Source organism: Neoarius graeffei, chromosome 23 (genome assembly GCF_027579695.1).
Source record: "Neoarius graeffei isolate fNeoGra1 chromosome 23, fNeoGra1.pri, whole genome shotgun sequence".
NCBI classification, from domain to species: domain Eukaryota; kingdom Metazoa; phylum Chordata; class Actinopteri; order Siluriformes; family Ariidae; genus Neoarius; species Neoarius graeffei.
Genome location: NC_083591.1, coordinates 9,138,022 through 9,210,110, shown reverse-complemented (window position 1 = coordinate 9,210,110; position 72,089 = coordinate 9,138,022). Strand labels below are relative to the sequence as shown.

Here is a 72,089-nt window from a genome sequence, read left to right as displayed (position 1 = left end):
CCTAGATGCCTGTGTTCACCAAATGCGCTTGAGCGCTACAAGCGCCTATTCAATTCAAATCCTATGGGCTTCATTTATTAGACGCTGACAGAGCCCGACTCAGCACTCAAGCCGTTGCGAGTTGATCCAAGAGCAGAGAATTGACCCTTCCGGGAGCTCCGCTCCCCATAGCAACTGTTGCTATGTCAGTCAAGCCAGCCGTCTGTAGACCCCTTCGCAGTAAACGTCATTAATAAGTAAGAGTAAATTGCGCGCGCAACCTCAGCGACGGTAGAGACGAGAAGAAAGATTTGGAAGAAATGTCTAGTTGTTGTGTTGTCGGGTGTCAGAATCGTAGCAGTGATGGGGTTAAAATGTACAGAATTCCAGCAGGATCTCACCCATTCCAAAAAAATCGCCGACGTCTATGGCTACAAGCCATCAAACGTGTAGACTGGGATGAAAGCACTATCAAAAATGCGCGGGTTTGCAGCGCCCACTTCATCACAGGTAAGATCAGGCTATTTATTAAATCTTTCTTTTTTATTCTTTCTAGTCTTCGTTTATTGATGTAGCAAAATACTTTGGTAACGTTTGTCTGATTAGCTGGGTCATAGTTACACAATGTAATGAATATTGTTAGCATGTTAACTTAGCTTTGCATGCAGTTTTGTTTGTAGGAGAGGTCTCGCTTGACTCAAGCAGTCCAGATTTTGTGCCATCGTTATTTGTGCATGCCGAAAATCACAATTTTAAAGCAAGGATGGAAAGGTAAAATTGTGTGCCCTCACTCTAAATGCCAACTTACGTTGACTGCTCTAACCTAGCTCCCGCCCCGTTCAGTTTCATTTCTGCTCTCTGCCTCTCGCTTTTTACGCAGCTCTGATTTCTCTTAGCTGCACTCTTTACACTATCATTGTGGATATGTTGGATGATGTAGGCACGAAGTTTTTCGTGGGTGTACACTGAAGTCTTGTCAATAAGGTACGAGTATATATCTGGCCATTGTATACCAGGGAACTTACTAACATCGTCCATCCACTCTTTAATTAAATACGGATCCGGTAGCGATGTCCACTTGTTAGAGTTAACTTATTTATGTAGCATTCTCGATCTTGTAACGACAATTGTTTTGCATAATCTGACAGCTCATAATGCCGGTCTATGGGCAGCGCCATTGTTTGAGTCCAGGCTGCGCGCGCATCCTAGCAACGGTCGGTTTGTTTACAAACATGCGAAGGGGTCTAGTTGCTAAGCAACAGTGCTTATTCAGTCATGACAGACCACGCGGCATTATCTAGCATTCAGTCAAGCTTGCGAAATCATGAAACGAAAACAAACGACACTATTTCAGTGTTTTCAGAAGTGTCCTCAGCAATCACTCTGTAACACAACCAAGGAGGCAATGCAGACCTCAAATGCCAGAATATAAAAACACCTGGAAAGTCCTGTAGACCTTTTTTGCAGGGCTTGTGGACTAACACACTGAAGGGCATTGCATATTTGTTAATTAAATTAAATTTTTCTTCTTTGAAGCAAACATTTGTTTTAGCACATCTAGGATGTTTTCTTGTTCATTTAAGCTGATGTGCTGAATAGATAAGAAATAAGAAATGCATTTAATATGTTAAAATATATTATTGTGTGATGTGTGTTTAATTTACATGTCAATATGTCAAATTTTCTTGATACATGAAAAATAAAAAAAACAATGATGGAAAAGCCCACTTATCTCAAGTTGAACGGTGAATCAAAATTTTATAAATTTTGTACATTTAAACCACATTTGTTTTGCATACAGTAGATCTGTACACAAAACCAGTTTCAAGATGCATATTACTATGCATTAGGCAGTGATGGTGCTCATGAGGTGTTGCTTTCAGGTTATCGGACAGTTACAAGATGGATGAGTACAAGTATAACAGTATAGCCACAACACACGTGTGTGTGTGTGTGTCTGTGTGTATATATATATATATATATATATATATATATATATATATATATATATATATATATATATATATAAAATGTGTGTGTGAATATTATTTTTTTTCCCGGGGGGGTTGCATGGCAAGCACTGAGTATACCCACTGCAAAAAAGTAGACTACACCACTGTGAACAACTGCATGAAACAGTCTGCAAGGAGGTCTCTTGCTCGAACAGCTGGAAAAGGTCTCGCTAGACGTGACGTCAATCGAATGTTCGTGCATAACAACCGTTTCCATGTCCATGACCAGGCCAAACAATGAATGATCATGAATGCAGCAGAGAGACATCGCAGGCTACTGTTCGCTGAATACGATGACTTGTAAAGTTGTTTATTCTCTGAAATGAGTGTTGCTGTTAAATAAGCAATTTTTTTTTTGCTTAATGGGTTTGAGAGAACAACTGCATAGCCGGCAGACCATGGCTCTACTAAAATAAATATAATAAATATAAAAACAGCTTTATTCTCATCTACATTTAATTAACTTTCAGAACTTTGTTTATGTAGTCTTTTTCAGATAATGCTAGGATAATGTTTTTCTTCCATCTTTTTCTCAAGCACATTGTAATGTATGAAAATCTATTGTGGACGGCACCTCTGCCGCCTCTCGTTCACTCAAGATGAACTAAACTTCGGACGACAGCCATTGTTGTGCCGCTTTGGTGTGACGTCATCAAAATGAACGAGTGAACGAACTGAACGACATGAACGAACTGGCGGAAATGAATCGCCATGTCCCACCAATACTGTCTGTTGAAGAGCGCGCATGCGCTGTTGAAATTGCTGGTGTCTTGAAACCAGTGTTGCCAATTCCTCAGTAAGGAAAGTCGCTAAATGACGTCATTGCCTAATTTGCATAATGGACAATTTGAAAGTAATTGTAATGGACGCTGTAGGAGAGAGGAATAGGGGAGGAGTGGAATGGTGGAGAGAGAAGCAGGAGCGCGGCAACGATAACAAACGCGGAAAGTAAACTACTGTACAGTGAATGTAAAGTGGACAATGGCAGAGGAATCAGATGGCAGTAATCATGGGCGTCGCCACCATTGAATGTGAAGGGGGCGTGTTCCCCTCACATTTCATAATTCTTCGTTTGGACCCCCCCTAGTCCGGGAGCCATGGGGTCGGACCCGGAATTTTTGGTTAAAGTTTTTTTTTTTGCTTTATCTTATAGATTTGAGGTAGCTCTTCAAGATTTAAGAGGGTGCCCGGTGATATCCCTTGGGCAATTTAATATATTAACCCTTTAATGCCCTATATGCCCAAATAATGGAAGAAAATACAAAAAAAATAATATCAGTGTAAATACTGATATTAAATGCACCAAGTTGGCTGTATCTGATAGGTATTCACATTTTTCTCTATATTTGTCATTCAAATACATCAAATGTGGATTAATTAACCCTTTCATAACTTTTCCAAATTAGCGATTTTTATACAAGTATGACATAAACTCTACAGCTAATACAAAATAATGATCAATATCTATGTAAGAACTATACAGCATGCACACACACACACACACACACACACACACACACACACACACACACACACTAATGACCAATAACTATGTAAAAGAACTATATACAGCATGCATACACTCACACAAATGATCCACTATGTAAACGAACTATATACAGCATGTATACACTCACACCAGTGATCCACTATGTAAAAGAACTACAGCATGCAATAGAACTATATACAGCATGCATACACTCACACCAGTGATCCACTATGTAAAAGAACTACTGTATATACAGCATGAAATAGAAATATATACAGCATGCATATACATTCACACCAGTGATCCACTATGTAAAAGAACTATATACAGCATGCATATACACTCACCAGTGATCCACTATGTAAAACTACAGTATGCGATATATCAAGCATGCAAAATGGCATATACAGCATGCGCACACACACACACACAAGAATAGCAAAAGATACTGATTTTCAATTAACCAAATTGGCTGTACAGTATTCACGCTTTACTGTCATTCAAATTAGTCAAACGTGTAATTGACCCTTTCATAAATTTGCAAAATTAACAATTTTGATACAAGAACTACAGTACATAAAGCATGTACGTGCATGCATGCATGCACACGCACACACATACACATGCACACACACTAATGAGCAATAATTATGTAAAATAATTACATACAGTATGCAAACACACACACAAAACACAAAAACTATTTAAGGAAAGAACTAAGAGTTCAGATGAAAAAAAAAACCCTCTAAACCCTTTGCCATTGCTTAGTGTCTGTAAAAATATGCTTATGTACTGGATGCCAGCTAGTACAGAGGAGAATGTTAAGTAAACCTTACTCCCCAACGTTTTAAAAGTCGTGCTAGTCAGTGGAAGAGCAGTGTGGTTTGGAGTGGGGATGAATCGGGGACAATGCCCTGAATTTTACTAGGGAACCAGGGACATTACTATTTCAACAGTCAATATCGTTAAAATAAGCAATCTATTAGCTTAATGTATTAGCTTAAAAAAATCAGTGACTAGCATTTACTAGGTGAGATTTGGGTGTGCTAGCCAGTGTTGTGAAACTATGGGTCTAGTTCACTGGTGAGCAGTGAGTACATGTCACTGCTCTTTCATGATTACAGTCAAATAGTTTCTCTGCTTAGCTTATGCGTGCTGTGATCTTTTGGGGGCAGTGTGATTGACAGAGTTAGCAAGATAGCTACACAAGTTGGTTTGAATTAGCTAATTGTGTCCCTCATATGCCCCTGCAGAAGTAAACACAAGGATGACAATGGAGTGTATGCCTAATAATTTAAGGCTCGCATTAACAACCAAAGTAATAGAGTAATAAAGGGCTTTTTGGTATAAGCCCCGCCCCCAATTGCATGGCAACACCCCCAACCATGGCTGGAACCCCACCCCCAGGCCTTAAACTCATCCTATTATGTTAACAAACACAAAAATAAGTATGATATATAGACTTTGGTGAACATAAAGTGAAGAATGTCAAAATGTCAGAATTTAGGCTATGACTGCAGCACATCCAACAATAAAGGGTCAATATCCGGAATTGCCCAAGGGATATCACCGGGCACCCTCTCTTATCTTAATGAGTAGACCTTGGACAACAACAAACAGCAAAAAAAAAAAACTTTAACCGACGAAGCCAGGTTCAGCCAAATTTGGGCCTTTGGCTCCCGGACTACCCCCCCCCCCCCCCCCACACACACACACACACACATTTAACATAAAATATGAGTTCACCCAGCGCCGTTTCTATTGCTTCGTGAAAGAATCCATTCCACTTGATCGATAAGAGAATACACAGACCACTGAAAATCCACTCCGGGTTTTCCGGGCGTTCCCGACAACAGCTCACCGCGCGCGAGTGAAGTGAATCTCAGCGCGAGCACAGAAATGTTGGTGCAGCTGCTGGAAAGTGGAGGAGGTGACGTCAGCCACATTGCAACCTCACAATCTCATCTCATTATCTCTAGCCGCTTTATCCTTCTACAGGGTCGCAGGCAAGCTGGAGCCCATCCCAGCTGACTACGGGCGAAAGGCGGGGTACACCCTGGACAAGTCGCCAGGTCATCACAGGGCTGACACATAGACACAGACAACCATTCACACTCACATTCACACCTACGGTCAATTTAGAGTCACCAGTTAACCTAACCTGCATGTCTTTGGACTGTGGGGGAAACCGGAGCACCCGGAGGAAACCCACGCGGACACGGGGAGAACATGCAAACTCCGCACAGAAAGGCCCTCGCCGGCCCCGGGGCTCGAACCCAGGACCTTCTTGCTGTGAGGCGACAGCGCTAACCACTACACCACCGTGCCGCCCCCAACCTCACAATGTCTAGCTTTTGCTAAAACCTTATTCTTTTGTTATGTGCCCTCAAAATTAACCCTAGGACACGTTAAATTAATATTCAACTAAACAATGAAATGGGGTATTCTTGGTTGATGATGAATTGTTTGCAGTATTTGCTCCCCCCCAGACACAATGGACATAAGGAAATTCTTTACAAAGAAGCGGAAAGTCAGTCAAAATTTCCCCACAGGACAGGTTTTTTTTTGTCCCAATGGAAATGTCTAGTCAATGTTAGGAGATGTATCAGCTAGCTTAACCTTAGCTATCATTTAATTCAAACCCAGTAGGCCTGCCTTACTGTAATGCCAAGAATGAGGTCAAGTCTGCTCTGATGATATTTATTGATTCCCTGTTTGGTTTGAAGAACTTGTTTTGTCTGGTCTTTGGCAGTTTTCTGGAAAGTAAGATGGGAAATCAGTGTATGGGGAAGGAATAGTAGAAAGGAAAGTAATGGAGAGAGATGGATGTTATTCCAGGTGGATTGTGAAGGAAAGGGGGATAAAAGTTATGAAGTGGTAGAAATTGTGGTGGCACCAATATAAGAAGGAGTTATATCTATAAATCTATTTGTTATACTAATCTGTAAATGCTACTGTAGTACCACCATTGCATGTAGGTTGACAAAACTGCACTTGTTCATTGTGTGAAGTTATCTTTTATGTGTCATTGCTTGACCCAGTGTAATTTTGTGTTATGAAGACTGCATGATGCCATGCCATTTTTGTTATGAGTATCACTAAATCGGAAAAAAGTAAAATGCACTCACTAAAGTCACTGTTGGTGGTGAACAAAATTGCACCTGTTCATTGTGTGAAGTTATTTTTTATGCGTCACCGTTGCTTGACACAGTGTGATTTTGTGTTATGAAGTTTGCATGATGCCATGTCATGCCTGGTCATTGTGTGAAATTATGAATATTCTTATTTTTAAACATACAGTTGAGTGTCACTATTGCTTGGCCCAGTGACGTGTTGTGTTACATCTAAAACTAAATAGAAAACACAAAATAAAAAGTAAAATGCACCCATAAAGTCATTGTTGGTGATAAATTGTGTCACATTCATCTCATTATCTTAGGCGTAGCGGTGGGTTTAAAAACAGGCTGATGAATATATGGACTAGTTGAATGAGGACTTATTGTTGAGTCTCTAAAATAGTCATTGAATTAAGTGACTTTTGTAGGTAAAATTAGGTGTTTAACAACCTGTTAAAAATACACCAGAATGCAAGAAATGGCATCTAATTAATTAAAAATTTTCTGGGGGAGGACCCACCCCGCCAATGTGTCCCCCCACATTAAAAATGCTTCTGACGCCCCTGGCAGTAATATAAGAGATCATTATGGTTTGGATAATGATGAAATGTTTTGGGAGGAAATGAGGAAAAAACAAGCGAGACCAAGATTAGATTCTAACAGCAGCAATGAATCCGTAGACACTGTTAAAAGGAGCAAACCTGAATTAAGAACTAGAACCAAGGAGCCAGACAAAGAGGTTTGGAAAGTAATCATAGTGTTTGATCAACAAGGAGGGCCAGATCTACACCCCATTCATGTTACCAAAGCAATAGAAAAAGAAATAGGTAAAATTAATCATGCTCGATTTATGGGAAATGGTAGACTACTGATTTTTGCAGCGTCTGAAGCTCAGCGAGATAAGATCTTAAAGAAGACTACATTAAATCGTTCTAAAATAACATCACGCATCCCAGGAATAGCGGCAAAGAAAAGAGGAGTTATAACTGGGATTCCAGTTTCAGTGTCCATTGATGAGGTCAAGAACAAACTGAAAGGGGCAGAAATAGTCGATGCAAAACGCTTGACTAAAGGCAAAGAAAAAACAGAGTTTGTCAGTTTTACTCTTTTTTTTAAGAATGAAATGCCTGCTAAAGTCCAAATGGGTTTTAAGAGCTACCCAGTGCGAGAATTCATTCCCCCTCCGATACGATGTTTTAAATGTCAACGTTTTGGCCATGTAGCAGCACAATGTAGAGGTAAACTTAGATGTACAAAATGTGGAGGTGAACATCTCATCTCATTATCTCTAGCCGCTTTATCCTGTTCTACAGGGTCGCAGGCAAGCTGGAGCCTATCCCAGCTGACTACGGGTGAAAGGCGGGGTACACCCTGGACAAGTCACCAGGTCATCACAGGGCTGACACATAGACACAGACAACCATTCCCACTCACATTCCCACCTACGGTCAATTTAGAGTCACCAGTTAACCTAACCTGCATGTCTTTGGACTGTGGGGGAAACCGGAGCACCTGGAGGAAACCCACACGGACATGGGGAGAACATGCAAACTCCACACAGAAAGGCCCTCGCCGGCCACGGGGCTCGAACCCAGACCTTCTTGCTGTGAGGCGACAGCGCTAACCACTACACCACCATGCCGCCCGGAGGTGAACATGAGTCTGGGAAATGTGGGGAGAATGTTCAGTTAAAATGTTGTAACTGTCGAGGTCAGCATAGTGCTGCCTATGGAGGGTGTGAGAGACAGAAGGAGGCAAAGGAAGTTCAGAAATACAAACTAACTCATCAGGTGTCATATGCTAATGCACTAAAGGAGATAAATAAAAATAAGAAAGACGTGAATGTTAACAGATTTCTATCTCCAACAGAGCAAAATTCTTGGACTCCAAGACAGAATGGTGGGAACCATACAGTATATATCAACAGACAAAGGTAGGCCTGCCAAGGTCTAACCCAGTGATAGAATGTTGTGAATGCAAAACAAGAACTTCAAAAGAGACTCTACTGATCAAGAAAAATGAATTTATAGCATGTATCTGTTGTTTAGTTAATGTCACAATACAGCACTCTAGGAAGAGTGACAGAATTAGATCAGTTGTGGAAACCGCAAATGAATTTTTGGGCACCACAACCAATGCTGATGAAATTCATGAAATGTTAAATAATAAATATGGAGAATCTCAAGTTGGTTAAATGTCTAATGGTGTTAATCATTCTTCAGCGGAATGCAAGAAGTCTGATTGCAAATGGACAAGAGTTTAAAAGGTATGTGCATGAATTAAATAGTAAACCAGATGTTATCTGTATACAGGAAACATGGTTAAAACCACATTTGGATTTTGTCTTAAAAGGTTATAACAACATTAGATATGACAGGGGGAAAGATAGAGGAGGAGGGTGTATGACCTTTGTCAGAGGAGGAGTGTCATACAGACATTTGAGTACAGCTGAGGAACATGAATGTGTGACTGAAATTTTTAATGGAGATAATGGTAAATACATAATTATTAATTACTATAACCCATGTAAAGCTTTAACAAATGAACTGTTGAGAAACATTATCAAAAGATCTCATAGAGAGATATGGTGTGGGGATTTTAATGCCCATAATAGCTTATGGGGAAGTAAACACACAGATCTAAATGGGGAGACTGTTGAAGAAATGATCAATGAAAGAATGCTAGTATGTCTAAATAATGGCAGTGGTACACGGATGAATATATATAAGAATGAAACCTCATGTATTGACCTGACTTTAGTTGATAGGAAATTAGCCAGTAAATGTGAATGGGAGGTAGACCAGAAAAAAAAGCATTGGTAGTGATCATTTTCCTATCTTTTGTAAAATTGAAGTTGAAATGAAGACTGAAGAAAGTTACATTCATCATAAATGGCATTTTATGAAAGCAGACTGGGAGAAATTTTTAAAAAGTTGCAATGAAGAAATGAAAAATATTCCAAAAATTGATCAAACTATAGAGCAGATGAATAATAACCTAAGCATCCTCATTCTTACTGCAGCTAGTCAGAGCATTCCTATTAGTAAGAGTCAGAAGAAGAGAGTGAATGTTCCATGGTGGAATGATAAATGTAAATAAGTCATTAAAGACTGAAATAAAGCTTTTAAAAAACTGCGTAAAACATTAACTACAGATAACCTTGTGGAATATCAAAGGAAAAAGGCTCTAGCGAGGAAAGTAAAGAGGTAAAAAGGGAATCTTGGAGACAGTTTTGCTCTACAATTGGAAGGGAAACAACCTTAGATAAGATGTGGATGATGGTCAAAAAGATGTCAGGTAGATATAAGCCTGCAAGTATTCCTGTACTAATTGATGACAAGAATTTCAAAGCTGTATCAGATAAGGAAAAGGCTAATATGTTGGGTAAAATATTTGCAGATATTCATAAAGGTGATCATTTAGACGATTGTTTTAAAAAAAATGAAAGAGGATATATTAAAGGCGAATGAAGGTATCCTAAATGTTAAACCTGAAACAGGGTCTATACTTGATAATGAATTTAATATGTCAAAATTGAATATAGCAGTAGCTAATACAGCATACTCCTCACCAGGAAGTGATAATTTGTGTTATGCTATGTTTAGAAAACTACCTGTGGAAGTACTGGAAAAGATACTTGAGTTATTTAATCAAATTTGGAAAGAAGGAAAATTACCTACAACATGGAAAAAGGCAACAATTCTTCCATTTCCTAAGCTAGGGAAAGATCCTAGTAACCCAGGTAATTACAGGCCCATAGCTTTAACTTCCCACCTAGGAACGCTCATGGAAAAATTGGTAGTGAGTCGTCTGAATTATTTATTAGAAAAGAAATGCTTGCTTAAAAGCTATCAAGCAGCATTCTGACATACGAGTCTTTTGTCTCCAGGTGGGTGAGGGCTGGGTGGAGATGGCGCCATCGGTCGAACAATTGGACTGATATGCAAACTGATATGCAAACTGGAAAGGGTCTGAGCATTCTGACATACGAGTCTTTTGTCTCCAGGTGGGTGGGGGCTGAGTGGAGGGCAGTGAAGATGGCGTCATTGGTTGAACGGCTGGACTGACATGCAAACTGTTTGCAAACTAGTTCAGTGGGTTTTCTTTATTTTCATTAATGAAAAAGACATCTTAAAGTAGTGATGGACTGTTCTTTCAGGAACAATGACACTGTTTCTGGATTTATATTTGAACCCAAAAGTTCATCAGTAGAAATGGGAATCAGTTCTTTCAGAAGAATTAGGAATGATCACACTGAAATCTCAAATGGGAGCAATTAGATTTTTATTAGAAACTAATTAAAAAAGACAAAACAATTAAATTTTAATGAACATTGATTAAAAACAACCAAGTCAAATAAAAATTTGAATGTACAACAAAAGCTAAAAAAGTCAAAAGTTTATTTAAAAAGTTACATGTCTAATAAAACCTTAAGTCTAAAGCTGAAAGTCTAATAAATTGATAAATGCCTAATAAAAAGTTAAAAAGTCCAAGACAATGTGAAACCTGTAAGAAGTTAACAGCATCATAAGTTAAACTAAACTTAATAAATTTGTAATATATTAAATCTGTACATGAGTCACGGATGAACTAAAAGTGATGTCAACTCTTACTGGTATGGCAGTAGTTGAGGTCGTCCACAGGTCAGAGAGCACAAACAGGTCGTGTTTTTCAAAGTCCAGCGATGTCGTGTACAGCTGCTCATGAAGAGAAGAAACACAAGACAGGTTACAAATCAGCACAGAATAAAAGACTGAAATAAGGATTTAAATTTAAAGTGCATTTAAAATGTTGAAAGTAAGACCAGGACATTTATTCATGGATTAAAATTTGGTTAGTTGCTTCATGTTATGAATCAGTGAAGATAAATTTATCATGAAATAAAAAGGAAGGCAAAAAGTAGTTCTACAGAACCAATGGGAAAAAGTACAGAGTTTAGGGATTGAATAGGAAACAGCAGATTTCCTAAAAATGTCCTGATCATGCTTTAATGTCTTAAAGATTGGGAGAGAGGTGCGTGTGTGTGTGTAAAACGGCATTTAGACTCCCTCCATGGCCATCAGTCTCTCCTGTATGTGTTCCATCATGAGGTGCAACACTAATGGCTAAAGCTGCTGGGTCACTGGAGAGCTCCAGAGGCTGCAAGAACAGTTCCTCAAGTAGTACTGTAAGCTTGTCCTTTTTACACACACACACACACACACACACACACACACACACACACACACACACACACTTCCAGCATTACCGTATATACTGTAACTGAGATGGATCACAGAAACACTGAGACTTAAAGCAGAATCTTTAACGTGTATCATGGCAACAGAAAACGTTCTTCACTAACAGAAAGCAGTGAACAGAGCTGCTCTGCTTCAGGCTCCCTGATGTCCACATCAATGCTGAACATTGCCAACAGATGCTGCAAGAATTCTCCATCCAACTTTAGAGAAGAAACACAAGAACCATGATGTTACATGACATTTCCTTCCACATGAATGAGAGAAACACATCAACTACGATGAACCAAGTTTTGCTGCCAGTGTCAAAGATTTCCCTTGAGAAATTGCTGATGAGACGCTTATGGCTGCAGGAGGCGAGCTGTTAATAAAGCAGCTGAACACAATGAGCTCGAAAAACACATCCAGGAAGTTAAAATGGTGCAGCCGCACAGGGAAGAATTTAGATTAGATTTACATATTAAAGAGTAAATCTCATAACGCTTTATATTTATTGATGTATAATTTTACACACTTATCTCCAAGCTTACCTGAGCCACGTGGGACATGGACATCAGAGAGCCTGAAGCAGAGCAGCTCTGTTCACTGCTTTCTGTAAGTGAAGAAGGTTTTCTGATCTGAAATCAGATCTCACCTGCTTGTTTGGCTGCTGCCAGATGGGTCAGAATCATCTTCCTGGCCTCACAGAGAAAGTTCTGATTCTGGACGCTTGCCAACAGTCTCTGAACACAAGATAACACACGATGTGAGTCAAGACACAGTAGACTCTACTCATGCAGTAAGAGCAGGTCTTCAGAGAAAACAGAGTAAACAAAGGGTGACTCACAGAGAACGCCTCACGGATGGCAGGCAGCTTCAGGAGAACATCTGTGACGCTGCTGTCTGCAAGATGGCAGCTAAAAGACCAGCTGAAAATGAGTTGTCTTTGTTCATTTTACATGAGACACTTAAAATGTGAAGACGACCCTACCTGATAAACAGCACCTCCCTCTCCTCTGGAAAAAGAGCCCTTTCCTGCAGTCAGAAAACACCATTACACAGACAGACACGTAGATATACTGTGTCTCAAACCTGAGACACTGAATTACTAAATGGGCGGCACGGTGGTGTAGTGGTTAGCACGGTCGCCTGACAGCAAGAAGGTTCCGGGTTCATACCCAGCGGCCAGTGAGGGCCTTTCTGCATGGAGTTTGCATGTTCTCCCCACGTCTGCGTGGGTGTCCTCTGGGTGCTCCGGTTTCCCCCACAATCCAAAGACATGCAGTTAGGTTGACGTGGGGCGGCCTTGGGCTGAGGTGCCCTTGAGCAAGGTACCGAACCCCTGACTGCTCCCCGGGCGCTCTGGGCTGCCCACTGCTCTGGGTGTGTGCACGCGCGCGTGTTCACTGCTTTAGATGGGTTAAATGCAGAGGATGAATTTCACTGTACTTGAAGTGTGCATGTGACGAATGAATAAAATAAACGTTTTTCTTCTTCAGATTCTGGCTAAAGGTCTGAGTAAGCTTGAGGAAAGGTGAAATATGTCTCTTCCTCCTGATAGGACATGTCCACCTGATTGTCCACGTCCACATGCAGGAAAAGGCAGCTCACCTGATGAACAGTTAGCTGTGAAAGAAACACAAACAAACAAACATCGACAGTGCACATCACTGATCCCACAAAAGAGAAAGAGATCATGAAGCAAGGTCCTTTTATCATAATTTCAGCCTTTATTATTAAAAAAAAAAGTCTACTATTGAACTGGAAAATTGCTTTCTTAACCTCCTGATGGACCACTCGACCCTGGAAAAAAAGCTGAATATTATTCATAGCAAGAAATCATTTCAGGACACGTGGTCATGTTTCTTAGAGATCATCAAGAAATAGTTGCTCTTTCCACACCTCTCTTTGGATAAAATATTTATTCCTCATCCTCACTTCTCTCTATCAGAGGAAAGAGTTAAGGCAGTGTGTTGTTAGAGAGTGTGTAATGATGTAAAATATCCTAGGACAGTTCTTGTAAACTGTTAACCTCCAGGACTCCCGAGGCAGCTGACGGGTATCGGCAGGCCAGGCGTGCTGCAGCTCGGGCAGTTGCGGAGGCAAAAACTCGGAACTGGGAGGAGTTCGGGGAGGCCATGGAGAAGGACTATCGGTCGGCCTCGAAGAAATTCTGGCAAACCGTCCGGCGCCTCAGGAGGGGGAAGCAGTACTCTGCCAACACTGTTTACAGTGCGGGTGGGGAGCTGTTGACCTCGACTGGGGACATTGTCGGGCGGTGGAAGGAATACTTTGAGGATCTCCTCAATCCCACCGTCATGTCTTCCACTGAGGAGACTGAGGCTGATGACTCAGAGGTGGACTCGTCCATTACCCAAGCCGAAGTCACTGAGGTGGTTTGCAAGCTCCTCGGTGGCAAGGCACCGGGGGTGGATGAGATCCGCCCTGAGTATCTCAAGTCTCTGGATGTTGTGGGGCTGTCTTGGTTGACACGCCTCTGCAACATCGCATGGCGGTCAGGGACAGTGCCTCTGGAGTGGCAGACTGGGGTGGTGGTCCCTCTTTTTAAGAAAGGGGACCGGAGAGTGTGCCCCAATTATAGGGGAATCACACTTCTCAGCCTCCCAGGGAAGGTTTACTCCAGGGTACTGGAGAGGAGAATTCGACCAATAGTCGAACCTCGGATCCAGGAGGAACAATGCGGTTTTCGTCCTGGTCGCGGAACACTGGACCAGCTCTATACCCTTCATAGGGTGCTCGAGGGTTCATGGGAGTTTGCCCAACCAGTCCACATGTGCTTTGTGGATCTGGAGAAGGCATTCGACTGTGTCCCCCGTAGTATTCTGTGGGGGGTGCTTCGGGAGTATGGGGTTCGGGGCTCTTTGCTAAGGGCTGTCTGGTCCCTGTACGAACGGAGCAGGAGTCTGGTTCGCATTGCCGGCAGTAAGTCAGACCTGTTCCCAGTGCATGTTGGACTCCGGCAGGGCTGCCCTTTGTCACCGGTTCTGTTCATAATTTTTATGGACAGAATTTCTAGGCGCAGCCAGGGGCCAGAAGGAATCCTGTTTGGGAACCACAGGATTTCATCTCTGCTTTTTGCGGATGATGTTGTCCTGTTGGCTTCTTCAAACCAGGACCTTCAGCATGCACTGGGGCGGTTTGCAGTCGAGTGTGAAGCGGCTGGGATGAGAATCAGCACCTCCAAGTCCGAGGCCATGGTTCTCGACCGGAAAAGGGTGGCTTGCCCTCTCCAGGTTGGTGGAGAAGTTCTGCCTCAAGTGGAGGAGTTTAAGTATCTCGGGATCTTGTTCACGAGTGAGGGAAGGATGGAGCGTGAGATCGACAGGCGGATCGGTGCAGCCTCCGCAGTGATGCGGTCGCTTTACCGGTCCGTTGTGGTGAAGAAGGAGCTGAGCCAAAAGGCGAAGCTCTCAATTTACCGGTCGATCTACGTTCCGACTCTCACCTATGGTCATGAGCTTTGGGTAATGACCGAAAGGACAAGATCGCGGATACAAGCGGCCGAAATGAGTTTCCTTCGCAGGGTGGCTGGGCGCTCCCTTAGAGATAGGGTGAGAAGCACAGTCACTCGGGAGGAGCTCGGAGTAGAGCCGCTGCTGCTCCACATCGAGAGGAATCAGCTGAGGTGGCTCGGGCATCTTTTTCGGATGCCTCCTGGACGCCTCCCTGGGGAGGTGCTCCAGGCATGTCCCCCCGGGAGGAGGCCCCGGGGAAGACCCAGGACACGCTGGAGGGACTATGTCTCTCGGCTGGCCTGGGAACGCCTCGGTGTTCTTCCCGAGGAGCTGGCCGAGGTGTCTGGGGAAAGGGAAGTTTGGGCTTCCCTGCTTAGACTGCTGCCTCCGCGACCCGGTCCCGGATAAAGCGGAAGAAGACGAGACGAGACGAGTTCTTGTAATAAAACCTCTGACATAAATATCCTCCCTGCCATCTGTAATAAAACCTACGTCGGCTGCACTTAATAAACACAATTAGAATTTCACTTCAGGCGTCAAATCTTACGGCAGCTATCATCAGTGGCGGACTCAGGACTGCCCCCTACTGGCCCACAGATCAAAAAACACAGTGAAAGTGCCCTTTAGACTGCCTCCATAGATAAAATGCCCTCGAGGGAGCCTTACAGTGGGGAAAACACATGCATTTTATTGGTTTCTTCATACTGCAAGCTTTAAAGCTTGTGTAAGTTTGATGATACACTACCGTTCAAAAGTTTGGGGTCACTTTGAAATGTCCTTATTTTTAAAAGAAAAGCACTGTTCTTTTCAATGAAGATCACTTTAAACTAATCAGAAACACACTCTATACATTGCTAATGTGGTAAATGACTATTCTAGCTGCAAATGTCTGGTTTTTGGTGCAATATCTACATAGGTGTATAGAGGCCCATTTCCAGCAACTATCACTCCAGTGTTCTAATGGTACAATGTGTTTGCTCATTGCCTCAGAAGGCTAATGGATGATTAGAAAACCCTTGTACAATCATGTTAGCACAGCTGAAAACAGTTTAGCTCTTTAGAGAAGCTATAAAACTGACCTTCCTTTGAGCAGATTGAGTTTCTGGAGCATCACATTTGTGGGGTCGATTAAATGCTCAAAATGGCCAGAAAAATGTCTTGACTATATTTTCTATTCATTTTACAACTTATGGTGGTAAATAAAAGTGTGACTTTTCATGGAAAACACAAAATTGTCTGGGTGACCCCAAACTTTTGAACAGTAGTGTATGATGATCAGATGAGTGTTTCTTATGTCTCTGGAATAATCGAGTTCAGCATACTGAAGCAGCTCAACTTCCTGTCTGCGCTCAAACAGCAAGAGCACAGAAAATGGAAAAATGATTTCAAGTTGCATGTGCTCACGTATAAATGTCCTGACAGGCAGTTAAAGTAGTTTCAGGTTTTATTTACAAAACCAAGTCTAATCTGTCGATGCAACACCACTTCAGTGCTGCATTTCCACACCTAAAAAACACTACAATTTCCCAGAGAGCATTACAGCCCGCGGCTGATGTTCTAAGGTCCGCATTGGCTCTGTCTGACAGGCCAGCCCTTTCCCCGGATCAGCGTCGGATGTGAGCAGAACGATACACACAGTGATAGGTTTATACACCCGCGGGGTGGGGCGGGACCGTGCAGGCGCACTCAACAGTTTCAACAGACACCAAACAATTTCATATAGCGCATGCGCGCTCTTCAACAGTTTCAAAATTGCAGAGGTAGGACGAAACGTAGAACTTGAAACCCTTTTCAAGTTTACTCTGCGGCGTTGTACTTGATGCTCTGACGATATGACGCACATCGTTAACAGTAAACTAAAGTAACTCCAAGAGGCACCTTGCGAACTTCATGGATTCAGCCATAACACCGGCACTTCCGCATACCGACCGGAAAAATCGTACCATCCTTACACCAAAAGAGGAAGTGATGCATGCATAGACATATAAACATAGACGCCGCATTGAGCTGGGTGGCCCGTTGCTGGGATACGTCAGCGTGTCCGCCATATTTGATGTGGCAAATCTTCCCCGTAAACCAATGCAAGTAAATGGACTGAACTTCATAAAACCCCTTTCTACAATAATATTTAACTCGATGCCTTTTATTCACCCATTAAGACACACACGTATATATTTGGGAAACAAACAGGCATCAAAACAACATATATAACTTTTAATGTGATGGTTATAAATAGTGTGCGAAATACCCTGTACACTGCAAACTAGCGACAGATACGCGATAGATAGCTCAGGTAAGCTAATCAGTCAGCATACCGTAGCAAGCTACCAAAACCTGAGGCCACAATAACCAACCTACAAGACTGAATATGATAAATGATAGAAATAGTGGAAACATGAGCGTAGCCATGGGTGTGCTAGGGTGTGCCAGTGCCACCCAAAGACGCAGTTGGCACACCCACTCGTCACCTGGCAACCAATAGTAAGCAAGCACCGGGGCACGATACAAGCTAGACAGTGCTGCGATGAAACAGAGTTCTCTCAAACATTATTTTAAAAAGCCTCAACTTGACAGCCAGCAAGACTCAAGTTTGAGAATTGAGGAAGATGTTTTACCCTCAACAAGCTGGCCCACGACACCACCAAGTGAGCCTACCATAGCAGCTAGCGCTACAGATGACCCCAATATACAAGTAGCTAGCGCGGGGATCCCTGATCTCTCTGCCATGGACGAGCCTGCATGCCAGCCCAAGCTGCAAGCTTTCCCAACCACTGAAGCTGTCAGTGGAAAGAGGAGGAGTTTTTCTTCTAAATGGTATGCCCGATACAGCTGGTTGGAGTACAGTTGTAAATTGGATGCGGTGTTTTGTCAGTCATGTTGTCACTTCAGCACAGACGTCAGGGAGGACAGATTCATAAAAATAGGAATGAGAGACTGGGGGCAGCTAGGTCAGAGTTGTGTTAAGCACGAATCAAGTAAAGCTCATGCTTCTGCAGTGGCCCGACACAAAGGTTACATTGAGATAAAACGAGCTGGAAACAGTGACATCATACATCAAGTGACAAAGGACAAACACGAGCGTTTAATAGACTCTATTGAAAGAAACCGGGCACACGTGAAAGTTATCATTGATATTTTGCTGTTTTGCACAAACATTGCACTGCGTGGTCACAAGGAGGACGCAGAAAGCCTGAACAGAGGAAATTTTTTAGAGCTGTTCGAACTGATTTGTAATTATGACCCTGAAATTAAAAAGCGCTTTGATGAGCTTCCAAATAACGCTAAAATGATGAGCCCAGACATTCAGAACGATCTCCTTGAAACTGCAGCATCACTACTCCTTCGAAAAATCAAAGCCGAGCTGCATGCAGAGACAGACACGTATTATGCCATTTTAGCTGACGAATATAAGGACCTGTCAAAAAAAGAGCTCATTGCTGTCTGCTTAAGGTATGTGCATAAGGGTAACCTGAGAGAGAGAGCTGTCGGATTTCTTGCAACAGATGACATGACATCATCTGGCATCACCAAAAAGATTTTGGAAGTACTTGAACCACTGCAGCTGCACCATTCAAGCATCTTAACAACAAAAGACACTCATTTCAGGATTGTAACGTACGCATTTTAGCCAGAGAGGATCGTTGGTATGAGTGAGGAGTTAAAGAAGCCATTTTTGTCAACCTGGAATGGCCATCACTGAACAGAGGTGGGGGTCTAAGACATAATTTATCAACCATCTACAATGCGGTCTTGGACACTCTTCCCAGACGGCTGGGTGTACGCCAGGACCCAGCTGTTTTCGGTGACTCACAGGAGGACAGAGACAGTCAGATTTCCATTGATCACCCTAACGGGCAATCCTTTGATCACCATAATGACTCGCCGTTCACACCCAGCCTCCAGTGACCCACACCAACATGATGCCTCAATGACACCTTAGATGAGCTGGTCATCAGAATTCTGATTCTGATCCAGGAGAGGATAAATATCTGATACTCCCTATTAGTCAGACAGAACTGAGGAAGCCTTTCGGACGAGAGGTGAAACGTTTTCAAGAATCTTCAAGCAAGTCCAGTTGCCCTTTTCTACCACCCACAGTTTACTATGACCTGGATGATTGAGAATCTTCACAGACATACACTTATATTGTTTGACCAGTAGATGGAAGTATAAGCCCAGACATAATTCAGGCCAATATAAGCCCATACATAAAAAGAAAAAGGAAATAAAATGGTGAATGATGCAGCAGTTATTATTGAGTTGACTAACCAACATTATTTAACACACTGCTTTGAACTCTTCTTCATTCAAGTGTGCAAAATTGGGCTACTTAGTATGGAGTTCATTCGTTCATGTGTTGACACAACTTGCATGCATCACTGTATCTGTATGGATTTATAAGATATACATTCTTTATAGGCTACTTCAGTGCCAGAGAGTTCCAGAAAACATCAGTAATCACAGTTTCCTGCCTTGATTAATAACTAGGCAACAGTTATTTCATACAACATAATGCACTGCAAGAAATGTGCTATATTTGAAGGTTGATGCATTCAAGTTTGATGCATTTAAATGAACTCCATACTCAGTAGCCTTACAAATGTTACCCATAAAAGACAGGAAACATCTTATTATGAATTTATTTCAAAGTGACACGGAGTGACATTTCAATTTGATCAATTACGTACGTATTTCTTCATATGTTGTAACCTCTATCCCTCTTTTATGTGTGCTGCGCTTTCTCCAGCTCCTCAATTTGAAACCAATGGTTTAGAACGTGTGAACATTCCACACACGTAACCATGTTAAACATTTGACTCGTGTCCGTTATTAGCAACACTTTAATCTAGCAAACTGTATATGGCGCTCGCTCATTAAAAACTTCAATCCTAAAGCATTTATGGGTTGTATTGCTGCTTACCTCCTTCTCCAAAGGGGGGTTCAGTGGTTTGGTAGGGCGGAGGTCCCCCTGAGGCTGAATCTGTGCATATTTAGGGCACCCCATTAGTTATGAAACTGGTTATTAGCACTAGTTATTAGCACCAGCATAACGTAATATTTCATCTTGTTTATCACACAAGTCAGTTCAGTTATTAAAATGGAAAAAATGTCACTGTACAAACTGTAAAAGTGTTCTGTTGATAGGCTAATCCAACCACATTCATACTGTTCATTTACCATTCGCTAATATTTTGAACACACATGTGAGCGATAGCTACCTTTCTTTGGTAAAAACTGAGTGACCAGTTGCCTGCCTCTCCAGTCCCTCTCAGCTTTCAGCTGCCTTTCTTTACGTTTTTGACAGCCACGCTTCATATTTAGCGATCATAGACTGTACGCACTCCACTGCTGGCTGGCTGGCTGCTGCACCGCGACACAGCAGCAAGTAGCGTTGCACTGATCAGCACACAGATTTAACGCATCGCGCTTCTACCAGAACTGGACCGTACCATTTCGCAAAAGGGGGAGGGTTAAATGACAATATGTTGAAGAACTCAAGAAATAGACAACCTTGTTCAATTAGCTCATTTTACCAGATGGAATATTGCATTGTTGTTATTTCAAAAGTCTTATTAAAATCATTAAAAGCATATTATCAGCCCCTTAAAGGGCCTCATGGCAGTGCTGGGCCCCTAGAATTGTTCTAACCTTTCCCCCCCTGGCGGCGCCCATGCTGCAAACCCTTAATTACAATTGAGCTACAAGAACTGACCAACTTCAGGTATTGACGCCTCTTGTTATGATGACGTCACCTGCGCAACTTTGGTATTGGGCTTCCCCATCCAAAATGTTCACCCCCCCGCCCGTCTTGTTTTTTTTTTTCCGGGGTTTTTTTTTTTGGGACCGTTTTTTTTTCGCGCCCGCACTCGTGCCGCCCCCCCCGCGATGCCACCCCGGGCGGCTGCCCGGTCGGACCGCCCCCAGGACCGCCCCTGCAGACAGCTGATGGAACTTAACAACCGTTTCCAAAGTGACTCGTACGGAATAATGAAGGCTGCTGCCTCCCTTACGTCTGCGCCAGATGCATGTTACCAGCTCGACGCATTGCGCGAGGCAAGCAGGCATTAAGGAATTGAGTTGGAGGCATTCGAGCTGAACGTGTTTGGGCAATTGCTCGAAAGGAAAATGGACGGAGGACATAAATTCTCGTCCGTTATTGAAGTGTTGGATTCATGTTGTAAAGATGTGTTTCCGTCAATTAACAGTTTTGTAGAGGCTTGTTCTTAGTGAGACCTTGAGAAGTGCTATAGCTTACACTGACGAAGTCTCTGACCCAAAGTAACTGTTTCCACTCTCAATGTCCATGTGCCTGGTAATAAATCCACTTGAAAAGTCTTGAAAGTTGAACTTTAATCCTCGTTTTAACAATTACAAATGTTCTAAGATGCAGAGAGCCAGGTAAGAAAAAATGTTCGCTTCCACGGCTCCTCAAGATCTACAATGAGAAGCGCGAGACCGTTCCTATGGAATTCTAATTCTTTGCATATGAATTCTAATTCTTCTAATTCTAATTCTAACCTTGCCACATATTATTCATCATTTTTAATCATGAAATAAACTACTTATATGAAATTACAAATTCAAATGAAATTATTTATACTTTTTAACATAAATTGTAATTCACATCTATATGAATTCTACTTTGGCCGCTACAAGTTTACTGCGTGTATTGGTAACACTGCCAGTCACGAGTTGCTCTGTTGAGCGACTATTTTCGGTTGTTAACAGAGTAAAGTCGAAGATCTGAAGCACGATGCTCACAGACAGACTTAATAGCATCTCACTGCTCATGTTCGAAAAAGAGCTCGCCAAGAAATTAGACTGTGATGACATAATAAATGCGTTCAAGGCCAAGCCACGTCGCCTTGCCCTATAAATTCAGTTGCGCAGCGCAGGTGTAGCAGCAGTGTTATGTTCTTCACTCATCTGCTAAGGCCAATTTGTTCAGATGATATATTCAGGTGTTATACTTATGTTCATCTCAGTGTCTGTGTGTTGTTTTGCGGTGGTTGCATGTTGTTTGAGAGAGATACATGCTGAATGTATGTGGAGGTGTATACATTTCATAATAAATTTGGCACACCCAGTGTTTGCTGTTGCACACTCAATGTTTTATTTCTGGCTACGCCACTGAGTGGAAAACTGGAAATAGTGAATGAAAATAAAAATGTACTGTTTTATTTATTGAGTCACCACACAAACCTACTCTCGTTGAATAAAGTGAGCTGAATGACCGCCAAACTGAGTTCGGCCAGGTTCTAACGTCATACCAAAACAAAATACATCACTGATTCCTTCACATTCAGAAAGGTTAAAAACATTCATCATAGTGTGGCACTGTATTACCTAATTCTCATTGCTTATAACTATACAACTACCCAGTGGAGATGAGCTGGGAAACTAAAGACTGAAGGAACAGCTCCGTCTCTGATCCTGACTGTCTGACCTGTTCTGTCAAAATCCTTCATATTAGCCACAAAGTCAGAAAAATCTGTTCGTAAAATTACGTTATAATGACCAAATACAATGAAAAGTATTTTTCCAGTCTCACCTGTGAAAGGTAATCCCATGTGATCTCGTTTGGACGGTAAACCTGTTGGTACAGTTAAACGCAGCACATGAATGAGGCATCTTTCTTCTCGGCTACTGTCTAGACGCTATACCAGAGACGGTTAAAGAATCTCCACTTTGCCACATCCAATATGGCGGCGAGGATGACGTATGATTCTACGCAGAAGGCGGCGTCTATGTTTATATGTCTAAACAGTTTCAACAGCGCATGCGCGCTCTTTAACAGTTTCAACAGACACCAACAATTTCTTAAACAGTTTCAACAGCGCATGCGCGCTCTTCAACAGACACCACTTCAGTCCGCTCACTATATGCAGCACTGACTTTTTCGCTAAGCGCCTTTTCGACATTGTGAGACGATTCTTTTGGATGAATAACCATAATATTTTACAGAACGAAGCTAAGGTTGTTTGGGAAAAGTTATTTTATGTTTGAATCATGCCATTTGGAGAACTGACCAATGTTTTTCATCTTCAGGTACAAGGGGCTGAGCACGAGGCTAATGATGGCGTGTGATTGTAGAGAGGGCTGCTCTCTGAGGCCGCACATTCACACGTGTGAAGACTTTGTACCAATACCATACACTGCCATTTTCTTTTTTTATCCAGTTTTAAAAGCCATGGTTCACTTGACATGCTGGGCCTGTGTGAACTTACAAGCCTGGACCGTGAACTTGAGTACATTTTGGTGTGAAAGCCATGTGCTTTATATCCATGTTTTGCTTGTATGGTGTTTATAATGCAGTTCAGCACTTAATCCATGTTTTGCATATGTGGTGATGTATACGATGCAGTTCAGCACTTTGAGCATTGTTTAACTTTTTTGTTTTTTGCACTGTGCCAGAAATGTTGTGAGCTGATACCAATTACCAATGTGAAAAATAGCTGATCTATAAAGTCACATGTCAATAAAAGCACTTTGTGATTGAAGATTTTTCTTAACATTTGTCTCCTATGAATGCTAATGAAGCAGGGTTGAGGTTTCACCTCAGACGGTTGTTGTACATATCTGGACTCCATCCGGCACTGATCCAACTCCCATCCGGACCTGATTTGGGCAGTGCAGAGAGAGGTTTTTAATGATCCGTGCCGGACCTGGCCCACATCCATTCCAGATCCAAACACTGTATCTACGCCGGATACGGGGCGGAGAGCAAAAGTTATGTGGGGCGGATCCGCTTGCTGTATCCCGACCACACTTTGGGGTACATCCGGTGCTGATCCGGTTCGGATCAAATTGCTTTCTGGTTTTTTTCTGATGTACAAAGTGTTTTAAAAGGTTACTTAAGGCGGACGAGTTCAATTACTTTCCTCACCAAAACGTCGGAAAGACAATATTTGCCTGAATAATCTATCTATCTAATAAATCCACTATTAACTCTTTCAATTAATCAAAGTTTAATCATTTTAATGTATAATTAATACCCTCTGGACATTTCAGCTTGGATCTGTTTTTTTTTTTCCAGGAGGGTAAATTGTTCTTTACAGTGGGCGTGTGTGCATTTTGAACATAAACAGGCTTTAAAAGCTGCTGTCCAAAAGCCCTTTACAGAGATTTATCCTGAAGAACAGGGTTTCTCTCAGGGACTTTCCATACTGTATCCATTTACGGAATTCGAATCGGAACGCGAATCAGAATCTTCTGTTCGAATAAAGAATTGGAACGCACTGAGTAGCTTATAAAAACGCATCTGCACCGTCAGCACAAATACACTGAAGGGAAGATGATGAAGCAGGAAGGAGAGAAAGAAATGGCAAGTAAGTTAGAGATGAGCTACAGCGCCATCAAGCAGCTGTCGTTGGAGAAGAAGCTCTGTGATGTTCTCATCAAAGTGGATGGTGCCGAGTTCCACGCGCACAAGATCATCCTGTGTGGCTGCAGCAATTACTTCACCGCTCTGTTCACCAGCAGCTACTGCCCTCCAGATAAGCACGAGTACAGCATCCCTGACATTTCCTCTGAGATGATGGAGCTGATCATGGAGTACGCGTACACATACCGTGTTCACATCACGGAGGAAAACGTGCACGAGCTGCTGATCACTGCTGATTACCTGATGGTGAGAAGCCTGGTGAACGAGTGCTGTGCGTTCCTGAAGGCTCAGCTGTGTCTGGAGAACTGCATTGGCATCTGGTGTTTCGCTTGCGTTCATGCTTTTGAGAAGTTGAAGCAGCAGGCCTTCCGGTTTATCTTACACAACTTTGAGGAGATGGTGCGCGTCTCTGAGGAGTTCCTGGAGCTGACGGTCGAGCAGCTCGGTGAGATCATCGAGAACGACGAGCTGAACGTGAAACAGGAAAATGTGGTGTTCGAGACCATCTTACAGTGGATGAGACACGCGCCGCAGAGTCGGAACGCACACATGGGAGTGTTACTGGCCAAGGTGCGTCTGGCGCTACTGACGTACGATTACTTTATGGATCACGTGAGGAACAACGCTTTAGTGAAGGACAACGCAGCATGTAAGCCGATCATCTCCAGAGCTCTGCAGAGTATCCTTCGGCTCAACGTGAACGAATCTCTCGGCTCCGAGTTCACACGGCGCCGCCTCCCTAAAGCCGTTCTGCTGGTAATCGGTGGCTGGAGCCACAGGGGCCCCACCAATAGCATCGAAGTATATGATACGCGAGCAGAGCGCTGGGTCAAAGCGACGTGCCATGATGAGAATCCACGAATGCATCACGGGACAGTGTACCTGAATGGCTTTGTGTACTGCATCGGAGGATTTGATGGGAACAGTTACACCAACACTGTGAGGAGGTTTGACCCCGTCACCCGAACCTGGGCTCAGGTGAGCCCCATGCACACTCGTCGATGTTACGTGAGTGTGTGTGTGCTGGAGGGCCGTATCTATGCCCTGGGAGGATTCGATGGCAATGAATGGCTAGACACAGTCGAGCGATATGAACCGGAGACTAATCAGTGGAGTATGATTGCACCAATGCACGAAAGACGAAGCGACGCAGGTGCTACAGCACTGAACGGCAAAGTGTACGTGTGTGGCGGGTTTGACGAGGACCAGCACTTGTTCACGGCGGAGTATTACAATCCTCAAACGGACCAGTGGACTGTCATCCCCCCCATGAGGCACAGAAGGCGTGGAGTGGGTGTGGTCTCATACGATGGACAGGTTTACGCTGTTGGTGGATTTGATGGTGTTATTTATCACAGAAATGCAGAGGTGTATAATCCTCAGACTAATTCATGGAGAGCCATTCCATCCATGATGAAATCGCGCAGCCACTTCGGCATTGAGGTGGTGGACGATCTCCTGTTTGTTGCTGGAGGACGTAACGGCTGTGCCTCCATCAGTGAGGTGGAGTGTTACGATAAGAAAACTGATGCATGGTGTGCAGTCAAAGACATGAAGGTTTTACGCAGCGCTCTGAGCTGCTGTGTGCTGTCTGGTTTACCCAACATGGCCGAGTACACCGCACCCCGAGACGAAGTCCCCCAGAGCTCACAGAGCATGAGCGGCTTCCTCACACTTCCTGCTTAAATTTGAAACTTACAAATAAATTTCTTCCTTTATCAGCATCCTTTTGGTCTCTCTTGTATTAAATTGCACACTCAGGAGCCCTGGAGCAGTAAAAACCCTGAATTAATCTTTTGTTCACTCTTTTCTCATCAGTGTCACGGATCATTTTTATGATCAAAGATGAAGAAAATAAATTACTAATTTAAGTGTAAATTATTCAGTAGTAGTGAGGTGTAATGAAGCTGTTCCTTGAAACAGGTTTGCTCATCTTGAAACAGGCCTAAACCCAGAATTCGTCCTAAATTTCAAAGCATACACCTTAAAACAGGATACTGATTTAAGTGAAATCACAACTGCAAGTGAACTTCCATCAACATTTATTGAAAGCAATTTTCACACAATAACGTCTTAAATTGCCAAAAAGTGTTTCTGTAACCTACTGCACTCTCAATCTTCTCTCAGACACCCACTGTCACAGAGGTGTTTCACAACATATACATTCTAGGGCAGAGAGACAGAGTGAGAGGGACAGCAAGAGGCAGAGAGAGAGAGAGAGAGAGAGAGAGAGAGGTGACATTGGCCGATTGAATAAAAAAAATATCTTTTTTATCACTGATGTTCAAACAGTATTTCTGAATGAAATAAAACTATACCTGATACAGGGAATTAAAAAACAAACATCAACAGAGGAAACTGAAGGAAGTCAGGTACAGGTGCATGACAACAAATGACTGCAAGACAGTGCCAGGAGAAAAATAAGCACAATAACAGAACAGATAGGCATTTGTACTGAACTTCTCATCTCATCTCATTATCTCTAGCCGCTTTATCCTTCTACAGGGTCGCAGGCAAGCTGGAGCCTATCCCAGCTGACTACGGGCGAAAGGCGGGGTACACCCTGGACAAGTCGCCAGGTCATCACAGGGCTGACACATAGACACAGACAACCATTCACACTCACATTCACACCTACGGTCAATTTAGAGTCACCAGTTAACCTAACCTGCATGTCTTTGGACTGTGGGGGAAACCGGAGCACCCGGAGGAAACCCACGCGGACACGGGGAGAACATGCAAACTCCACACAGAAAGGCCCTCGCCGGCCCCGGGGCTCGAACCCAGGACCTTCTTGCTGTGAGGCGACAGTGCTAACCACTACACCACCGTGCCGCCCTGTACTGAACTTATTTCTCAATAAATGATTTCCATTCATTGATTACTTTCTTGTATGCTCTTGTGGCATCTCTCTCGTGGATGTTTTCACCTACTACCTCTGTCTGAATGACTGAGAAAAGGGTGGCAACACATTTTGGTGCAAAGTTTAGTAGTACACTATTAAGACTAACATTACGTCAAAGAAATCCTCCTTTGTGCAAGTGCTCACAGGTATGCTTCCCACAGTGAGGATGCAGGTCTTTCCATCGAACAGCAACACTGGGCTGCAGAGACGTCGCTTCTCCAAGTAAAGTGATGGATCCTCCCTTAATTGGCTAGAAATGAATGGCAACGACAAACAGTTCAGTGTGAATTAGAAGAGTTTCAAGAGAACAGCAGTAAGGTTGTAAATGTCAGGACATTACAGTGGCTATAGAGGACCAGTATGACAATTTCTCACCTGAAGGATATCAAGCAGTGCTTCCCTGGCACACCATCTTCTTCCTCTGACCTACCTCCTATATCATACTTTTATATTATTGAGTAAGCACTCTAGAGCAGCGGCTACAATTATTGACACCTTAACGATCCTTTGGCCATTGCAAAAGTAGAAAAGACTTTCAATACCTAAATTATGCATGAATAATTCTTCAAACGTCCACTGAAAAAAAAAGAGTTGATTCCTGATTACTTAGCGTTTCAGATCACATGACACCACGCCACAATTATCGACAACTTTGTCCACAGTTATCGACACTGTTTTACAATTATCAACATCCAGATGATTATTTTTTTAAAAATCGGTATGTGGTATTCCATTAACAAAACATAGTTTTTATTTAACATTTGCTTTGTGTAGACTTATATTTAGTACAAAATATCTTTTATATAAATATATTGATGTCGATGTTTATGTAAATGAGGAAGTAATTCTAAAGTTTGTAAACAAATGAACCGATAATGTTTAACCTGTCAGAAAATCTTTTTGTTCCACTTTCTACCCACTTTCTAAGTATTTTTGTAGATCACATTTTGTTAATCATTCCCTGTTGTTTGCATTAATTTCTAGTTTTGTAGTTTACAAATAAATGTCAACAGGCAATTGACATTGTGACCAAAGGAAAATCCAGGTCAAAGGTTCTTGTTATTCCTCGAACCAAAATATAATGTCTACTGATATTCTAATATGTGGTAGATATTTACAACAGGGTGGCATGGTGGTGTAGTGGTTAGCGCTGTCGCCTCACAGCAAGAAGGTCTGGGTTCGAGCCCCGTGGCCGGCGAGGGCCTTTCTGTGCGGAGTTTGCATGTTCTCCCCGTGTCTGCGTGGGTTTCCTCCGGGTGCTCCGGTTTCCCCCACAGTCCAAAGACATGCAGGTTAGGTTAACTGGTGACTCTAAATTGACCGTAGGTGTGAATGTGAGTGTGAATGGTTGTCTGTGTCTATGTGTCAGCCCTGTGATGACCTGGCGACTTGTCCAGGGTGTACCCCGCCTTTCGCCCGTAGTCAGCTGGGATAGGCTCCAGCTTGCCTGCGACCCTGTAGAACAGGATAAAGCGGCCAGAGATAATGAGATGAGATATTTACAACAAACTGTCTTCTTCTTCTTCTTTTGGCTGCTCCCGATTAGGGGTCACCACAGCGGATCTTTCGTCTCCATTGCACCCTGTCTTCCGCATCCTTCTCTACCACACCTGCCACTTTCATGTCCTCTCTCACCACATCCATGTACAGTATCTCCTCTTTGGCCTTCCTTGTTTTCGTGTGCCTGGCAGCTCCATCCTCAACATTCTCCTTCCAACATGCTCTGCATCTCTTCTCAGGATGTGCCCATACCATCTCAGTGTCATCTCTCTTAGCTTAATTCCCAAGCTCTCCACATGTGCTGTTCCTCTGATGTGCTCGTTCCTTATCCTGTCCAACCTTGTCAATGCCATCGCAAACCTCAACATCCTCAACTCCGCCACCTCCGAGTTTGCCTCCTGTCTCTTCGTTAAGGGTACGGTCTCCAATCCATACATCACAGTTGGTCTCACTACTGTCTTATACAGTTTACCTTTCACTTTTGCTGGGACTTTCCTTTCACAAATGACTCCCGAAATCCTTCTCCACCTGCTCCACCCTGCCTGCACTCTCTTTCTCACATCACTATCGCAGCCCCCATTTTCCTGCACAGTTGACCCCAGGTACTTGAATTCACCAACTTTCTTTACATCTACTCCTTGCTTCTTCACTCACTCTCATCCCCGTTCTCATTTACAACAAAATGTAAAAAAAAAAGTACTTCATCTACTTCAACAATGTTACACAAAAATCGATACATGACAATTGCAAATGTCACTTAATTCCACAGGGTGTCGATAATGGTGGACACCAGTGAACGTGATCACTTTTATCGACACCTCACGTGACTTCTCAAACACGTGTTTAAATAAAAAATGGCGACGGTCAAATGAAAGTGTAAGAAACAAAGTAGATTTCCACAAGGATATCATGAAATATTGGTGAATTTGCTGAACATGATCTTTCCGCCATGCTTATCTGTGATGGTAACGTCCGGGTTTTCCTCAAATTGCTGATCGTGCTAAAAAAATTCCATCTCAGGTAACGAGCTGTGTTACCAGATGACAAGATCAAAGGGCGGGGGGGGGGGTCTTCTGGTTGATTAATTAACCAATAATAGCTGTTGTGACTGAAACTCACCTTTGTAAAATTTTTTTTTATTGGTAAATTTGAAAAGGTGTCGATAATTATGGGCTGTCGATAACTGTAGCTGCTGCTCTAGTAATACAGTATTAAAGTTGATGTTGTTAGCACCTAGCAAAAGTGACTAATGAATGAACATTGTATAGAAGTTAAGTTAGCAACTAAAGAATATGTTGATTACAGATGTACAGCATGAGTAATAGCCAGTAGCCTGCTAGAATACTGCAGTGGACCAGTGTTGGGTTTATTGTCATTGGCAATCACGCCTGGATAACTTGTGTGATACTTATGCTGTAGATGTTTAAAATATAGCTGTATAAAATCAGACTTATAAAAAAATGGGACATTATGTGTCCTGGTAAATGCTATATATTTTCGAGGAAAAAGAGTTTAAAAAGGGACAGTCCTGGGAAAACCAGGCGAGGTGGTAACACTACCCATGACGCAAGGTGATGTCATGTTGATTTTCATGGCTGATTTCACAGTAGACAACAATGCCTTATCTCAAGTTTATTTCTATATCGCTTTTAACAATAAACATTGTTTCCTTCTTTGGAGGGAAGATGGTTTTCCAATTTGATCTTCTGAAGGTGTCAGAAGCCAGATCTTACTCCTGATAGATATTATATCAAACTATGGACCCATCCCACGTGACGTCACGACAAATGCGGCTGCCATTTTGGATATGAACTACCAGTAGTCTACCACAGCCAACAACGAGGAACGACGGCGAAGCATCGAAAGGAATATAGCCATCAAAGAAAGTTTTTACTTTCAGCAAGACTTCCATCATGCCATTATATTGTTGTGCACCTGGATGTAGTAACCATCAACACACAAGGCAAGATTTATCATTTTATCGGATCCCGACAGATGCTGACCGACGGAGAAGATGGATGGTCTCTAAAATATTGGCAAAATGATGTTTATTGACATAGCAATCGTGTGTAACAGGAAGCATTTGCATATCCGAAGTGTTGTGTTTCCATCAAAGATAAAATAAACCGATATGACAACGACTGCTGCTGCCAGGTTGGGGACACAAACTAGTAGAAAGGAAGTGTGCCAACAGTGCCAACACACTTCCTTTGTGGTCGATTCTGCTTTAAGGTAAGATGCATTTAATTATTCGTCTGCTGTGGGTTTGGAATCGGTAGCCTGACCGATTCGTTCATGTTTGTGGTGCCATTTGTTTGTTGATGCATGTTGAAATGGAAGATTGGTTGTTGACATGATTTCCAGTGATGCTTTGGTGCTGCTGTGGATCAGATGTGTTGAGTAGCCTGACTGGTTTTTTTTTTCTTGCGTGTGGTATCATTGTTGACGCGAGGTTGTTTTTTGAACATGCCAATGCGGACACGATTTCCCCTGATGAGTTATGACTTCAGACGCGATGCGTGTGTGGAGGTGTGGAGTCCGCGTGATATGTGCGTAAGATAGGCTTCTCGTGTGTTTGGAGATCTGTGCTCTGAGACAAGCGCAAGCGCAAGCACCCCCCCCCCCCCCCCCAAGGGAAAAAAGGGACCCCCCCGAAAATATTGGCATAGTTCGAACACTGGGTTGGATAAAGTAATGGCAAATAGTGAGTGCACAAACCATAGAAGGTAAACTGTACACAGCGCCAGGGCAGTGTGATGGTATGTCTACTTTTAGATTGTGTTAGCTTATCAATGAACACACTCGTCACTCGACGAGTTTCACGTCTTTACGACGGATACTTAAATGTGTGTTAGGTATTATTGTTGCAGTCTAAGCAGTCATTGTAGCAGCTAGATGAGCGAGAACCGAAAGGGTCTGTGCAATAAGCCGTTATTTCTTCATGTCCAAAATGGCGGTCGCGTTTACAAAGGTCACGTGAGTGGGAAGGGTCCATAATGAAATACTTCCACACGTCTGTGTTAAACATACTGATTTTTGTAACAGCACATTTTAAGCTATTCAAATATTTGATGTGAACTGCAGAGCACATGGAAAGTTCCATGCAAAATGACTTTAATAAAACAGGCCAGGTCAGACCACACACACACACACACACACACACACACACACACACACACACACACACACACACACACAGTAATGTGCACATAACACACATTCATGCTCTGTGTTGCCAAGCCATCTGTTTAGCCTTTGTTCCAGTGTGTGTGTGTGTGTGTGTGTGTGTGTGTGTGTGTGTGTGTGTGTATTAATGTTCATCTACAATAATACAACTAAGCTTTGGATAATAAACACGTGCAACAAACAAATATGGGGAAAAAACTGTAGCAACTTACAGTGAACACTAGAGGACAACTTTGAGCTGGTGGTTATATTGTTGGATGTCTTCATTTTTCATTCTTCTTCAATGATGGAAAAGGAAAGCTGATAAAATCTGATGCCACATCATATTTATCAGGTTCAACTAACTGATTAGTTGTCTGTTTGTATATCAGCTTTGGTAGAGACCAAGTAGTAATACTTGTGGCGGTAGCATTGTGGTGGTGTTTATATTATCCAACTTGAAAACATGGTGGCATGGTGAACATTGGCTGCATTTTCAACTGCCATAACTGTATTATCAAAATGTCATATCACAAATAGAGTGAGATATTTCAGCTTTACAGCTTGGAAAACAGTGGAAGTAGATTTGAAAAATAAATTGGATGAATTTGAATTTGACTAGACGTTGAAACAACTCACAATTATTATTTTATTCCTCGTATTTGACACTAATTGTCCCAACTTTTTTTTTTGAGTGTGTTGCAGGCATCAAATTCTAACTTCATTTATATTTACAAAATGCAATTAAAATGGTCAGTAAAATGATTGAAAATCTTTTCTTTGTACTTTTCTCAATGAAATAAAGGTTCACATGAATTAACAAATCACAGATTTATGTTTTACTTCATTTTGAAAAATATCCCAACTTTTCTGGAAATGGGGTTTGTATTTATTTCAATGTTCTTGAGTTTGTTTGTTGGAGATAGTATTCCTCTTACAATGCGAATGATTAAAATTCTTTATTTATAAATGAATGGCACATCACGCTATTTAACTAAAACTTGAGTCTTCGGGACAGAGGAATTTAGCCTTTCTGCTTTCTCAGTAACAAGACAAACTGTGTTATTTTTGTCTCATTAACTTAAACAGAATGATGGAAAAGAGAAGCTGGTGAGGGAGAGGTTGATGTCACAGTTGAACAATTTGAAGAGATGTATCCTAAAACAGTGTTTCTCAACCACTGGGCCGCGGCCCATTAGCAGATTGCGAAGTGCCATCTAGTGGGCCATGAATTTTTTTCAAGTTGAAGTTCATTTTTTACCCGTAGTACGGTACAGTTGCTGGGTTGCTTCTGGCGTCACATCCGCCTCATTAAGCTACGGTTACACTACAGCTCACGATGCTTTGCGATGGGTTATCCATGAAAATAAGGCATTTTGGTGGCAATATACACGTGAGCTAAAAGTTGTGGTCACACAGTAGGTGAACACTTGACTATTGAGCGGCTGTGTGCGCTCACAAAGTGCGTTGTGCGTGCGCTTGGGACCCAGTCGTTATGGGAAACACCTGATACTGATTTGAACACAATCAGCACACACAGATACGGAAGCTGTTTTCACAGAGGCTTTGCAAAGCATTATCATTATCACTGTCATGTTTGTTTCTAGCCATGTTTATAACGCTGTTTAAATACTCTTTCTGTTTTGCTTTTGTAAATATAACACCTGCTAATAAACACCCTTCCTGCACTTAGAGCCATCTACCATTGTCTATTTTGTCGTGTCTTGATCCCCAGATCTTTAACCCAGCCATATAAAAAGTTGTAGGCCTCCATGCTCTTCCAGGATTTCATCTGTGTGTCCGTGTAAAACGATGTCTGCAGCACCAGGTAGTTTGAGATGTTGGGGAACTCAGTGGATGGATAATTTTCTAACTCATAGGAAAAATCCTTTTTTTGTTAATGTGTAAGGATCTATCCCACTGAGTGGTTTCTATATCCACTTATTTTGAGTGTACTTCTTGGGTTTAATAACTTGCTTGTTTGCTGTACACAAACATGCCAATAAGTTCTTGTGTTAATGGACCAGACTCCACTTTTATATCATTAATCCCTTTTGACTGAGAATGCCCTGCACGCTTGGTTTTATGTTGGCTTCTGGCACATCCATACAGTTTTAAATACAATATCTACAATTAAAAACAGTTTGTTTTTATTGCATTTATTTAATTCCTGGGCTCCCAACTGTAACAGGATGTGATGTTGTATTCTGTTAATACACTTTATAGTAGATTATTAGATTCTAATAGGATAGATGAAGCAAAATAATTGGCCATCTTTTTTTAATGGGCCCCGACTTGTTACAAGTCTGAATAGGTCGGCCTTAAAAGCAGAAAAGATTGAGAACCCCTGTCCTGAAATACACGAACCACTACCCAGAATGCAACGTGACATGACATAGTTGCCCATTCTCTATAAGAAAGCATCCCTTCCAGACTCCAAGAATTAAAAATAATCAGAACACCTGCACTGGAATGAGTTGCTTTAGCATCATTTCCTCACATAGTGACCATAAAAGGCTGAAAGAGAAAATTTCACAGAATGAGAAGGCAGTAAGGAAGAAGTGGTTTACAGCTAGTCATCCAATAATAAGTATTTCCAGTGTTTTTGTCATGTATAGAAAAAAAATGACAGAACTGCAAACTCAACAAGGAAGGAATAAAAGGCTAAGATATGTGAAATGCTATGTGGCTGTCACTCAGAAAGGTCAACAAGGTCAAGTCCTGAACTTCTGTTCTATTTTTGTTCTGTTTTGTTTTTGTAGGGTTAATTGTAGGGTGGCCAATTTTACCATACATACACTTTATTTAATCTCACTTAATTGTATCATAATTTAATTGTTTAATGTTTCTTCCAGTATTTATTTATAATTAGTTCTTATTACTTTTCAGTGCAGGATTCCACTGTAACTACATTAATTAATAATAACTACATTAATTGGAACAAAAAAACCCCACAGTAACTACAGAAAACAATCATTTTTCAAGAAATTCTCATTTTTATTCATAATTATTCAGTAATAAAAACAGGTGTTCTTGTGGAATAACAGTATTTTACTGCTGAAACAATAGTACCTCCTAAAGGCACATGTCTGCAAATAGCTCTGTTTAACAAGTCTATATTTTATTTACAGCTATTTGGAAAATAGTCAGTATAAATTTACCAAATACCAGGATTTGCTCAAATGAAGTACAGAAGATAATATCATGAATAAAATCAAAAATACAAAAAACAATCTATGAATACCACAAACAACAAATATATCCCATTACTGGTGGCCTGAATTTTAAACTATAAACTAATGGCACTATTAGATTAAAGGAATAGTTTGGCCCAAAATGAGCTTTAACCAAGTTTGGGCACACAGCTCAGGAATTAAAGTAAACAAGCAACAAATGTGTTATTACTGATTAAATGCATTTGGGGTACAAAGAACAATGTACATATACACACTGGCCACTTTGATAGGAACAGTAATACAGATAAAAGTGAAGGGCTTCAGTTATTGTTCGTATTAAACAGAGGGAAAATTTGATCTTAGTGACTTTTACTATGGCTCTTGGTATCAAGTGGGCTGGTTTGAGTATTTCAGAAAATTTTCACCTCACAAAAGTCTCTGAAGTTTACACGGTATGAAAAACAAGCAGCAGTTCTGTAGGCGGAAATGCTTTGTTGGTGAGAGAGCTTAGAGAAGCATGGACAATCTGGTTTGAGCTGACAGCTGTAACTCAAATAACCACTCTTTACAACTGTGGCTTTGTTTAACTAACATTTCCAGTTAATAATAGACAACAATTTGACATGTTTTTTTTCTCATTTTGAATATGTTTTATTTTCTAGACACTTTATGTTGGTTTTCGTTGTAATTTATTATCCATCTGTCAATAAATATACACCACAGTAAGATTTGAAAGCAAGGTTCTTCTTATCAGGGCTGCCTTTGCTTGATAGGTTGAGCATGATTAATTTTACCCATTTCTTTTTCTATTGTTTTGGTAGCATGAATGGGGTGTAGCTCTGGCCCTCCTTGTTGATCAAACACTATGATTACTTTCCAAACCTCTTTGTCTGGCTCCTTGGTTCTCGTTCTTAATTCAGGTTTGCTCCTTTTAACAGTGTCTACGGATTCATTGCTGCTGTTAGAATCTGATCTTGGTCTCACTTGTTTTTTCCTCATTTCCTCCCAAAACATTTCATCATTATCCAAACCATAATGATCTCTTACCGTATATTACTGCCATCTGATTCCTCTGCCATTGTCCACTTTACATTCACTGTACAGTAGTTTACTTTCAAACCTTCCGCGTTTGTTATCATTGTCCGTGCTCCTGCTTCTCTCTCCACCATTCAGGGCTCTCAAGTTTTGAATGCAGGCAAGAGTGACAACCCCCCGTTGGGGGGGCCAGTTGGACGGGTCACAGGAATGGGGGTCTTTCGTTAATAATATTATTATTAGTGTTGTTGTTATTAATAACTGCTCAGACTTGCAGAAGAAAGGATAAACACACGGCACTGACAACTCAACCAAATACAAAGTCTTTATTCAATTTCCGTGTATTGAATAAGTGTATGTGTGTGTGTGAGAGAGCAGAGAGAGAGAGAGAGAGAGAGAGATTATGACTGGTATTGTTTATTATAAGTGTTTGCTGCTTTTTTGGAGTCCTTCATCATTTGTGTTGTTGGCTCCCACTTAAAACAGTTCGGCTCAAGTCCAGCCATTTTCAGGGTCATGATAGAGGCCAATGTCCCGTCCAGAGACAAGCTGTTTCGGGTTGAGGTTTTGTTCAGACTGACCATTGAAAATACCCTCTCGGCATCAGCATTTGAATGATGAAGCACCAAAACCAAGGTTGCTATCTTTGATAACCTCCCAAATTGGTTCAAGCCAGTCACCTTTGAAAAAGGAACCAAGGGCCTCTATTACTTAAATGTTTTCCTTTTATCTTAATAATGAGCAAGTCATGTTGTGTGCAAAAAATTTCTTACTTTGTTCTTTTTTGAGGACATTCTTCCCCAAAACTCATCAGCGTCAAAGGATGTTGGGTCCTGCAATCTCCTCTTCCCTATATCTTCCCCTGGAGTCACGCAGTTTCTATAATTATGAACAATAAAAACTTAATCTTTCACAAACGGGTCTTTCATAACTGCTGACAAATAAAAAAAAAAAACTTCACTCTTGCTGGTATTCACATGCTGCTTTAAACACACGTTAGTGTCGCTGTTATTATTGCTGACCAGCGTCTGTTATTGCCTGTGAACAAGTGGAGCTGCTCGCCAGGGGATCATTTAAACAGGTGCAATACAGCTCAGCTCCTGTAAAACCTTACCATGTCCATGCGAATTATCTGGGCAACATTCTCTCACAGCAGGCAAGTTGTAATTTCTTGTGTCAAACAAATTGTGAATTTGTTGTAACATTAAAACAAGATATGACGTCCTCTGGTCTCTGTGCTGCCCAGAGCTCATCCTCATGGCGTCCACTGAACAAAACTTTCAGAAGATGGTTGTAGCAGAATCACGTGAACAATTCCCGGGATAACAATGCTTTTTTCATTGGTTGTTGCGTTATCGACCCAGGTACAATAGTGCTTCTGATTGGCTATTGTGTAGCCCCGCCCTTTTCGTTTTTTTTGATTGGCTGGCAAGTGGCAGGCTCGACTCATGGGAGACGCGCTTGTTTCCTGCCGTTTCCATAGCGATAGCGGCGCGCCAGAGAAATTTATATTCTAATTTTTTTTCAGCGTGAGAAATACAATGTGTGGCGGGAGTGCGTGACAAAAGACCGAAAAGCGTGACTGTCACGCTCAATGCGTGAGACTTGAGAGCCCTGCTGCCACCATTCCACTCCTCCCCTATTCCTCTCTCCTACAGCGTACTTTCAAATTGCCCATTATGCAAATTAGGCAATGACGTCATTTAGCGACTTTAAGGGCAGCCAATAGCGACTTTCCTTACTGAGGAGTTGGCGACACTGGTTTCAACAGCGCATGCGCGCTCTTCAACAGACACCACTTCAGTCCGCTCACTGTAGTGGGGCTGTTAAGCTCTTATTATCAGAAGCAGGGCCGTAACCAGGATTTTTCAAATACCGAGGTCAAACATTGCGATACATCTTATTTGCCAAAAAAAAAAAAAAAAAATGTCCTAATATGGTGACTTTTCATACATTTTGGAAACGAGTCAAAATCACAAGCCCAACAAGATGAACATGTAGGTGAACATGTTTATTTTAACAATTTCAAAACTGCACGATCACAAAAGTATTTTGTGTGTGTGTGTGCGTGAGTGAGTGAGTGAGTGAGAGTTTGAGTGAGTGATGGAGTGTGAGTGAGTGAGAATGAGAGTGTGAGTGAGTGAGTTAGTGTGAGTGAGTGAGAGAGTGTGAGTGAGTTAGTGTGAGTGAGTGAGAATGAGTGAGTGAAAATGAGTGAGTGAGAATGAGTGAGAGTGACAACGCAATCTAGCCGAGCCTGAATGGACTTCAATTGCTTTTTAAAAAATATATGCCCTTTTCAATAGCAAAATACTAGACGGTTATTGGACAAAACCGACTAAAACGCTCCATTCGGAGACTGAGCCACACTGGAGATGGGAGTCAATAAGAGGGGCGGGACAAGACTTCCCGAGAGGAGGCTCATCTCCTGCTGGTGATTGGAGGAGGAGCTGTGAACGCGGCTGGGCTGTTCATGATTGACAGAAAGCAGTCAGAGGTGGGACATCATGTTGTAAATAAAATGTGAACATAAGTTTGCTACCCGTTTTCATTTCCGTTCGAAAATACAACCAATGATCAAAACAATAGTGTCTTGGGTTCACGTTAGCCTATAATCTGGTAAGTTAGCAAAATAGCTCAAGACTCGTCAGTACCCGATAACTTCATAAACAACAGGTCACGACTGTCCAGCCTTTTCTGATCTGAAACGCACCAAATCAGATCGAGACGAGAGAGAATAAAAGAGTTTGTGCCGCCTGGAAAACGAAAATCCTATCTAGCTAAGTGGCTTCGACTGTTGTTGCTTGAAATGCTAATTAAAATTGCACTGTTAATGATCATAAGCATTCCGGCACATAACTGTCAGTGACTGCAGGGGCGGTTTTAGGAAATCTGAGGCTCTGGGCAAAGGACAATTTGGAGGCCCCCCTCAACCCCAACCCATACATCTGTAATAATAATGAGATGATGAATCATACGTATTGACGAACAATATTTATTGTGAACACATGGAAATGATTGAAAAAAACAAAAAACAAATAAAGATCTCTAAGCTGTGTGTGTGTGTCAGTAGAGGAGAGAGTGTGTGTGTGTGTATGTGTGTCTGCCTGTCTGTCTATGTGCGCTGCTGTCGGTGTGCCCATCTATCAGTCTCATGGGTGGTGGAAGAACTTGTGTGGAAGAAGGTTGTTAATTTCGGTAGCTTTTCAACAAACTGTTCGCTATCCTTTTTCCTCTTCCTTTTCTCACTGCCACTTAGAAATCGTTTCATTCTGATTTTACTTTAACAAAAAATTTTACGAGGGCTCTGCAGCTAGAGCTAGATGGTGCTGGTGCATGTCTTCAGCCCGCTCGCGTCGTTGCCTAGGTTACTTCAGACACTACGGCTCTGAGAAAGAGCGAAGCCGGATAGCTGTGCGTGACATCACGTCACATACTGGTGGCTTTGCTTGTGAATCTAGCTGTAGGATTACACGTGAATCATGCTTTATTGCTTTTATTATTTTCGTAGCAATGTGGTTCATGTCGAGTGGAAAATATGTATAATCACAATGAATTATTACATAGTAAATGATGATGTATAGCATGCAGGAAAACAGGAATACCGTAACGCGACGACGAGGCCCCTGATTGGACGAGGCTCAGGGCAATTGCCCGACTTTGCCCAATGGAAAAACCGCCTATGAGTGACTGGCAAAATTAACTCACCTTCTTCCCTCTTTCTTTTTCTCTCACTTGTTGACTTTCCAAAGCTGAGTTTGGTTTGTTTTAGTGTAGTAGACTTCTTCATCTTATGTTAATTTTCAGATTCCACGACTAATTGACAAACTGACTGGCTGCGGAGTCGGACCTTGATGAGAACACTTCTCAGCTCTTGTATATCCCGTGGTGCTGAGCTGACTATCGCGAGGCTGCCTGATATGAAATGTTTCCAATGTCAGATATTTCAGCTTCGTTTAAAAATGATTATGTGGACTTTATTTTTAGACAAACAAATGAGAACAGGGGGATGCAAGCTGAATTTAGAATTTTCCACCGATCAAAGTCAGAACGATTTTCATCATATATTAATTTCACATTTCTGAGTGAAAAAAAAATACCGTGGGAAAAAAATGCCGAGGACATGACCTCGGTGTCCTCAATGGTAGTTACGGCCCTGATCAGAAGAATTGTGCACAAAATGAAAAAAGCATGAAACTTTCAGAGTTTGTTCTTGAAGGCATAAGCTTTAATTTGAGACGTGGAGGCATTCTCAGTTTGACCTCTGGGGTCAGCTAGAGGTCATTGACCTCCATGATGGCATATTTCTATGCATGAAATTAGAAAAGGCTGTATTTTAACACCTAAATGTGATGTAAATATAAAATAAATGTGTTTTTCCATGTTACTGGGCATGAAAAAATCACATATAATACTGATATTCCTCTTAGGGGTAACTTCAGGGGTCAGGTAGAGGTCATTGACCTTTGAAATTTGAAGTTTCTATGCATGACATTCTAGACGGGTGTATCTTAGGATCTAAATGTGATAGAAATGTGAAATTAATGTGTATTTCCTTGTTTCTGACCATGAGAAACCCATTTTTAATACTGGTATTACTCTTACAGGTCATCTCTGGGGTCAGCTAGAGGTCACTGACCTCCAGCATAATGCATATCTATGCACGAAATTAGAAACGGGTGTATCTTAGGTTCTAAATGTGATAGAAATGTAAACTAAATGTGTATTTCCATGTTTCTGGCCATGATAAACTAATTTCTAATACTGATATCATTTTTGTAAGTCACCTCTGAGGTCAGCTAGAGGTCACTGACCTCCACGATAATGCATTTCTAAGCATGAAATTAGAAACAATCTATCTTTGGATTAAAATGTGAAATACTGTAAATGTAAAGTAAATATATGATTCCATGTTTCTGGACATGAAACAACACATTTCTGATAAGTAAAACATCTCCAGTGGTCACAAACTATGTCAGAAGCTGAACACAGTTGCCCCATTTCCATTGATAATTTCAAAGTGAGTAATGTTTTGGAGCATTTGCTCTCATTTGCACTAGAGTTGAAGAATACAGTATATTGTAGTTTAATTTTCAGTCATTTTAATGTTGGACATTGATAGGGCAATTCTAAATTCACAGGAATAACTATATGTCAGTCTAGCAGAGGTAGAGATTCAATAGAATTTTCATGTTCATGTTTTGCGTGTAGCCCATTATTTTCCCGCGGTTCAGAGTGGGGCAAGATCACTGGAAAACATCCCCCCTACACAAGATGCTTTGAGGCAACACATAAAAAGAGCAATGTACCAGGCTAATATATGGAACCTTGCTTTGGTTTCTCAACCATGTTTGCCCAGTCCATCAGACTGGGGATGGATTGACACCGATGCTGGATGGCAGCCACTTTGGACAACACTCCCTGAAGCTTCACAGGCTTGCTATGAACTTGTGCACTGTGGTTGCAAAAAGGGTTGTACTGGGCACTGTAGATGTAAAAAGGCAGCCTTAAAGTGCACAGCACTGTGCACATGCTCTGGTGACTGCAGCGACTAAATCAGTGTTCTGTAGTTACAATTTGTAGGCCAACATTGTAATCCCCAAAGGTCAAGGCCCTTAGAATAAATGTAGATACTATAAGTGATTTAAAAATGTTCTTTATGGAACCTGTTCAACTGTTTACACTGCATTTAGAGTTTTGATTGTAGTTCAAGTTTTTGATTAGTTAAAGTTTATAATTTCTGACAAGTTGAAGTATATTTCTGTCATGTTCATATTCATATGGAATTGTTTCTTACAATCCAAAACACATGAGATTTCTATATAGATTTATCAAAATGTGGGATGTTTCCCAACCTTGCCTGTTCTCCATGATGTTGACCTCTCAGAATGATATCAGTATCAAAAATGGGTTTCTCATGTACAGAATCATAGAAATACAAATTTAGTTTACATTTCTATCACATTTAGAACCTGAGGTACACCCGTTTCTAATTTTATGCATAGAAATGCATTATGCTGGAGGTCAGTGACCTCTAGCTGACCCCAGAGATGACCTGTAAGAGTAATATCAGTATCAAAAATGGGTTTCTCATGGTCAGAAACAAGGAAATACACATTAACTTCACATTTCTATCACATTTAGATCCTAAGATACACCCGTCTAGAATTTCATGCATAGAAACTTCAAATTTCAAAGGTCAATGACCTCTACCTGACCCCTGAAGTTACACCTAAGAGGAATATCAGTATTATATGTGATTTTTTCATGTCCAGGCACATGAAAAAACACATTTATTTTACATTTACATCACATTTAGATGTTAAGATACAGCCTTTTCTAATTTCATGCATAGAAATGTGATATCATGGAGGTCAATGACCTCTAGCTGACCCCAGAGGTCAAACTGAGAATGCCTCCACGTCTCAAATTAAAGCTTATGCCTTCAAGAACAAACCCTGAAAGTTTCATGCTTTTTTCATTTTGTGCACAATTGTTATGCTTAACAGGCCCACTACTGTATGCAGCACTGAGTTTTTCGCTAAGCGCCTTTTTGACATTATGAGATGATTCTTTTGGATGAATAGCCATAGTATTTTACGGAACGAAGCTAAGGTTGTTTGGGAAAAGTTATTTTGTGTTTGAATCATGCCATTTGGAGAACTGATCACTGTTTTTCATCTTCAGGTACAAGGGGCTGAGCACGAGGCTAATGATGGCGTGTGATTGTAGAGAGGGCTGCTCTCTGAGGCCGCACATTCACACGTGTGAACACTTTGTACCAATACCATACACTGCCATTTTCTTTTTTATCCAGTTTTAAAAGCCATGGTTCACTTGACATGCTGGGCCTGTGTGAACTTACAAGCCTGGACCGTGAACTTGAGTACATTTTGGTGTGAAAGCCATGTGTTTTATATCCATGTTTTTCTTGTATGGTGTTTATAATGCAGTTCAGCACTTAATCCATGTTTTGCATATGTGGTGATGTATACGATGCAGTTCAGCACTTTGAGCATTGTTTAACTTTTTTGTTTTTTGCACTGTGCCAGAAATGTTGTGAGCTGATACCAATTACCAATGTGAAAAATAGCTGATCTATAAAGTCACATGTCAGTAAAAGCATTTTGTGATTGAAGATTTTTCTTAACATTTGTCTCCTATGAATGCTAATGAAGCAGGGTTGAGGTTTCACCTCAGACGGTTGTTGTACATATCTGGACTCCATCTGGCACTGATCCAACTCCCATCCGGACCTGATTTGGGCAGTGCAGAGAGAGGTTTTTAGTGATCGGTGCCGGACCTGGCCCACATCCATTCCAGATCCAAACACTGTATCTACGCCGGATACGGGGCGGAGAGCAAAAGTTATGTGGGGCGGATCCGTTTGCTGTATCCCGACCGCACTTTGGGGTACATCCGGTGCTGATCCGGCTCGGATCAAATTGCTTTCTGGGTTTTTCTGATGTACAAAGTGTTTTAAAAGGTTACTTAAGGCGGACGAGTTCAATTACTTTCCTCACCAAAACGTCGGAAAGACAATATTTGCCTGAATAATCTATCTATCTAATAAATCCACTATTAACCCTTTCAATTAATCAAAGTTTAATCATTTTAATGTATAATTAATACCCTTTGGACATTTCACCTTGGATATGTTTTTTTTTTTTCCAGGAGGGTAAATTGTTCTTTACAGTGGGCGTGTGTGCATTTTGAACATAAACAGGCTTTAAAAGCTGCTGTCCAAAAGCCCTTTACAGAGATTTATCCTGAAGAACAGGGTTTCTCTCAGGGACTTTCCATACTGTATCCATTTACGGAATTCGAATCGGAACGCGAATCAGAATCTTCTGTTCGAATAAAGAATTGGAACGCACTGAGTATAAAAACGCATCTGCACCGTCAGCACAAATACACTGAAGGGAAGATGATGAAGCAGGAAGGAGAGAAAGAAATGGCAAGTAAGTTAGAGATGAGCTACAGCGCCATCAAGCAGCTGTCGTTGGAGAAGAAGCTCTGTGATGTTCTCATCAAAGTGGATGGTGCCGAGTTCCACGCGCACAAGATCATCCTGTGTGGCTGCAGCAATTACTTCACCGCTCTGTTCACCAGCAGCTACTGCCCTCCAGATAAGCACGAGTACAGCATCCCTGACATTTCCTCTGAGATGATGGAGCTGATCATGGAGTACGCGTACACATACCGTGTTCACATCACGGAGGAAAACGTGCACGAGCTGCTGATCACTGCTGATTATCTGATGGTGAGAAGCCTGGTGAGTGAGTGCTGTGCGTTCCTGAAGGCTCAGCTGTGTCTGGAGAACTGCATTGGCATCTGGTGTTTCGCTTGCGTTCATGCCTTTGAGAAGTTGAAGCAGCAGGCCTTCCGGTTTATCTTACACAACTTTGAGGAGATGGTGCGCATCTCTGAGGAGTTCCTGGAGCTGACGGTCGAGCAGCTCGGTGAGATCATCGAGAACGACGAGCTGAACGTGAAACAGGAAAATGTGGTGTTCGAGACCATCTTACAGTGGATGAGACACGCGCCGCAGAGTCGGAACGCACACATGGGAGTGTTACTGGCCAGGGTGCGTCTGGCGCTACTGACGTATGATTACTTTATGGATCACGTGAGGAACAATGCTTTAGTGAAGGACAACGCAGCATGTAAGCCGATCATCTCCAGAGCTCTGCAGAGCATCCTTCGGCTCAACGTGAATGAATCTCTCGGCTCCGAGTTCACGCGGCGCCGCCTCCCCAACGCCGTTCTGCTGGTAATCGGTGGCTGGAGCCACAGGGGCCCCACCAATAGCATCGAAGTGTATGATACGCGAGCAGAGCGCTGGGTCAAAGCAACGTGCCACGATGAGAATCCACGAATGCATCACGGGACAGTGTACCTGAATGGCTTTGTGTACTGCATCGGAGGATTTGATGGGAACAGTTACACCAACACTGTGAGGAGGTTTGACCCCGTCACCCGAACCTGGGCTCAGGTGAGCCCCATGCACACTCGTCGATGTTACGTGAGTGTGTGTGTGCTGGAGGGCCGTATCTATGCCCTGGGAGGATTCGATGGCAATGAATGGCTAGACACAGTCGAGCGATATGAACCGGAGACTAATCAGTGGAGTATGATCGCACCAATGCACGAAAGACGAAGCGACGCAGGTGCTACAGCACTGAATGGCAAAGTGTACGTGTGTGGCGGGTTTGACGAGGACCAGCACTTGTTCACGGCGGAGTATTACAATCCTCAAACGGACCAGTGGACTGTCATCCCCCCCATGAGGCACAGAAGGCGTGGAGTGGGTGTGGTCTCATACGATGGACAGATTTACGCTGTTGGTGGATTTGATGGTGTTATTTATCACAGAAATGCAGAGGTGTATAATCCTCAGACTAATTCATGGAGAGCCATTCCATCCATGATGAAATCGCGCAGCCACTTCGGCATTGAGGTGGTGGACGATCTCCTGTTTGTTGCTGGAGGACGTAACGGCTGTGCCTCCATCAGTGAGGTGGAGTGTTACGATAAGAAAACTGATGCATGGTGTGCAGTCAAAGACATGAAGGTTTTACGCAGCGCTCTGAGCTGCTGTGTGCTGTCTGGTTTACCCAACATGGCCGAGTACACCGCACCCCGAGACGAAGTCCCCCAGAGCTCACAGAGCATGACCAGCTTCCTCACACTTCCTGCTTAAATTTGAAACTTACAAATAAATTTCTTCCTTTATCAGCATCCTTTTGGTCTCTCTTGTATTAAATCACACACTCAGGAGCCCTGGAGCAGTAAAAACCCTGAATTAATCTTTTGTTCACTCTTTTCTCATCAGTGTCACGGATCATTTTTATAATCAAAGATGAAGAAAATAAATTACTAATTTAAGTGTAAATTATTCAGTAGTAGTGAGGTGTAATGAAGCTGTTCCTTGAAACAGGTTTGCTCATCTTGAAACAGGCCTAAACCCAGAATTCGTCCTAAATTTCAAAGCATACATCTTAAAACAGGATACTGATTTAAGTGAAATCACAACTGCAAGTGAACTTCCATCAACATTTATTGAAAGCAATTTTCACACAATAACGTCTTAAATTGCCAAAAAGTGTTTCTGTAACCTACTGCACTCTCAATCTTCTCTCAGACACCCACTGTCACAGAGGTGTTTCACAACATATACATTCTAGGGCAGAGAGACAGAGTGAGAGGGACAGCAAGAGGCAGAGAGAGAGAGAGAGAGGTGACATTGGCCGATTGGATAAAAAAAATTATCTTTTTTTAATCACTGATGTTCAAACAGTATTTCTGAATGAAATAAAACTATACCTGATACAGGGAATTAAAAAAAAAAAACCTCAACAGAAACTGAAGGAAGTCAGGTACAGGTGCATGACAACAAATGACTGCAAGACAGTGCCAGGAGAAAAATAAGCACAATAACAGAACAGATAGGCATTTGTACTGAACTTATTTCTCAATAAATGATTTCCATTCATTGATTACTTTCTTGTATGCTCTTGTGGCATCTCTCTCGTGGATGTTTTCACCTACTACCTCTGTCTGAATGACTGAGAAAAGGGTGGCAACACATTTTGGTGCAAAGTTTAGTAGTACACTATTAAGACTAACATTACATCAAAGAAATCCTCCTTTGTGCAAGTGCTCACAGGTATGCTTCCCACAGCGAGGATGCAGGTCTTTCCATCGAACAGCAACGCTGGGCTGCAGAGACTTCGCTTCTCCAAGTAAAGTGATGGATCCTCCCTTAATTGGCTAGAAATGAATGGCAACGACAAACAGTTCAGTGTGAATTAGAAGAGTTTCAAGAGAACAGCAGTAAGGTTGTAAATGTCAGGACATTACAGTGGCTATAGGGGACCAGTATGACAATTTCTCACCTGAAGGATATCAAGCAGTGCTTCACTGGCACACCATCTTCTTCCTCTGACCTACCTCCTATATCATACTTTTATATTATTGAGTAAGCACTCTAGAGCAGCGGCTACAATTATTGACACCTTAACGATCTTTTGGCCATTGCAAAAGTTGAAAAGACTTTCAATATCTAAATTGTGCATGAATAATTCCTCAAACGTCCACTGAAAAAAAATGAGTTGATTCCTGATTACTTAGTGTATCAGATCACGTGACACCACGCCACAATTATTGACAACTTTGTCCACAGCTATCGACACTGTTCTACAATTATCAACATCCAGATGATTATTTATTAAAAAAAAATCGGTATGTGGTATTCAGTTAACAAAACAGATTTTATTTCACATTTGTTTTACATAGACTTATATTTAGTACAAAATATCTTTTATATAAATATACAGATGTCAGTGTTTACTGAAATGAGGAAGTAATTCTAAAGTTTGTCAACAAATGAACTGATAATGTTTAACCTGTCAGAAAATCTTTTTGTTCCACTTTCTCCCTGCTTTCTCAGTATTTTTGTAGATCACATTTTGTTAATCATTCATTGTTGCTTGTATTAATTTCTAGTTTTGTAGTTTACAAATAAATGTTAAAAGGCAATTGATATTGTAACCACATGAAAATCCAGGTCAAAGGTTGCATGTTATTCCTGGAACCAAAATATAAAATGTCTACTGATATTGTAATATGTGGTAGATATTTACAACAAACTGTAAAAAAAAATTCTGAATGGAATAGAAACAAATGAATATTTCAAGCATGTCATTTTTTATATTCTAGGAATTTAATTGTGGTCTAATTCTATTTATTGAAATCAGATCCCAAATACTCTATAAACATTCCATTCTGTTATGAATCAGAAAAAAAATTATTATAAATCACGGCACTTTTCTTTTTTTTAAGTACGTCATCTCCTTCAACAACGTTACACAAAGATCGATACATAACAGTTGTAAATGTCACTTAATTCCACAGGGTGTCAATAATGGTGGACACTGGTGAACGTGATCACTATTATCGACACCTCAAGTGACTTCTCGAACGTGTGTTTAAATACAAAATGGTGACTGTCAAATGAAAGAATAAGAAACAAAGTAGGGTTCGACAAGGATATCATGAAATATTGGTGAATTTGATAAGTAAAAACATGTCCATGATCTTTCCACGATGCTTCTCTGCAATGATAACATCCGGGTTTTTCTCAAATTGCTGATTGTGCTAAAAATAATTCCATCTCAGGTAATGAGCTGTGCCATCAGAAAACAAGATCAAAGGGCGGGGGGGGCTTCCCGGTTTATTAATTAACTAGTGCTGTCAAAAATGTCGCGTTATTAACGCGTTAACTTGACTCAATTTTAACGGTGATAATTTTTTTATCGCGAGATTAACGCTCTGTGACATGATGTAGGTTTTTCATAAGCTTTTGAAACTGCCAGGAACTTGGAACATAGACTTTGCTTAGAAAAACGATGGCAGCTAGACTGTAATGCCGCGCCCCGCACAGCCAGAGTCTTCTGCCCTCCCCCCAAAGAACCAGCGCGGGCAGGGCGCGCTAGCCCCGCGCCTCGGGACGAAGAGCCACGGTGCTTGGCTTAGGTTTCGTTTTCCCATCGGCAGCTTCAGCCCGACTTTGCAGTGGCTGTGACAAGACGTGTTATGCTCTGCAATAAAAAAAAAAAACATTGGTACAACGCAAGCCCATTCACTTTTTTATGCTGATAAGAGAATTACAATGGTTTTTCATGTGAGAAAAATGTGCGATTAAATTGCGATTAATCGCGAGTTAACTATGACAGTCGCGACATTAATCGCGATTAAATATTTTAATCACTTGACAGCACTATAATTAACCAATAATAACTGTTGTGACTGAAACTCACGTTTATAAAATTGTTTTTTATTGGTAAATTTGAAAAGGTAGTGTCAATAATTATGGACTGTCGATAATTGTAGCTGCTGCTCTAGTATTATTAAAGTTGATGTTGTTAGCACCTAGTCAAAGTGACTAATGAATGAACATTGTATAGAAGTTGGTAAGTTAGCAACTAAAGAATATGTTGATTACAGGCGTACAGCATGAGTAATAGCCAGTAGCCTGCTAGAATACTGCAGTGGACCAGTGTTGGGTTTATTGTCATTGGCAATCACGCCTGGATAACTTGTGTGATACTTATGCTGTAGATGTTTAAAATATAGCTGTATAAAATCAGCCTTATGAAAAATGAGACATTATGTGTCCTTGTAAATGCAATATATTTTCCAGGAAAATAAAAGAAGAGTTTAAAAAGGGACAGTCCTGGGAAAACCAGGAGAGGTGGTAACACTACACATGACAGAAGGTGACGTGATTGATTTTCATGGCTGACTTCACAGTAGACAACAATGCCTTATTTCTTGTTTTCTTCTTTGGAGAGAGGATGGTTTTCCATTTTGATCTTCTGAAGGTATCAGAAGCCAGATCTTAGTCCTGATAGATATTATATCAAACTATAATGAAATACTTCCACACGTTTGTGTTAAACATATTGATTTCTGCAATAGCACATTTTAAGCTATTCAGATATTTGATGTGAACCGCAGAGCACCACTTTCCATGCAAAATGACTTCAATAAAACAGGCCAGGTCAGACCACACACACACACACACACACACACACACACACACACACACACACACACACACACACACACACACACACACACAGAGTAATGTGCACATAACACACATTCATGCTCTGTGTTGCCAAGCCATCTGTTTAGCCTTTGTTCCAGTGTGTGTGTGTGTGTGTGTGTGTGTGTGTGTGTGTGTGTTAATGTTCATCTACAATAATACTTTGGATAATAAACACGTGCAACAAACAAATATGGGGAAAAAAACTGCAGCGGCTTACAGTGAACACTAGAGGACAACTTTGAGCTGGTGGTTATATTGTTGGATGTCTTCATTTTTCATTCTTCTTCAATGATGGAAAAGAAAAGCTGATAAAATCTGATGCCACATCATATTTATCAGGTTCAACTAACTGATTAGTTGTCTGTTTGTATATCAGCTTTGGTAGAGACCAAGTAGTAATAGCAGTGGCGGTAACATTGTGGTGGTGTTTATATTATCCAACTTGAAAACATGGTGGCATGGTGAACATTGGCTGCATTTTCAACTGCCATAACTGTAAATGTCATATCACAAACAGAGTGAGATATTTCAGTTTTACAGCTTGGAAAACAGTGGAAGTAGATTTGAAAAATAAATTGGATGAATTTGAATTTGTCTAGACGTTGAAATAACTCACAATTATTATTTTATTCCTCGTATTTGACACTAATTGTCCCAACTTTTTTTGAGTGTGTTGCAGGCATCAAATTCTAACTTCACTTATATTTACAAAATGCAATTAAAATGGTCAGTAAAATGATTGAAATTCTTTTCTTTGTACTTTTCTCAATGAAATAAAGGTTCACATGAATTAACAAATCACAGATTTATGTTTTACTGCATTTTGAAAAATATCCCAACTTTTCTGGAAATGGGGTTTGTATTTATTTAGATGTTCTTGAGTTTGTTTGTTGGAGATAGTTTTCCTCTTACAATATGAATGATTAAAATTCTTTATTTATACAACCCCGATTCCAAAAAAGTTGGGACAAAGTACAAATTGTAAATAAAAACGGAATGCAATGATGTGGAAGTTTCAAAATTCCATATTTTATTCAGAATAGAACATAGATGACATATCAAATGTTTAAACTGAGAAAATGTATCATTTAAAGAGAAAAATTAGGTGATTTTAAACTTCATGACAACAACACATCTCAAAAAAGTTGGAACAAGGCCATGTTTACCACTGTGAGACATCCCCTTTTCTCTTTACAACAGTCTGTAAACGTCTGGGGACTGAGGAGACAAGTTGCTCAAGTTTAGGGATAGGAATTCTTGTCTAATGTAGGATTCTAGTTGCTCAACTGTCTGCGGTCATTTTTGTCGTGTCTTCCGTTTTATGATGCGCCAAATGTTTTCTATGGGTGAAAGATCTGGACTGCAGGCTGGCCAGTTCAGTACCCGGACCCTTCTTCTACGCAGCCATGATGCTGTAATTGATGCAGTATGTGGTTTGGCATTGTCATGTTGGAAAATGCAAGGTCTTCCCTGAAAGAGACGTCGTCTGTATGGGAGCATATGTTGCTCTAGAACCTGGATATACCTTTCAGCATTGATGGTGTCTTTCCAGATGTGTAAGCTGCCCATGCCACATGCACTAATGCAACCCCATACCATCAGAGATGCAGGCTTCTGAACTGAGCGCTGATAACAACTTGGGTCGTCCTTCTCCTCTTTAGTCCGAATGACACGGCATTCCTGATTTCCATAAAGAACTTCAAATTTTGATTCGTCTCACCACAGAACAGTTTTCCACTTTGCCACAGTCCATTTTAAATGAGCCTTGGCCCAGAGAAGACGTCTGCACTTCTGGATCATGTTTAGATACGGCTTCTTCTTTGAACTATAGAGTTTTAGCTGGCAACGGCGGATGGCACGGTGAATTGTGTTCACAGGTAATGTTCTCTGCAAATATTCCTGAGCCCATTTTGTGATTTCCAATACAGAAGCATGCCTGTATGTGATGCAGTGCCGTCTAAGGGCCCAAAGATCATGGGCACCCAGTATGGTTTTCCAGCCTTGACCCTTACGCACAGAGATTCTTCCAGATTCTCTGAATCTTTTGATGATATTATGCACTGTAGATGATGATATGTTCAAACTCTTTGCAATTTTACACTGTCGAACTCCTTTCTGATATTGCTCCACTATTTGTCGGCGCAGAATTAGGGGGATTGGTGATCCTCTTCCCATCTTTACTTCTGAGAGCCGCTGCCACTTCAAGATGCTCTTTTTATACCCAGTCATGTTAATGACCTATTGCCAATTGACCTAATGAGTTGCAATTTGGTCCTCCAGCTGTTCCTTTTTTGTACCTTTAACTTTTCCAGCCTCTTATTGCCCCTGTCCCAACTTTTTTGAGATGTGTTGCTGTCATGAAATTTCAAATGAGCCAATATTTGGCATGAAATTTCAAAATGTCTCACTTTCGACATTTGATATGTTGTCTATGTTCTATTGTGAATACAATATCAGTTTCTGAGATTTGTAAATTATTGCATTCCGTTTTTATTTACAATTTGTACTTTGTCCCAACTTTTTTGGAATCGAGGTTGTAAATGAATGGCACATCACGCTATTTAACTAAAACTTGAGTCTTCGGGACAGAGGAATTTAGCCTTTCTGCTTTCTCAGTAACAAGACAAACTGTTATTTTTGTCTCATTAACTTAAACAGAATGATGGAAAAGAGAAGCTGGTGAGGGAAAGGTTGAAGTCACAATTGACGAATTTGAAGAGCTGTATCCTAAAACAGTGTTTCTCAACCACTGCGCCGTGGTCCATTAGTGGATTGCAAAGTGCCATCTAGTGGGCAATGAATTTTTTTCAAGTTGAAGTTCATTTTTTACCCGTAGTAGGGTACAGTTGCTGGACTGCATCTGACATCACATCTGCCTCATTAAGCTACGGTTACACTACAGCTCGCGATGCTTTGCGATGGGTTATCCATGAAAATAAGGCATTTTGGTGGCGATATACACGTGAGCTAAAATTTGTGGTCACACAGTAGGTGAACACTTTACTATCGAGCGGCTGTGTGCGCTCACAAAGTGCGTTGTGCGTGCACTTGGGACCCAGTCGTTATGGGAAACACCTGATACTGATTTGAACACAATCAGCACACACAGATATGGAAGATGTTTTCACAGAGGCTTTGTGAAGTATCACTGTCATGTTTGTTTCTAGCCATGTTTTTAACACTTTAAATACTCTGCTTTCTGTTTTGCTTTTGTAAATATAACACCTGCTAATAAACACCCTTTCTGCACTTAGAGCCATCTACCTTTGTTCATCTTGTAGTGTCCTGATCCCCAGATCTTTAACCCAGCCATATAAAAAGTTGTACGCCTCCATGCCCTTCAGGAATCTGTGTGTCCGTGTAGAATGATGTCTGCAGCACCAGGTAGTTTGAGATGTTGGGGAACTCAATGGATGGATAATTTTCTAACTCATAGTCAAGTCAAGTTTATTTGTATAGCGCTTTTAACAATAAACATTGCCACAAAGCAGCTTTACAGAATTTGAACGGCTTAAAATATGAGCTAATTTTATCCCTACTCTATCCCCAATGAGCAAGCCTGTAGCGACGGTGGCGAGGAAAAACTCCCTCAGACGACATGAGGAAGAAACCTCGAGAGGAACCAGACTCAAAAGGGAACCCATCCTCATTTGGACAACAACAGACAACTTGACTATAACCTTAACAGTCCGAACATAAAGTCAGCTTTGCTGATGCTATAAACCCCCCACCGACGGAAACCCGATTGCAAAAACCGTTCACGACAACCGCAGTCCCAAAGTCAGGAAGTCAACTGCAGTCCATAGGAAAAATCCTTTTTTGTTAACGTTTACGGATCTATCCCATTGAGTGGTTTCTATATCCACTTATTTTGAGTGTACTTCTTGGTTTTAATAACTTGCTTGTTTGCTGTACACAAACATGGCAATAAGTTCTTGTGTTAATGGACCAGACTCCACTTTTGGATCATTAATCCCTTTTGACTGAGAATGACCTGCATGCATGGTTTTATGTTGGCTTCTGGCACATCCATACAGTTTGAAATCCAATATCTACAATTAAAAACAGTTTGTTTTTATTGCATTTATTTAATTCCTGGGCTCCCAACTGTAACAAGATGTGATGTTGTATTCTGTTATACACTTAACTGTAGATTATTAGATTCTAATAGGATAGATGAACCAAAATAATTGGCTATCTTTTTTAATGGGCCCGACTTGTTACAAGTCTGAATAGGTAGGCCTTAAAAGCAGAAAAGATTGAGAACCCCTGTCCTAAAATACACCAACCACTACCCAGAATGCAACGTGACATGACATAGTTGCCCATTCTCTATAAGAAAGCATCCCTTCCAGATTCCAAGAATTAAAAATAATCAGAACGCCTGCACTGGAATGAGTTGCTTTAGCATCAGTTCCTCACATAGTGACCATAAAAGGCTGAAAGAGAAAATTTCACAGAATGAGAAGGCAGTAAGGAAGAAGTGGTTTACAGCTAGTCATCCAATAATAAGTATTTCCAGCATTTTTGTCATGTATAGAAAAAAAATGAGTTAGAACTGCAAACTCAACAAGGAAGGAATAAAAGGCTAAGATATGTGAAATGTTATGTGGCTGTCACTCAGAAAGGTCAACAAGGTCAAGTCCTGAACTTCTGTTCTATTTTTGTTCTGTTTTGTTTTTGTAGGGTTAATTGTAGGGTGGCCAATTTTACCATACATACACTTTATTTAATCCCACTTAATTGTATCATAATTTTATTGTTTAATGTTTCTTCCAGTATTTATTTATGATTAGTTCTTATTACTTTTCAGTGCAGGATTCCACTGTAACTACATTAATTAATAATAATTACATTAATTGGAACAAAAGAAATACAGTAACTACAGAAAATCATTTTCAAGAAATTCTCATTTTTATTCATAATTATTCAGTAATAAAAACAGGCGTTCTTGTGGAATCTCATCTCATTATCTCTAGCCGCTTTATCCTGTTCTACAGGGTCGCAGGCAAGCTGGAGCCTATCCCAGCTGACTACGGGCGAAAGGCAGGGTACACCCTGGACAAATCGCCAGGTCATCACAGGGCTGACACATAGACACAGACAACCATTCACACTCACATTCACACCTACAGTCAATTTAGAGTCACCAGTTAACCTAACCTGCATGTCTTTGGACTGTGGGAGAAACCGGAACACCTGGAGGAAACCCACGCGGACACGGGGAGAACATGCAAACTCCACACAGAAAGGCCCTCGCCGGCCACAGGCTCGAACCCAGAACCTTCCTGCTGTGAGGCGACAGCGCTAACCACTACACCACCGTGCCGCCCTTCTTGTGGAATAACAGTATTTTACTGCTGAAACAATATTACCTCCTAAAGGCACATGTCTGCAGATAGCTCTATTTTACAATTCTATATTTTATTTACAGCTATTTGGACGACCCAATCCATTCTGAACGTTTTAATTTAACACCATAAACTGATGTTTACTGTGTTAAACATCTGTGTGTTTTCTCTCCATCTGCTTTGTGCCTTACATCTGGAACACTGACTGTTTAATTATGGAAACTCATCAGACTCGAGCTCCTGCTGAAACCTGTAAATAAAAGTTACTTTTTTTTGCATGTTGTGTTTAATCTGGTATGTACTAATTTCCCCAAGCTTCCTTATCTCCTGTTCTTTCCAATTTAAACAGCACTTTTCTTAGACATGTTGATGTATGAAGTACTAATCAGGGTTCATCGCAGTTAGTGTTAAAGTCGAGGATTCATTGTTCCTCTTTGGTTTAAGTCTTCCCCTCCCGACTGTCAACACACACCATCTTACTGTCTGTCAAGCTTCATGATGTTACTGTAAAAGTCCTGTAATAGAAGGAAAACAACTTCTCTCAAAACACTTCCGGACAAAATGACTATAACTCAATGCACACTCAGAGACAATAATCCAGCCATTCGTCATGCAGAAATCCAGTGCTTTCAACCTGAATCAGATTTACCGCAGACCAGGGCCCTGTTCTTCAGACGGGGATTACTGAATTAACTGGATTGGATTCTTGACCATTTCCTTTTCCAAGGCGAGTCTGTACAATTATTTGTAAGTCTGAATGTGCTCAGGAGCAGGTTTCATTTATTTATAGCTCAGTTTTGATGAATTTTCAAAACTGATTAGTCAGAAGGTGTTTCAGTTTCTTTAACAGCAGCTCTGACTAAAAGCCAAATTGGGTTTATATTAACACGCTTATTCTAACACATTGTTACCACCGCCAAGGAGGTTATGTTTTCGGTAGCGTTGGTTTGTCTGTTAGCAACATTACGGAAAAAATTATGAACGGATTGCTCTGAAATTTTTTCCAGAGGTGTGACTGGGCACAAGTAACAATCCATTAAATTTTGGCAGTGATCCAGATCACCTTCTGGATCCCGGAATTTTTTAAAGGATTCTTGGCGGAGGTCTGCGCTGTCTGAGTGCTTCTCTACTTTCTATTGCAGCAGCTACTTCCTGGATTTTATTGTAGATGTGCCACATAAGCTAATAATAATAAAAACTAGAAAAGCAGTCGGAGAGCGCAGACCTCCGCCAAGAATCCTTTAAAAAAATCCAGAAGGTGATCCGGATCACTGCCAAAATTTAATGGATTGTTACTTGTGCCCAGTCACACCTCTGGAAAAAATTTCAGAGCAATCCGTTCATAACTTTTTCCATAATGTTGCTAACAGACAAACCAACCAACCAACCATTCAACAAACAAACAAACAAACAAACAAACAAACAAACAAACAAACAAACAAACAAACAAACAAACGCTACCAAAAACATAACCTCCTTGGCAGAGGTAAAAAACAAACAAACAAACAAACAAAAAAAACACTTTTATATATATATATATATATATATATATATATATATATATATATATATATATATATATATATATATATATAAAATCTCCTTCTCACCCCCGGCGGGGGGTGGGTGGGGGGTGGGGTGGGGGGGTGGTGGTATCCATGTCATCCTCAAGCTCGGGTCCTCTACCAGAGGCCTGGGAGTTTGAGGGTTCTGCGCAGTATCTTCGATGTTCCTAGGACTGCGCTCTTCTGGACTGAGGCTTCAGATGTTGTTCCTGGGATGTTGTTCCTATATATATATATACACACACACACACACACAACCGTTCAAAAGTTTGGGGTCACCCAGACAATTTTGTGTTTTCTATGAAAAGTCACACTTTTATTTACCACCATAAGTTGTAAAATGAATAGAAAATATAGTCAAGACATTTTTCTGGCCATTTTGGGCATTTAATCGACCCCACAAATGTGATGCTCCAGAAACTCAATCTGCTCAAAGGAAGGTCAGTTTTATAGCTTCTCTAAAGAGCTAAACTGTTTTCAGCTGTGCTAACATGATTGTACAAGGGTTTTCTAATCATCCATTAGCCTTCTGAGGCAATGAGCAAACACATTGTACCATTAGAACACTGGAGTGAGAGTTGCTGGAAATGGGCCTCTATACACTTATGGAGATATTGCAACAAAAACCAGACATTTGCAGCTAGAATAGTCATTTACCACATTAGCAATGTATAGAGTGGATTTCTGATTAGTTTAAAGTGATCTTCATTGAAAAGAACAGTGCTTTTCTTTCAAAAATAAGTAAATTTCAAAGTGACCCCAAACTTTTGAATGGTAGTGTATATATATATATATATATATATATATATATATATATATATATATATATATATGGACAGCACCAGGCCCCGATATGATCCATACGTACTGGCTGAAGAAGCTAACTGCACTCCATGAACGCCTAGTAGCACAGATGAACCAGCTGCTGAGGGATGAGACCCACCCAGAATGGCTAACCCAAGGCAGGACAGTCCTAATCATGAAGGACCCCCAGAAGGGACCCATCCCATCCAACTACCGGCCAATTACCTGTCTCTGCACAACATGGAAGGCCCTGTCAGGCATCATTGCGGCAAAAATGAGTAAGCATGTGGCTCAATACATAAGCGAGGCACAGAAAGGGATTGGCAGTAACACCAGAGGAGCCAAGCACCAGCTACTGATCGATAGAACAGTTGCCCGAGACTGTAAGAAGAGACAGACCAACCTGTGCACTGCCTGGATTGACTACAAGAAAGCCTACGACTCAATGCCACACACATGGATACTGGAATGTCTGGAACTGTATAAGATCAACAGGAACCTAAGGACCTTCATCCAAAACTCAATGGAAATGTGGAAGACAACCCTAGAGGCCAACTCAAAACCCATTGCCCAAGTCAACATCAAGTGCGGCATATACCAAGGAGATGCGCCATCACCACTGCTGTTCTGCATAGGCCTGAACCCCCTCAGTCGGATCATCACGAAGAGCGGCTACGGGTACCGATTCCGTAGTGGGGCAACAATCAGCCACCTGCTCTACATGGATGACATCAAGCTGTATGCCAGGAACGAGTGAGAAATAGACTCGCTGATCCACACCACCCGGATCTACAGCGATGACATAGGGATGTCATTCGGATTGGACAAGTGTGGCCGGATGGTCTCAAAGAGAGGCAAGATGATCTGGACTGAGGGGATTGACCTACCAGAGGGCAACATAGGTGATATCCAAGACAGCTACAAGTACCTTGGCATCCCACAGGCTAATGGAAACCATGAAGAGGCCACAAGGAAGTCAACCACAGCCAAATACCTCCAGAGAGTAAGGCAGGTCCTGAAAAGTCAGCTGAATGGTAAGAACAAGGTCCGAGCCATCAACATGTACGCACTACCAGTCATCAGATACCCCGCTGGTATCATAAACTGGCCAAAGGAGGAAATAGAAGCCACAGATATCAAGACTAGAAAGCTCCTCACCATGCCTGGAGGGTTCCACCCCAAGTCCAGCACCCTGAGACTATACACTAAGCGGAAAGAGGGAGGCCGAGGGCTAGTGAGCGTCAAGACCACGGTCCAGGATGAAACATCGAAAATCCGAGAATACATCAGAAAGATGGCCCCAAAGGATGAACTGCTAAGTGAATGTCTCAGGCAGCAGAACCCTGATGAGAGCGCAGAGGAGGAGGAGGAACAGACAACCTGGAGGGACAAACCCCTACATGGCATGTACCACCGTCAGATAGAGGAAGTGGCTGATATCAAGAAATCCTACTAGTGGCTGGATAATGCAGGACTGACAGACAGCACAGAGGCACTAATCATGGCAGCACAAGAACAAGCCATAAGCACAAGAGCCATAGAGGCCAGGATCTAGATCAGACCCAAGATGCAGACTGTGCAAAGAAGCCCCTGAAACAGTCCAGCACATATTAGCAGGGTGTAAGATGCTAGCTGGATCAGCGTACATGGAGAGGCACAACCAAGTGGCTGGGATAGTATACAGGAACATCTGCAACCAGTATGGAATAGAAGTACCCAAGTCCCAATGGGCCATACCACAGAAGGTGGCTGAGAACAACAGGGCCAAGGTTCTGTGGGACTTCAGCTTCCAGACTGACAAACAGATCCTGGCTAACCAACTGGACATAGTGGTGGTGGACAAAGAGCAGAAGAGGGTGGTGGTGATAGATGTGGCGATCCCAGCTGACGCCAACATCAGGAAGAAGGAACATGAGAAACTTGAGAAGTATCAAGGGTTGAAAGAGCAACTGGAACGGATGTGGAAGGTCAAGGGTTGCGTGGTCCCCGTGGTAGTGGGGGCACTTGGGGCAGTAACCCCCAAACTGGGAGAGTGGCTCCAGCAAATCCCAGGAACAACATCTGAAGCCTCAGTCCAGAAGAGCGCAGTACTAGGAACATCGAAGATACTGCGCAGAACCCTCAAACTCCCAGGCCTCTGGTAGAGGACCCGAGCTTGAGGATGACATGGATACCACCCCCCCTGCCGGGGGTGAGAAGGAGATTTTTATATACACACACACACACACACACACACACACACAGCTGGCTTCTCAGTAAAATGATCAACGTTTTAAAATCTTAGTAATATGTGATCACAGAACTAATTTTTCATAGATGGCCTTTCGAGTTCATAAATTCGGTGAAATTTAGTTCCCTCTAAAATTTGGTCATTGTGATACATGTTTATTTCTGTAATATCTCACAAAATATCAGGCCAGTCTGTGGCTGGGAAGTTATTTAATTTGAGGGGATTAAAGCAAATAATGCACCTGAAATTGCTCACTTTACACAGTCAAGCAGACAGAGGAAGTCCGTGTGCGCATGCGCAAGTTTACCTTTGACCGTGCACTGACAGTTACATCATTCTGTCGCTAAACGAACAGCTGATCACACCGAGGTGCTCGCTGAGCACCGATATTTATTAGTTTGGTCCTGCGTTTCCTTTCCTTCGTATATCACGTCTTTTCTTCTCGCTTTCCGTTACTGTAGTTGGTCTTTCACATTTCATTCGCATGCTCACATCCTCCATTTTTCTCTCCTGTTTCAAATTTGTATCCCACAATGACTTGCACGAACACAGAAAGCCCATTACGTTATGCATGATGTAGTATCTTGAATTGGTTCATGGTGAAGCAGGAAAAAATAGCAGAGAATTTAGGGCCATGTTGCTCTAAATTCATTAATTGTTCTATTTAAAAAAAAACTAATAAAATTGGAAGTCTGTGATTCGAATTCAGTGGCTTTCGGTCCACTAAACAAAAATAATTGGGTGTCGGGGAAAATTCTTTTTATGGCCTACATGTGAAAAATCTGAAAGGCAGTCTAGCTTTAAATGGAAATATAAATGGATAATTCTTTTCGAATTCTAATCATTGGTTAAATACTGTGGTATAAGAAGAATATCACCCTGAAGTGTGTTTAATCAGCTTCAGGTTGGAAACTGTAATTCCACTTATCCAGCTCCGATTACGTTCCTATAAGAGCCAACCCACTGTGTATGTTTTCAGTAGACAAGTGCAACAATAAGTGAAAACGTTAGCACAACTGTGCATGACTGAAGTAACATTGTTGTGCATACAGGTGTAACCATACACTCTGGTCACATTTTGATTTGATTCGATTCACAAGACTGGCTCCACAATTTCGATTCAGTTCTCAGAATATTTGAAGCAAAATTTGAATGGAAAAAAACAAACAAACCCAAAACTTAAAAAAACGCTACAAACCGAGGTTTAATATCGTATACAAAAATGTACTACAAGTCACCATATGTTATCAATAAATAAACAAATTTCTCCCCCAAATTTTGTTCCATCAAAGTATCTGGACTTGGGGACTCTGAAAGCGATCGACTAAGGCTACATCCACACGACAACGGCAACAAGATGTTATTTAAAAAAATATCGCATCCACATGGGCAACGATCAGTAAAATATCAGGTCCATATGGCAACGCAACGCTTGGTGAAAACGATGCAATACACATGCCACACCTCTAGGGGCGCTGTAAGACGGTCCCTTCGGAGACACCAGAACAATAGAAGAAGTAAGGACGCATGCACATAAACTATTATGCGCGAAACTTCATATTAGCCACAAAGTCAGGAAAATCTGTTCGTAAAATTACATTATAATGACCAAATACAATGAAAAGTATTTTTCCAGTCTCACCTGTGAAAGGTAATCCCATATGATCTCGTTTGGACGGCAAACCTGTTGGTACAGTTAAACGCAGCTAATCTTTATTCTCCGCTTTGACCTATCCAATATGACGGTGAGGATGACATATGATTCTACGCGGAAGGCGGTGTCTTTAATGGTCCGGAATAAATTGAATGCTACACGTTGATGGATTAATTTGTTGTTTCTCACCTGTGAAAGGTAATCCCATGTGATCTCGTTTGGATGGTAAACCTGTTGGTACAGTTAAACGCAGCACATGAATCTTTATTCTACGCTTTGACCTATCCAATATGGCGGCGAGGATGACGTATGATTCTACGCGGAAGGCGGCGTCTTTAATGGTCCGGAATAAATTGAATGCTACACGTTGATGGATTAATTTGCTCTTCTACGCCCTTTTTGAGGAATGTATTGTAGGACTTAAACCAACATCTGAAGAGGTGAGATCGCTCCTTTTTTCCCCTATTTTTGCTGGCGGGATTGACTCTGCCCTAAGGGCAGAGTCTCTCTCTCTCTCTCTCTCTCTCTCTCTCTCTCTCTCTCTCACTTTGCACCATTACACAATAAATATTCACAGTGAAAATATTTTGTAAGCGTGTTTCATGAACCAAGTTATAGGATTTGTTGACAACTCACATCGAGTTCGTTACACTTCTACCCGGCATGAAGCACTCACAGTCATGTGGTTGTGACGTCATCGTAAACAAATCTGTTCTACTCATCCAGACGACTTCACAATGGCAACGTTGCCAGATCTTTCCACTCTGGAACCCGTTCTCAAAAAGATTCCGGTGCCGTGTGGACGCCAGGCCTAAACGATAAGCAATTGTATCGGAGTCACCTGAATCCGTTGCCGTGTGGACAGGGCCTAAATCATAACCGGCTCTGTAGCAGAAAAAGAGCTCCAAAGTTGGCTAAAATGGCCATTGTCCTGTCCTGTTTGAAGCTACTTTTTAAGCATTAGAAAAGGAAATCGTGCAACGTAATCACATATTGCTTGTTGCAGTCCTGAGCTAGTGGACTTCACAAGTACAGATTTCACAGGCTTTCCACGAAGGAAGGTCATCACATGACCAACGTGTTCTTTATACATTTTAAGAACTCTGTGGGATGTCCGCTGATTTCCACGGTATAAATGACACATTTCTCTGATGCTTGTCATCATGTTTGCATTGCTATACATAGCATCACGATTTATTGCTACACCTCTAAAACCTGTGTTTTCAGGCTCCTGTACAGTTGAAATAAGTCAGTCAATCACGAGCTCACCGATCCTGGTTTTGAGTCTTGTTATAGCCACCCTTTCCTGGTATCACAGGATCGTAGGTTGTGTCAACACAGTCACACCTCACTAATCTAGCTTTCAAACATGTCTGAAAAAACAAACAAATTACCACATACAATTATAGTAATTAGTTATCTGGCATCTCATATTGGATTTGTGAAGTGGTGTATGAAGAACGGGCCCAGGAGTCTGAACACACACTGTAAAAGAAAAATAAACAGACAGAAATGCATCAGTTCAGGCTGAATCAGTCAGGTCTGACTTGCTCTGTTTGAGACACACTCCCTTTGTTTAACCACAAGGCAAATAAAAAAGCTAAACCCAGTTTCCCACACTGTTAGAAACAATGCTAAAGCCCAGACAGAGAATACACAGATAAACTGGTGTTCTGATCTGCCACGAGTAAACTCGGCTGTCCTTTTAAAAGCAGCGGACACACCCAGTTCGCCTTCTCCTTGCGAGTGAATTTCAGCTTTAATGCCGTGTTTGTCAGACTCGGATCAATACTCTTGGCCTCGTCTGAAAGTTCTTTTTCGCCTCCCTTTCCCTGAGGCTTCGACTTCCTGTTTTTGGGCTTCCTGCGTTGAACCTTGACCTCTGCTGCCACGACAGGCTCCTGGCTTATATCCCACAATGCCACGACTCTGTCATTCCCTCCGGTGGCCAGCCATTAAGGGTGAGGCATGAAGTTGAGGAAGTGGGCCTGAGCAGCACCCTGACTTTGAGCCTTCATCACCCCCTGCTGTTCAAGTCTGGAGCCAGCACCCATGCAGCGAGGTGCATGTGCCCGTCCTCTGCAACACACGCCAGAACGTTTCCATACGATGCAACGCTGATGCAGTGAACCAGAGGCGGGTTAAAGAGCTGACCTGGCCATTGCTGGGAGCTCTTGTCTTCCTCTGGGGCCTCCTATAAACCGTAGGTCCACATTGGCCAAACTTTTTGCAGGAAATATGAGTATCTGTGCCAAAAAACACTGTATTGCTGGGTTTCAGTCACGTGACTTTTCTTAGCAATTTTACCAGAAGTGAAATAGCTGGTGGTCTAAACAGCTGCCATAGTGCAAACAACTAACGATAACTTAGAGTATGGTCATAATCTAGAAGCCACTGTTCGCTTTAGATATTTTCAGAAGATTGCTATGTGCAATGGAATCGACCCCTACAGTCTGGGAAAGAAGGATTTGTCATATGATCTCGAAAACGACCCTTCAGTCGAGTTCCCTGACATCTCAAACTATCTGGTGTTGCAGACGTCCTTCTACACCACAAAACAGATGAAAGCGTGGAAGAGTATGGAGGCTTACAACTTTTTTATATGTGGCTGGGTAAAGGACCTCGCTATCAAGTCGCTGCCAAATGAATCCTGTATTGTTTTTGCCCGTGTATTTTTTTTAAAAAAGCTTTTCGTTTGCGTCTTTAAAACAAAGCGCTGCAAGTTGAAGTGTAAACAAACAGCTGGCTTGATTCGCACTTGTGTCGGCTCTTCTCTCTCAAATAAATCATTCACAAAGATCATCAGAAACCCCTTTAAAGACCTGGATCTTAGTTAAACAAGACGGAGAAGGGATCACGGCACATTGTAACTGTATGGCTGGGTAAGAATTTTGTCACGGCCTTCATGCATATGGACTTTGTAAGGAGTAAACAAAAACTGCTGGGGACTTTAGTGCTTTGTGACTAAAACAAAAAAAGTACCGTAAAATAACGACACATAGCAAGAAAAGTACTTGGAAAACACTAAGGACATAGCTGAGAGGGATATACTGTATAAACCTTTCACCAAGTGATCACTGCAAACTCGAGCGTGCTTCGACTCGGCTCCCTTCGATTTCAGTGAGAGGCTCAAAATCCACCTTTCTCGATGTTTTTTTGTGAAATCCTGTGTTCGTTCACCCTTTTTTATTAGTTCACGGGGAACCCTGAAGAAACTAATCAGTTTCATGGTTTGATCAATTCGAGCAACCTAAAACAACACAAGCGTAAGGTTTTTAATGTGAGCAATGCACCTTCTCCGTACCAACGCTCTGGAAGACCACCAGCTAAAGTTTTGAATAACTAATGAGGCGGATGTGACGTCACGCAAATTCTGGCAATTTGGACAGATCATAGCATTTCCATCTTGCACCAAATGTCTCATCTCATCTCATTATCTCTAGCCGCTTTATCCTGTTCTACAGGGTCACAGGCAAGCTGGAGGCTATCCCAGCTGACTACGGGTGAAAGGCGGGGTACACCCTGGACAAGTCGCCAGGTCATCACAAGGCTGACACATAGACACAGACAACCATTCACACTCACATTCACACCTACGGTCAATTTAGAGTCACCAGTTAACCTAACCTGCATGTCTTTGGACTGTGGGGGAAACCGGAGCACCCGGAGGAAACCCACGCGGACATGGGGAGAACATGCAAACTCCACACAGAAAGGCCCTCGCCGGCCACGGGGCTCGAACCCGGACCTTCTTGCTGTGAGGCGACAGCGCTAACCACTACACCACCGTGCCGCCCCACACCAAATGTAAATAAGTCAAATAAATTTAGTGCCAGTTAACCCTGAATGTGTGTAAAATTTTGGTCTTACGCTGCGAAAAGTCAAGTCCACCACTAGAAGGTGAAACAGCTGCAGTGATGCTTTTATTTCCAGCTGTTCTTGAATGACCGCTTTTCCTAATACACTGAAGATTTGTCATTGTTTCACCTTTGTTCACAACCTCATTGCCTTTAAAGGCAAAAAAATAAAAAAGAAAAGCAAACCAACCTCTGACAAGCAGAAAGTTTTCTGCAGATGTACAAACATTGCAAAAAAAAATTGCTGAAGTGGTACTTCACTCCAACCTGCAGAAATTCTTCAGAATCATAAGCAAGCAGTTGAGTGTATAAGCTTCCTTTAAACAAGAATTACAAAATGAACACAAGTGCATTAGTGTGCTTTGGCTTTGTTCCCATCGTTTTGTTACGTTCATGCTCATTTCAAATTTGTAAAGTTTAAACAGGTCGGCGTCTGTATTCTTTTACTCTGCCTCATTTTTTTCTCTTCATAATCATCCATTTATCTTTAATACCTTCAGGCAAGAACTTAAAGGAAGGAATTCCAGGACAGAAATGGATGCAGCTAAATGAAGCACAGCTGCAGGGAGATAAGCATTTCAATCTCCTAATATAGTTATATAAAGCGGATTACCGGGTAGGTAGGACTTCCAATTTTGGTGATCAGCCCAGCCACTTTGAAGTTTTATGACTTACAGTCCTTAAAAAAAATACATCAAGACTGGCTCCAACTCTTGTAAACATCATCCTCTGTGAATACTTCCAGGAAAATGTTTTGCAAGAAGTTACACAGAATACACTCACCGGCCACTTTATAAAGAACACCCATACATCCACCTGCTGTTCTGTTTGATGCAGTTGTCTAATCAGCCGATCCCTTGAAAGCAGCATGATGCATAAAAATCATGCAGACACAAAACAAGAGCTTCAGTTAATGCTCACAATGTTCAAACATTAGAACGGGAAAAATTGTGATCTCACAATGAAGTGTGACTTTCTTTCACTGTGGCATGGGTGTTGGTTTGAGCCAGATGAGTATTTCAGAAACTGCTGATCTCCTGGGGTTTTCCACACACAACAGTCTCTAGAGTTTACACACATATAGAATGGTGCGAAAAACAAAAAACACTGAGTGAACGAGCAAGCGAGCGGCAGTTCTGTAGGTGGAAACAAACGCCTTGTTGATAAGAGAGGTCAGAGGAAAATGGCCAGATTGGTTCGAGCTGCCAGGAAGGAACTCATACAGCAACTCTTTACAACCGTGTTGAGCAGAAAAGCATCTCAGCATGCAACAACAGACCACAAGTTCAAGAACAAGTTCCTATTAAATTGGCTGGTGAGTGTATATCCCACTTACTTTCATTGCTCATTTTTAAATACTTTAAAGGAACAGTCCACCGTACTTCCATAATAAAATATGCTCTTATCTGAATTGAGATGAGCTGCTCCGTACCTCTCCGAGCTTTGCGCGACCTCCCAGTCAGTCAGACGCAGTCAGACGTGCTGTCACTCCTGTTAGCAATGTAGCTAGGCTCAGTATGGCCAACGGTATTTTTTGGGGCTGTAGTTAGATGCGACCAAACTCTTCCGCGTTTTTCCTGTTTACATAGGTTTATATGACCAGTGATATGAAACAAGTTCAGTTACACAAATTGAAACGTGGCAATTTTCTATGCTATGGAAAGTCCGCACTATAATGACAGGCGTACTAACACCTTCTGCGCGCTTCGGCAGCGGATTGATACGGAGCTCAGATATCAATGCACTGCCGAAGCGCGCAGAAGGTGTTAGTACGCCTGTCATTATAGTGCGGACTTTCCATAGCATAGAAAATCGCCACGTTTCAATTTGTGTAACTGAACTTGTTTCATATCACTGGTCATATAAACCTATGTAAACAGGAAAAACGCGGAAGAGTTTGGTCGCATCTAACTACAGCCTCAAAAAATACCATTGGCCATACTGAGCCTAGCTACATTGCTAACAGGAGTGACAGCACGTCTGACTGACTGGGAGGTCGCGCAAAGCTCGGAGAGGTACGGAGCAGCTCGTCTCAATTCAGATAAGAGCATATTTCATTATGGAAGTACGGTGGACTGTTCCTTTAACAGAGTGAAGAAATGATAAATGAGCTAGGTTACCAGGTAAGTGAAATGTCCTTGTCCTTACCCAGTCCCATGTTATACTTGTCCAATTAATAAGGCTTAAAAATGTCATCTAATGTAATTTAACTCAAAAGTGGAATCAAATCTATCAGCCTGTCCTGGTCATGTTTCTGGTGATGAAGCACTATGTTTGTTGCTGTTACAAAAGTCTGAAAGGAAGTCAAAAATTGTGTTATGCTAGTTATCAGAGAGTTATTGAAGCATTTTTGTCCTGTGCTGCACTACAGTCACTTTTTCCATGCCCCTTCATTTCCTTGATTATGGAAATATTGTCTTGTATCTGTTCAAGATAATTAATATGCCAAGGAAAAACAGTCCCTACTAACAAGCAAAGCACGTACTGCATGACGTAATCACAGACTCTGCTCATCCTGGCCTAGCGATTCTCTTCATTTTCTCTAATGTAAACTCAGTGTCTCTCACTTGCATGTTGTTAGGTTTATATAAGTATTATTCTTGACCAAGAAGGCAGTAATTTATTAAAATGATGACAAAATTAAGGATTAACTTCGGTTCAGTTAAAATGACCTTCTGTCTTGGCTGGACATTGTTTGGGAACATTTTGTTTATCTCATCTCATCTCATTATCTCTAGCCGCTTTATCCTTCTACAGGGTCGCAGGCAAGCTGGAGCCTATCCCAGCTGACTACGGGCGAAAGGAGACACCCTGGACAAGTCGCCAGGTCATCACAGGGCTGACACATAGACACAGACAACCATTCACACTCACATTCACACCTACGGTCAATTTAGAGTCACCAGTTAACCTAACCTGCATGTCTTTGGACTGTGGGGGAAACCGGAGCACCCGGAGGAAACCCACGCAGACACGGGGAGAACATGCAAACTCCGCACAGAAAGGCCCTCGCCGGCCCCAGGGCTCGAACCCAGGACCTTCTTGCTGTGAGGCGACAGCGGTAACCACTACACCACCGTGCCGCCCACATTTTGTTTATTTTGATATGAAATGTGTATTTTTGATCAGAGATGTGTCTGAACGACGCCAAGGTCTGTTTTGATGTCAGATCGACCCACACACACTTTAATGTTGGATGTAATGGTAGCCTTATTGCTGAACAAAGAGTTAAGACTTTATATTTTAGAGCTTTTTAAGATCCTTTATTATTTTGGACTATTGCATATACTATGGCAGTGATTTTAAACTGTTCCTGTGTAGCCTGACCTTCGTCCAGTGGAGAAGAACACTTCTTTGTTAGACCAAACATAGTCTTTGTTTAAAACATTGTCGTAAAAACATCTCGCGCGCTTTGACGTGCGTAAATGAAATTGCTGAAATATTATTTTGCTTATGATTGAAGGTTTCATTCACACACACACATACCTATGGAATTAAGATGTGATTTGCTGACCTAGCACATAGACACAGATATCAAAATGATGTCATTCACTCACACCCTCCCATAGACACACACACACACACACACACCCCTCTCTGAGGTCACATACAAACACACACACACATTTGACAGACACAATAGCCGTTTGGAGAGATTATGATTTGTTATAAAAGGTGTTTGTAATCTTTCATCTTTGGCGAGAATACTGTGAATAAACAGCAGTTAAACCGATCTCTGGTTCTCTGGTTTTTTGCGGTGTTCCGTCCCAGACGTCTGGGTGGTACGAGGGCGGGGGTCCCGAGAAATAAGTTGACCGATTGACCGTTTCAGACTGGGTTGAACCCCAACACATGTCCAGCCCTGCAGACACAAGGGTCTACGGTCTCTGGGGCCGGAACGCCACGGAAGAGCAAATATTGGTGTGTTTGCGCAGCGTGCGGTTCACTTTTCCCATCTGCAGGTCTATCACCCTCACAGCCCCAGAATCATCAGCCAGTGCGGTGCCCGTTTTGCTCACTGAAAGCGAGTTGATCTCGTCCTCGAGTTCCTCCACCGGCTTCTTCAGACTGCGTGGGTCCAGGATGCTCACCATGAGACACGTACAACAGCCCCGGCGCTGTGCTGGAGAAAACAGTACATGTGAGATCTTCCCGAGAGCTCAAATGCAGCTGAGAGAGAGGCGTCCTTTCCTAAGTCACCTCACCTCCTTCAGACCCCAAGACTAGAAATCCGTCAGCTCCTGGGGCAGCGCTGATGCACAGCACCGGGGCAGTGTGGCCTCCAGCCCAGTGCTGTACCATGCTGCTTACCGACCTGTACTGAGAAACAGCATCCTTACAAATGTAACAAAAGATGCATGTTAAAGTCCTAACACTGAAATATAATGCAATATGAACATGGACTTTTATTTCAGTTTCAGATCTGACTATTTTGGAGTTTCAAGAAGAAGAAACCTTTATTTGTCACATGCACACTTCAAGCACAGTGAGATTCATTCTCTGCATTTAACCCATCTGAAGCAGTGAACACACACATACACCCAGAGCAGTGGGCAGCCATACTACAGCGCCTGGGGAGCAGTCAGGGCTTTTGTACCCCGCTCAAGGGCACTTCAGCCCAAGGCCGCCCCATGTTAACCTAACTGCATGTCTTTGGACTGTGGAGGAAACCCATACAGATATGGGGAGAACATGCAAACTCCACACAGAAAGGCCCTCGTCGGCGGCTGGGCTCGAACCCAGAACCTTCTTGCTGTGAGGCGACATGTGCCGCCCTATTAATTACTTATTTTGGAGTTTCGCATACTTCTGGAAGTGTTGTTTGCACACTTTGTTCTCCACCATTTTTGAATTATGGATTACACTGATGACCTTTCAATTTTTCAATACCCTTCTCATGTTCAGTGTAAGGTCACGATATGCTATTATAGGTCACGTGACAGCTCTGTACAAACATGACAGCTTGAGTCTGTTTGAACGTTTGTTTCTTTTTTCCACTTTGTCTTTAAATAAATGAGAATTTGTCATCAGAAACCACCACTAAATGAACTTATAATTCGGTTTTGTAGATAAAATAAAGTATAAAGGGCTAAAACCCCGGATGTAGCTCTTCTCGTGTGCTATGAAAGGTTTGAGAAAGTTCACCCGCATACAAGAAAGTCATAAAAGTTATGTTGCTAATAAAATAACACATCATAAAACTGAACCCCCCCACACACAATTCCCTTGATCGTTATAGCGCAATTTTAACATTAAAATTGAAAGAAATATCCAGTTAAACGAAGCTGCTCATTTGTTTCTAGCCAATTTATTATAGCCTATTAAAGTCAAATAACACGAGAGCAAATAAAAAACTTTAAACACCTATTCCAAAACGAATTTACCTGAATGCAAGAAAGCTTTTACTTTTTCACCTGAAATATGATGATAACACAAATATTACTCAAACATAAATACAATAATAGCTGTGCACGTCCTTCGCACGTGCACGAATAATAAACGTCGCGGTTTGATGACGCAAACACCATCAACAGGGTGGACGTGACTGGATCACGCAATTATTTCATTTAAAGGTCATAGGCAGGGCGGCACGGTGGTGTAGTGGTTAGCACTGTCGCCTCACAGCAAGAAGGTCCGGGTTCGAGCCCCGTGGCCGGCGAGGGCCTTTCTGTGCGGAGTTTGCATGTTCTCCCCGTGTCCGCGTGGGTTTCCTCCGGGTGCTCTGGTTTCCCCCACAGTCCAAAGACATGCAGGTTAGGTTAACTGGTGACTGTAAATTGACCGTAAGTGTGAATGTGAGTGTGAATGGTTGTCTGTGTCTATGTGTCAGCCCTGTGATGACCTGGCGACTTGTCCAGGGTGTACCCCGCCTTTCGCCCGTAGTCAGCTGGGATAGGCTCCAGCTTGCCTGCAACCCTGTAGAACAGGATAAAGCGGCTAGAGATAATGAGATGAGATGAGGTCATAGGCAATGGTCGGAAGTGAAACGTAGAATATCAACTTTATTGTCTAGAAGAACGACCCAAAAAGCGAATTCAATCTTCCTAATGTCTAATTTGCACCCTTTAATTGAATAAAACGGTTAAAATATACTGTTTTGCCCAATTTCCGAAGGTTTGTTTACATCTCACTTATGCGCACTTTCACCACCAGGGGGCCGTCGTTGTGATGTCATTCAAGGCAAACAGACTGGGAGCAGTCCTGTGTTTACTTTAAAAAAAAAAAAGTTGTGTTTACTTGTGTACCGAGCACATGTATACGGACTTTGGTCATGAGAGGTTGTGTAAAATGTCTGAAAGTGATAGCAATTTTGAAACAGGAACTCTCCAAATTAAATATCGAGAGGTGAAACCATATATGTATGAACCTATGGCCGTTGCAAAGCAATCGGTGAATGTGGCTCACTGGTTTGACCATGCGGCCTCAGAATCGGACAGCCACTCAGCCGACTCTGATCGCGGTGACGCCGGACCTCAACAAGACTCGCGCCCAAATGATTTATCCTGGTAGTTATGATAAATTCCTACTTTCGTCGTAATACTAAATAAGAGCCCTTTTG

The 72,089-nt window shown here is 41.8% G+C and overlaps 2 protein-coding genes and 1 pseudogene across 2 annotated transcripts; 2 read left to right on the top strand and 1 right to left on the bottom strand.

The window, feature by feature from the left end:
- Positions 1 to 24,583: 24,583 nt before the first annotated feature.
- Positions 24,584 to 26,359, top strand: LOC132871144 (kelch-like protein 10). Its single transcript, XM_060905252.1, has one exon. The coding sequence runs from the start codon at positions 24,584 to 24,586 to the stop codon at positions 26,357 to 26,359; it is 1,776 nt and encodes a 591-aa protein (XP_060761235.1).
- Positions 26,360 to 44,381: 18,022 nt separating this feature from the next.
- On the top strand, positions 44,382 to 46,157 carry LOC132871143 (kelch-like protein 10). Its single transcript, XM_060905251.1, has one exon. It carries the CDS (start codon positions 44,382 to 44,384, stop codon positions 46,155 to 46,157), a length of 1,776 nt encoding a protein of 591 aa, XP_060761234.1.
- A 17,150-nt stretch (positions 46,158 to 63,307) lies between these two features.
- On the bottom strand, positions 63,308 to 69,832 carry LOC132871142 (WD repeat-containing protein 53-like; annotated as a pseudogene).
- Between the last annotated feature and the right edge of the window lie 2,257 nt (positions 69,833 to 72,089).

Excerpts from the sequence above, each read along its gene's own strand:
- LOC132871144 (XM_060905252.1), top strand. The coding sequence starts at position 24,584 with ATGATGAAGCAGGAAGGAGAGAAAGAAATGGCAAGTAAGTTAGAGATG.
- LOC132871143 (XM_060905251.1), top strand. The coding sequence starts at position 44,382 with ATGATGAAGCAGGAAGGAGAGAAAGAAATGGCAAGTAAGTTAGAGATG.